Source organism: Trichomycterus rosablanca, chromosome 16, assembly GCF_030014385.1.
Source record: "Trichomycterus rosablanca isolate fTriRos1 chromosome 16, fTriRos1.hap1, whole genome shotgun sequence".
Classification (NCBI taxonomy): domain Eukaryota; kingdom Metazoa; phylum Chordata; class Actinopteri; order Siluriformes; family Trichomycteridae; genus Trichomycterus; species Trichomycterus rosablanca.
In genome coordinates, this window is record NC_086003.1 from 12,297,158 (window position 1) to 12,363,553 (window position 66,396).

General features: G+C 40.4%; 1 protein-coding gene across 1 annotated transcript; it reads left to right on the forward strand.

The window, feature by feature from the left end:
• Positions 1-17,735: 17,735 nt before the first annotated feature.
• Positions 17,736-40,547, forward strand: crebrf (creb3 regulatory factor). Its single transcript, XM_063011592.1, has 8 exons — positions 17,736-17,847; positions 26,750-26,875; positions 26,960-28,187; positions 31,353-31,547; positions 33,175-33,364; positions 35,816-35,889; positions 37,385-37,507; positions 40,142-40,547. Exons 1-8 carry the CDS (start codon positions 17,839-17,841, stop codon positions 40,258-40,260), a joined length of 2,064 nt encoding a protein of 687 aa, XP_062867662.1. The 5' UTR covers positions 17,736-17,838; the 3' UTR covers positions 40,261-40,547.
• Positions 40,548-66,396: the final 25,849 nt, after the last annotated feature.

A 66,396-nucleotide genomic window follows, 5' to 3' on the forward strand; every position in this document is an offset into this window, starting at 1 on the left:
AAGTGCTGAACAAAGCAGCAGTCGCACACACGTTGAGTTTAGGGGAAACGTTGAGTTTAAGGGTCGAAATTCTTGACGAAGGGTGTTGAGTTTCAAAGATTTTGAGTTTAGGTACCACTCTATTGTACAATTTCCCTTAGCTCTCTCTTTAAAAAATAAAAAAACATTTGCAAACTCCACTGTACAACTTGACCACAGGTCTGTTGTAGAAAAGTGGACGACTTCATATACCTCCGCTTCCAGTTTGCTTATAACGTTGGTTTCGCAACTGACCTGAAGTATTTTCGCCCCCTCAGACATACCTGGAATCCACTGTTTTAATTATTGCTCTGAAAGCTTCTTTCTTGACTGACTAGAGGAGTCATGTCCTTGCATATGTGGATTGTTACTGCGTTCGTAACGTCATTGTTTGCAACAGCTGTGGCTCGACAAACCGTACAGTATATAGTGTTTTAGTCTGTTCTAAACTGCCGACACACCTCATTTCTTTGGCAGGTTCTTCCAGTGCATATTTGGTCTTCCGCTCTTCATCCTTCATCTGTTTTTTTTATAATTTTTTTTTTTTTCACCATATCGAGGAAGCCTCTCTCATCTGTTAACACTGTCATGCTAATGCTACCTGGCTAACTCGTGAGCTGTATCCAATCTGCACAACGTTCCATAGCGCTTTTAGTGGCAAACAATATTAAGTGATTTGCTGCCTACTGAAGCCTACAGCTGTTGTATTAACTGTGCTATTGTATGGTGGTATTTGAAAAATCCATACCATATGAGGAATCAAAGATGGTATACCGAATGTACCATCATACCACCCAGGACTACATAAAATACATGCACACTAATCAAAATATCTACAAATCTACGTTTACTGCATTATTTATTTTTAGTAACAACTCCACTTTAACACTGGGTGCTAAACATAACCATACATCGGAGAGGAAGACAATTCATTGCATGACTATTTACTTTTGGCTGCTCCTTTTTTTAATATTAAAGGTCACCAGAGCGGATCCGGTCTGCATACCTGACTTACAATTTTTACATGCCACAACCCTGTGATGCAGCCCTTCTATTTTTATCCAGGCTTGGGACCGGCACTGAGAGCACTCTGACTAAGCTGTCGGCCAGCCCTCTCTGACACAACCAATCTTATCTGTGTAGACGCCTTACTTACTTAAACCTTAAACAGTACAAAGGATAAAATACAACAAAAAAAACTGTCCCTTGGACAGTCATAGCGTATTTTTGCCCTATGGCCAAAGTATTAACACATTACATCTTTGTCCCAACATTATTACATTATATAATTTTGCAAGACTTACCATTTTTAATACCTTATCACATTACTGTTTACCACATGATATATATGACCATGTTGCAATACAATATCAATACATAATATACACCGTTTAGCCATAACATTATGACCACCTTCCTAATATTGTGTTGGTCCCCCTTTTGCTGCCAAAACAGCCCTGCAACTGTGCTGCACTGTGTATTCTGACACCTTTCTATCAGAACCAGCATTAACTTCTTCAGCAGTTTGAGCTACAGTAGCTCGTCTGTTGGATCAGACCACAAGGACAAGCCTTCTCTCCCCACGTGCATTAGTGAGCCTTGGCCGCCCAGGACCCTGTCGCCGGTTTACCACTGTTCCTTCCTCGGACCACTTTTGATAGATACTGACCACTGCAGACTGGGAACACCCCACCAGAGCTGCAGTTTTGGAAATGCTCTGACCCAGTCGTCTAGCCATCACAATCTGGCCTCAAATTGCCAATTTTTCCTGCTTCTAACACATCAGCTTTGAGGATAAAATGTTCACTCGCTGCCTGATATATCCAACCCACTAACAGGTGCTGTGATGAAGAGATAATCAGTGTTATTCACCTCACCTGTCAGTGGTCATAATCTGTAATCAAAATATCTACAAATCTATGTTCACTGCATTATTTATTTTCAGTAGCAACTTCATTTTAACACTGGGTGCCAAACAGCACCATACTTAGGATGGGGAGACAATCGATCGCATGGCATCACACGCTCAGCCATTCTTACCCATTAACAGCTGTGAGATGGAATGTAACCCATGCAGACACCAACATTCCCCACATCACTACACAAGCACCAGCAGCAACTACTGATTCAAAGAAGGAGCCAATATGTTTATGCTGTTTTCATCAATTCACGCCATGCCTGTTTGCATGTTGATTGGCTATGTCTGTCTGGCAGGGTGGGATTGGTTGAACAGCTTAGCAATTGGGAGCAGTCCTTGTCAGTCCGCTCTCAGTGCCGGTCCCAAGTCTCGATAAAATAAGAAGGGTTGTGTCAGGAAGGGCATTATGTGTAAACACTGTGTCATTTTCAATTCCCTATTACAGTTTTTGCTTGCTCTGACCAAGGAGAGCTGCAAACAGGTACATGCCCCCTCTAAAACAGCAGTTTAGAGTTGCTGGCTGCTTTTTAATCAACCAGCTCTCACAGTGAGTCATGCTATGCCCTCTGTTATGCCTAGTTCACACTACAGGATTTTTGCCCTGATTTTCGCTCGCCGACTGGTCGGTGCTAGATTTGCCGGCTCTGGAGCAACTCGTCGTTTGCTCGATGATCGAACTCGGCGATCGAAACTCGGCTCTCGCTATGTGTAAACTGCTCAACCACTTGCGACTGAAGATAATATCTAGCATGCTAGATATCTGGATATGAGTCGGCCGACTGGCAATGAGTGCGGTGTCGAACAGCCAATGAGAACGCAAGATACGGGGTGACTAATACGCCAGGGAGGAGTTATAAAAAGGTGGGGCAGGGACACACACTCAAGTTTTACAGTATTTCTGACCTTATCGTTTTCTACAAAACATAACATTATTAACCTGCAACTCACTATAGAACAGAACATGCTGGCCATGTAGCCAAATCCACTCAGATTGATTTATTTTTTCTCCTTGACTTCACGCCACACATCAGCGCACAAACTTTGATCGCTCGTGACATGGTATAATTGCGTTTGTTTTCGTGACAAAACGTAGTTTGGAAGACCAGACAGACTCGCCTGCGATTTCAGTTGGTGATAGATGGTGTAGTGTGAAACCCCCTATCGCCTATCAGTCATGTAGTGTGAAAGCCACACCGACTTGAAATCGGCCGATAGCCGATTCCGATCGGGGGGGGGGAGGCATTAGCAGTAAATAAACTTAAAAAGAGCCTCACAGTAAAGATAAACCAGAGCAGCGCGCGTGTGTGTGTTTGTGCCTTTAGAAGAGACGCAGTTACAGAGTTACAGAGACGCTTTGTTCACAGTATCGCTATAAGTGATTCATTGATTCATGAGTTGATTCGTTTTTATGTGAAGCGTAAGTTTCTCTTCTCAGTTATCTCTCCGTGTTTACTGTTATTAATTAAATGTCGTGGTTTTAAATAAACACCAGCTACTACAGAACATTCTGTGTGACTCTCTTACATTAAAAAGCTTCATTAAAAAGCTTCATTAAACTGCTATTACCACAGATCTGTAAGGAGCTAAAAGTTTTCTAAAAGTTCAGCAGATGATCCTGAACTAACGAATTTGGTAATGAATAAACTTTTGCCTCGGATTGGCTCTGTAACGTTTTCTGTTCTCATCTACATCACAAGTAAGAACCACTTACGATTTACCAAAGTGAACCAGGAGTTTATATAACGTGCTGATAGAATCGACTCAGATGTGACCGGGTTGAATGATCTTTTTAAAGTAAATATTACAATCAGCAAAATTACATCGTAAGAGCTTTCACGATGGTTTCTGTACGATGGTTGATGAATGGTGATGTGATGGTTGGTGCTTCGTAGCTCAAAGTCTGGATCAATCCACTGAGCTGTTAACTTAACATGATCTTTATATATCACACGATCGGATCGGCTACTTTTAGGAAATATCGCCGATCGCCGATAGCATATTTTGATTAAAAATCGGCCGATACCGATTCGTAGCCGATCGATCGTCCCATCTCTAGCTAAGACTGCTAGTGCCCTAAATACCTTTTGTTTTACTGCACTGTACACAAGTGCATTAGAGCTGTGCCTTTGTCTACAACAGTATCAGTGTAGCACGGGTCTGTTAATTAAATTAATTTAGAAGCAGTTATAAAGCACTGTGCATTAAACCGTGATCCGTCACAGTCTCTTTTCCATTCTCAAGCTCTCTCTAGTGCGAAACACACACAAGCAGCAGTGCAGTAATAAAACCTGTTAAATACACAAAATCAAAAAGATGAAAGATGATAAATGTGCTGCCATGCTTAAAACTGTTAAACCCAACCACGGTTTTAGATCATTCACTCAGTTATTCTGTAAGATCCACACACACACACACACACACACACACAGAATTATAGTATATTTTAACATTTTTAACTATATACTTGTAAAAATACATAAATATTTTTCTATACTTTTCTTTTTTAATATTAAAGGTCACCAAAGCAGATCCGGTCTGCATACCTGACTTACAGTTTTTACATGACGCAACTGTCCTATTTTTATCCAGGCTTGGGACCGGCACTGACAAGTGCACCTCCCTATGAATAAGCTGTTTCGGCCACCCCTCTCTGACACAACCAATCTTATCTGTGTAGACGCCTTACCGACTGATAGTAGCACTGTGATTCTGATTTTTGGATTTCGACAGTAGTGGGCTAGCTCACTGTACCACGGCACCACTGTGTTGTGTTCTTGTGTCCTTGTTTCTACACTCACTGTCCATTTTATCAGCTCCACCTACCATATAGAAGCACTTTGTAGTTCTACAATTATTGACTGTCTGTTTCTCTACGTACTTTTTTTTAGCCTGGTTTCACCATGTTCTTTAATGGTCAGGACCCCCACAGGACCACTACAGAGTAGGTATTATTTAGGTGGTGGATCATTCTCAGCACTGCAGGTACACTGACATGGTGGTGGTGTGTTTGTGTGTGTTGTGCTGGTACGAGTGGATCAGACACAGCAGCGCTGCTGGAGTTTTTAAATACCGTGTCCACTCACTGTCCACTCTATAAGACACTCCTGCTTAGTTGGTCCACCTTGTAGACGTAAAGTCAGGAACGCTCATCTATTGCTGCTGTTTGAGTTGGTCATCGTCTAGACCTTCATCAGTGGTTCATCATCGCTGCTGTGTCTTATCTACTCATACCAGCACAACACACACTAACACACCACCACCATCCATGTCAGTGTCACTGGTCCACCATCCAAATAATACCTGTTCTGTAGTGGTCCTGACCATTGAAGAACAGCATGAAAGGGGGCTAACAAAGCATGCAGAGAAACAGATGGATCACAGTCAGTAATTGTAGAACTACAAAGTGCTTCTATATGGTAAGTGGAGCTGATAAAATGGACAGTGAGTGTGGAAACAAGGAGGTGGTTTTAATGTTATGGCTGATCGATATATATATATACATATATATATATATATATATATATATATATATATATATATATATATATATATATATATATATATATATATATATATATATATATATATATATAAAATACATATATACACATCGATCAGGCGTAACATTATGACCACCTTCCTAATATTGTGTTGGTCCCCCTTTTGCTGCCCCATACGCAGCAAACTGCAATGCACTGTGTATTCTGACACCTTTCTGTCAGAACCAGCATTAACTTCTTCAGCAATTTGAGCTACAGTAGCTCGTCTGTTGGATCGGACCCTGGCATCAATGGCTGCCCATGACCCTGTCTCCGGTTTACCACTGTTCCTTCCTTGGACCACTTTTGATAGATACTGACCACTGCAGACCTGGAACACCCCACAAGAGCTGCAGTTTTGGAGATGCTCTGACCCAGTCATCTAGCCATCACAATCTGGCCCCTGTAAAACTTATTCAAATCCTTCTTTTTCCCCAAATCTGATGTATGATTATATGTATTGCACTGCTGACTGTTTCTCTGTCAGGGTCCTGCTCTAAATCCACTGCAACGTAGACCATAGGGATACACCATGAAGCAGAATTCTTGCTTTGGCCAAGTGAGGTTTGAAGCTGTCATATCAAGGACAAAATGTTATATGGTTTTATTTAAATCAACTTTACTGAATTACAGTGGAATGAAATGACTGGAGGTATTAACAACATTGCATGAGCATTTTGAGCTAGGTCTTTTTGTTCAGATTATTAGCCTGAGTTATAAGCTGAAAGAAATTTCCAGGCTGTTGAACAAGTTTTGACAAATTATAAAGGTCTATGTCTCATAAGAGTTAATTTCAGTTTACAATTTCAGTTAGTACCTTAATAAACAGTCCTCCAAATGCCCTTCATCCTACTCTTTAAGGATGCAAACACCAGGGATTTCTTTGCAAAATTGCTAAACTATGGTTGCTGGGGGAAAGCACGGTGTCTTGCTGTGATGATCCTTAAGCATAAGCTACCCAGTGCATCTTTAAGTGATTTAAATGTGATTTTTGAAATATTTGAAATGCATAAGAGTTTACCACTTTATAATACTTAGAATCAGATCATAAGAGCATCTGCAAGAGGAGATTAATCTAAAGGCTTGGGGTGCACATTTTACTATACTGACTGGTAAACACATGCTACATCCTTCAGAGTAAAATGATTGTTTGGCCGTCGTTACAACAGAGAAATATTAGTGAAAGTGTTCAGAAGTGGATCAGAAGTGATTCATGGTATTGCTATGTTCTTCAGTTACTCAAGCCCAAGTTAGTGCTGACAGTAGATTTTCTGGATTTCGTCTAAAGCTGTTACATAAGTTGTTAAAGTTTAAGTCGGGTTTAAACTTTAAAATGACACTTTAATCTTTTCATGCAGTCCTTAATGTTTCTCCCCATCTAATTACCCAATCATACCCAATTTAACCTTTGCTGCTAACTTCCACGCCTGACCGAAGAGGGCCGTGACTAACACACGCCCCCTCCGACACGTGCAGTAGCCGAGCGCATCTTCTCCTGCACCAGGCTGGTTCATATGGAGATCCCTATCGCACACAGAGAGTCACGCACGATTTTTATTACCCCTGTCATTGTGCAAGCACCAATGACCAGCCAGCAAGGGTCATAATTGCTGGCTTTAGATTTAGTTATAACAGATTCTTTTAAACTTACTATTATTGGTTGCTACAGAACTCCATCATCTCAGGGTGATGTTTTATCTTCCCTAGCTCTATTATTGTCCTCTATAAAATATAATAAAATTGTTCTAATTGGAGATTTTAATTGGAACTGGTTACAACCAGTGTCTGATGATTTTAAAATATTGTGTGATTCACTTAATCTTTTCCAGTTAGTTAACAGTTATACAAGGCCAAATTTGAAGTGTCCTGATAAGCCGTCATTAATCGATTTAATACTGACAAATTCGCCACATAGATATACAGTACAACCACTTCAGTTTTTGTAAATGACGTTAGTGACCATTGTGTTGTGGCAACGGTTAGAAGCTCAAAATTACCGAAATTTAAACAATGCATAGTAGCTAGACGGAATTTTAAGTTTTTTGATAAACAAGCATTTATACATGACTTATGTCAAGTTGAATGGGAAAGGATTTATTTGATACCAGATGCTGAAAGTTGAAAGTACAAAGAGATTGTAAATAGGCATGCACCGTTTAAAAAATTCAGAGTTAAAGGGCGTGAAAATCCATGGTTTAATTCCGATTTAGCTGGTTTATTACACAAACGTGATGTAGCTTGGGAGAAAGCAAGACATACTGGATTGGAATCTGATTGGTTAAAATTTAGGCAATTACGAAATAAGTGTACAGCCGCAGTTAGGAATTCCAAAGCTAACTACTTTCTCTCTGAAATCTCGGGCAATGTAAATAATTCTCGAAAATTTTGGAAAAGTATTAAATTATTAACTGGTACTGTAAACTCTAATAAACTTCCATCTTGTATTGTGAAAAATGATTGTGAAAGATTGTGGATAAAGTGCAAATTCCTTCAATACGCATTTTATCACAGCAGGATCCTTATTTGATTCTTTAAATTACCACACGTACCACCTACCTAAGCATTGTTGCAGACCATGTACACCCTTTCATGGAAACGATATTCCCTGATGGCTGTGGCCTCTTTCAGCGGGATAATTATTGCAAAATTCATGTCATTCCTGTTTTGCACTAATAGAACCAAACTGTTTTTTGCTCATTTACCAGGTATTATTTTTTAGACCTGGTACTTTGGGCTGTGCATTGTAAATGGTTGAAAAAACAAACAAACATTTCAACAGTGATATAGCTGATAACAGCACTTTATTTTTATCCTACCTGTATCACTCATCTGACCACTTTTTATCAAGTAACAGTAACAGCACTCTTAGCTTTGGTAGTCTAACCATCAGGTTTGAATACTGAGTTAAAAGGATTGGTCAGTATAACCTGTTGAAGTTGCAGTGTGCTAGTTTTTGTTTTTGCATGTTCTACACAGATCTAAACGAAAGTAAAACCAAGATCAGCACTACGTTTATAGCTCATGCTTTTTGCATTGTGTGGCCTATTATATAACTGGGACCTGTTACAGTGGGGTCAAAAAGTATTTAGTCAGCCACTGATTGTGCAGGTTCTCCTACTTAGAAAGATGAGAGAGGTCTGTAATTTTCATCATAGGTACACTTCAACTATGAGAGACAAAATGAGAAGAAAAAAATCCAGGAAATCACATTGTAGGATTTTTAAAGAGTTTATTTGTAAATTATGGTGGAAAATAAGTATTTGGTCACCCACAAACAAGCAAGATTTCTGGCTCTCACAGACCTGTAACTTCTTTAAGAAGCTCTTCTGTCCTCCACTCGTTACCTGTATTAATGGCACCTGTTTGACCTCGTTATCTGTATAAAAGACACCTGTTTACAGCCTCAAACAGTCAGACTCCAAACTCAACCATGGCCAAGACCAAAGAGCTGTCGGAGGACACCAGGAAGAAAATTGTAGACCTGCACCAGGCTGGGAAGAGTGAATCTACAATAGGCAAGCAGGTTGGTGTGAATAAATCAACTGTGGGAGCAATTGTAAAAAAATGGAAGACATACAAGACCATTGATAATCTCCCTTGGGGTCAAGATCTCATCCCGTGGGGTCAAAATGATCATGAGAACGGTGAGCAAAAATCCCAGAACTACACGGAGGGACCTGATGAATGACCTGCAGAGAGCTGGGACCAAAGTAACAAAGGGGCCATCAGTAACACACTACGCCGAGAGGGACTCAAATCCTGCAGTGCCAGGTGTGTCCCCCTGCTTAAGCCAGTACATGTCCAGGCCCGTCTGAAGTTTGCCAGAGAGCATATGGATGATCCAGAAGAGGATTGGGAGAATATCATGTGGTCAGATGAGACCAAAATGGAACTTTTTGGTAAAAACTCAACTCGTCATGTTTGGAGGAAGAAGAATGCTGAGTTGCACACCATACCTACTGTGAAGCATGGGGGTGGAAACATCATGCTTTGGGGCTGTTTTTCTGCAAAGGGGACAGGACGACTGATCCGTGTTAAGGGAAGAATGAACGGGGCCATGTATCGTGAGATTTTAAGCCAAAACCTCCTTCCATCAGTGAGAGCATTGAAGATGGAACGTGGCTGGGTCTTCCAGCATGACAGTGATCCCAAACACACCGCTCGGGCAACGAAGGAGTGGCTCCGTAAAAACCATTTCAAGGTCCTAAAGTGGCCTAGCCAGTCTCCAGACCTCAACCCCATAGAAAATTTGTGGAGTCCGTGTTGCCCAGCGACAGCCCCAAAACATCACTGCTCTAGAGGAGATCTGCATGGAGGAATGGGCCAAAATACCAGCTACAGTGTGTGCAAACCTGGTGAAGACTTACCTTGGTCATTGCCAACAAAGGTTATGTTACAAAGTATTGAGTTGAACTTTTGTTATTGACCAAATACTTATTTTCCACCATAATTTACAAAAAAATTCTTTAAAAATCCTACATTGTGATACAGACCTCTCATCTTTCTAAGTAGGAGAACTGGCACAATCAGTGGCTGACTAAATACTTTTTGGCCCCACTGTATATAATAGGCAGTGGTGGCTCAGTGGTTAAGGTACTGGACAAGTAATTGGGAGCTCTTAGTTTGTAACCACACTACTGCTGCTACGTGCATTTAGATGGTTTCCCAACAAACTTCAATGGTACTTTCACACATATGAAATTCACCCATGCCGTGTGCACTGATCAGAGATGGGGACTTGATCCGAGTCGCACGTAAGTCGCGTTAGTTATAATCATCAACATTAAAAGAAATAAACATTTGAAATATATCAGTCTGTGTGTAATGAATGAATATAATATACAAGTTTCACTTTTTGAATGGAATTACTGAAATAAATCAACTTTTTCATGATATTCTAATTTTATGACCAACACCAGTGTATATATGTATACAGTATATATATTTATTTATTTATGATCCGGCATCATTCTGATCGTGTCATTTTCTGCTCTCTAATAACGCTCCGGCCGTCTTAACCCGCAACACTCGCAATGGGTAAATGTTCCAGCTTCCGGCGAAGTGATGAAGCGTCGCTCCCTACTCACAGTAACAGATAAAGTGAATGGAACACTCCTACAGAATTGACGCTAATGATTTTAAGAAGCGCTACCTGAATCAATCAGACCTTCTGATTTTAATTTTTAGTAAGAAATGCTGTTATTTGCATGTATTTAGTTTGCAGCGTCACACAGATGATGTGTCAATGAAACGCTTGATTGGCTTTCTAACGAGTTAGTGTTTTACTTCACAATCGGGAAAAGTTTGGAGGTTTTAATTTATAAGCACATTTACAAAATAACGGATTCTATTCCTAATGGGAAACACGGCTATAAATTTAATAGTATCTGGAACAATATGAGCTAAGGTAAGCAGTATTGTGGATGTTTTGCTGTGTTTGGGATTTTGGCCGCTGTGCTGTAATTTGCAATGAAAACAAAACGTTTTAGTTTAAGCTTTTAACTGGTACCTAGGAAAGTAAAGGCACTAAGTAAAACAGCAAAATACAGTCGCTAATCTGTTGTTGTTCTTTTATCTGAACTTACATATTATTTGTTTATTTCTACTCTACACGTGCAATATGTTTTGTGTATATTATATTGACTCATGACTTGACTCAGACTCTAGCCTAAAGACTCGTGACTTGACTCGGACTCTAGCCTAAAGACTCGTGACTTGACTCGGACTCTAGCCTAAAGACTCGTGACTTGACTCGGACTCTAGCCTAAAGACTCGTGACTTGACTCGGACTCTAACCTAAAGACTCGTGACTTGACTCGGACTCTAGCCTAAAGACTCATGACTTGACTCGGACTCTAGCCTAAAGACTTGCGACTCGTATTTTGTGACTTGTAAACATCTCTGGCACTGATGCATCTTTCAAAAAATCTCAGATTTCATGGATTTGTAAAGAAAAGTGCCACATTTCATGGCAGTTATTAAATAACACTCATAATTTTTTCTATATTTTATTCATAGTTTTATCAGTTTAAACATGGAACAGAACAATAATACAAATTTGGAAAAACACAAAACCCAATTTACTCCCCACCCACAGACAGTTAATGATAAGTGATGATAACCAGGAATAAGAAATGAGCAAATTTAGAGAAAATTATTATTTTTTAAATAATAATAAATAAATAAAATAAAATTACTTAAGGTACCCCAATCTGTCCAAAAACCTTCCCCAAATCCCATGAAAAAGCCTCCGAGCTTTATTTTTGCCACATTTTAGTTGCTCCATCAGGGCTACGTGTGTCATCTCTGATAACCATCTTTTAAAACACCGAGCAAAAGGAGATTTCCAATTTAGATGAATGATCTTTTTGGCTGTGACCATACTGGTCATTAGATTAAATAACACTCTAAATAATTAATTGAATGATTAAATAAATAGAAGCTACAATACACAGCACAGCCGACCTTAAGAGCTGAATGAAAACATAGAACATTCAGCGACGGTGCAAAATTCTTGCCCTGTCCAACTTTTTTGAGCGTGTTGCAGGCATCAGATTTAAATTCATATAAATATAAATGTATATTTACAAAATCAATTGGTTCTGGGACTGGCGTTGAGTTTAAAAGACTTTGAGTTTCAAGGTTTTTTTTCCGGTAAGGATGTATGAGAAACCTGTTAATTAGTTCCATTGTCCCGTGGACTTGCATATACACCGATCAGCCATAATATTAAAACCACCTTCTTGTTTCTACACTCACTGTCCATTTTATCAGCTCCACTTACCATATAGAAACACTTTGTAGTTCTACAATTACTGATTGTAGTCCATCTATTTCTCTACATACCTTTTTAACCTGCTTTCACCCTGTTCTTCAATGGTCAGGACCTCTACAGGATCACGACAGAGCAGGTATTATTTAGGTGGTGGATGATCTTAGCACTGCAGTGACACTGACATGGTGGTGGTGTGTTAGTGTGTGTTGTGCTGGTATGAGTGGATCAGACACAGCAGCGCTGCTGGAGTTTTTAAATACCGTGTTAGATAGATAGATAGATAGATAGATAGATAGATAGATAGATAGATAGATAGATAGATAGATAGATAGATAGATAGATAGATAGATAGATAGATAGATAGATAGATAGATAGATAGATAGATAGATAGATAGATAGGGAAATAAGTATTTGATCCCCTGCTGATTTTGTAAGTTTACCCCCTTACAAAGACTTGAACAGTCTATAATTTTTATGGAAGGTTTATTTTAACAGAGAGAGACAGAATATCAACAAAAAATCCAGAAAAAAAACATTAAATAAAAGTTATAAATTAATTTGTATTTAATTAAGGGAAATAAGTATTTGATCCCCTACCAACCAGCAAGAATTCTGACCCCCACAGACCAGTTATGTGCCCATGAGGCACACAAATTAGTCCTGTCCCTGTATAAAAGACTCCTGTCACAGAATCAGTTTCTTCCGTTCAAATCTCTCGACCACCATGGGCAAGACCAAAGAGCTATCAAAGGACGTCAGGGACAAGATTGTAGACCTGCACAAGGCTGGAATGGGCTACAAGACCATCAGCAAGAAGCTTGGTGAGAAAGAGACCACTGTTGGTGTGATAATTCGAAAATGGAAGAAATACAAGATCACAGTCAATCACCCTCACTCTGGAGCTCCATGCAAGATCTCACCTGGTGGGGTAAGAATGATTCTGAGAAAGGTGAGGTCAGTCCAGAATTACACGGGAGGAGCTTGTCAATGATCTCAAGGGAGCTGGGAGCAGAGAAATGCTGGATATGACCCCAAGAACACCATCCCCACCGGGCATTTCTTTGCCTCCAAACACGGCGAGTGGAGTTGATGCCAAAGAGCTCAATTTTGGTCTCATCTGACCATATCACATTCTCCCAAGCTTTCTCTGAATCATTCAAGTGTTCATTGGCAAACCTCAGACGGGCCTGTACATGAGCCTTCTTGAGCAGAGGGACTTTGCGGGCACTGCAGGATCTCAATCCATTACGGCGAAGTGTGTTACTAATGGTTTTCTTGGTGACTGTGCTCCCAGCTCCATTGAGATCATTGACAAGCTCCTCCCGTGTAATTCTGGACTGACCTCACCTTTCTCAGAATCATTCTTACCCCACCAGGTGAGATCTTGCATGGAGCTCCAGAGTGAGGGTGATTGTGATCTTGTATTTCTTCCATTTTCGAATGATCGCACCAACAGTGGTCTCTTTCTCACCAAGCTTCTTGCTGATGGTCTTGTAGCCCATTCCAGCCTTGTGCAGGTCTACAATCTTGTCCCTGATGTCCTTTGATAGCTCTTTGGTCTTGCCCATGGTGGTCGAGAGATTTGAACGGAAGAAACTGATTCTGTGACAGGAGTCTTTTATACAGGGACAGGACTAATTTGTGTGCCTCATGGGGGGTCTGTGGGGGTCAGAATTCTTGCTGGTTAGTAGGGGATCAAATACTTATTTCCCTTAATTAAATACAAATTAATTTATAACCTTTGTTTAATGTTTTTTTTCTGGATTTTTTGTTGATATTCTGTCTCTCTGTTAAAATAAACCTTCCATAAAAATTATAGACTGTTCAAGTCTTTGTAAGGGGGTAAACTTACAAAATCAGCAGGGGATCAAATACTTATTTCCCCCACTGTAGATAGATAGATAGATAGATAGATAGATAGATAGATAGATAGATAGATAGATAGATAGATAGATAGATAGATAGATAGATAGATAGATAGACAGACAGACAGACAGACAGACAGACAGACAGACAGACAGATAGACAGATAGACAGATATATAGACAGATAGACAGACAGATAGATAGATAGATAGACAGACAGACAGACAGACAGACAGACAGATACTTTATTAATCCCGAAGGAAATTAGAGAGTGTTTACTCACTGTCCACTCTATTAGACACTCCTACCTAGTTGGTCCACCTTGTAGATGTAAAGTCAGAGACGATCGCTCATCTATTGCTGCTGTTTGAGTTGGTCATCTTTTAGACCTTCATCGGTTGTTTCAGGACGCTGCCCGGGGCGCTGTTGGCTGGATATTTTTGGTTTGGACTATTTTCAGTGCAGCAGTGACAGTGAGGTGTTTAAAAACTCCATCAGTGCTGCTGTGTCTTATCCACTCATACCAGCACAACACACACTAACACACCACCACCATGTCAGTGTCACTGCAGTGCTGAGAATGATCCACCACCTAAATAATACCTGCTCTGTGGTGGTCCTGTGGGGGTCCTGACCATTGAAGAACGGCATGAAGGGGGCTCACAAAGCATGCAGAGATACAGATGGACTACAGTCAGTAATTGTAGAACTACAAAGTGCTTCTATATGGTAAGTGGAGCTGATAAAATGGACAGTGAGTATAGAAACAAGGAGCTGATCGGTGTATTTTAGGCTTATGTAAAATAATGGGGTTGTTTTTGACACCTATACAATGAAAATAACTAATATAACACAAATATAATATAAAAAACACTGAAATAAAAAGATGATTATTTTATAAGATTTTTTTTTTTTTTTTTTTTTTTTTAATAAATTTAGCACGTCCAATTTCGTCCCATATATCATCCTCTCATTAGTGCGGATTCCTGCTCCTGATTGGGGCTGACGATGCCGTTCCACGCCTCCTTCGAAACGTGCACAGCCAATCGACCGTCTTATCACCCACAGTTGACGAGTGTAGCGTGGCAGAGTACTGTGCACGGAGGATCACACACTCCGCCACACCCCCTCCCGTCTCCATACAGGCGCCACCAACCAGCCAGCAGAGGGCACAACCTCCCCGTTCCTGAGAGAGCATCCCCTACGGTCTCAAGTCCCGCCCCCCACCCGGACAACCGGCCAATCGTTGTCCATAGCCGCCCAGCCTCGACCGTGAAGGCAGAGCTGGATTCGAAACGACGCTCCCTCGAAATCCAGCTCTGGTTGCAGCGCGTGTCTTTTACCGCTGCGCCACCTGAGCGGCATCTGCATTTGTTTTTAATGTAATTGGTTTTTCCTTCATTACATACTAGGGATGTCCCGATCACGTTTTTTTGTTCCCGATCCCGATCTTTAATTTTGATCCCGATCCGATACTGATTCTCAAACCGATACTTGTATTTTCTAGATATTGTCTAGATAAGAACTAGATAACACTGTTTACACAGTGCACACTTCAAGTACATTACAGTTATTCAAATTAATCCAATGTATATGTTTAACAACTGAATAGCTCTGCAGTGCTGTAGGAAAAAAATTGCCTGCATCCAAGCTATTGCTTAATGTTCTTTTACAAAATAAAAGTAAACAAACCTAGTGCAGCATTGTAGTACAAATGAAGTGAGATAATTACAGTTTCACTTTGAACTTTATATTCAAAGAACATAATTCTGTTTAATGCAGTAATACACTAAAAATAAACAAAAATCTCCACCCACAAGTGGTGTAGCAGCTTAACTTGAATATAAAAAAACAAATAAGTTACTTAACAGCATTACAGTAAAACCTGAATACCAAAATAAAATGGAAAGTCACTCTTTTGTTATGAAGGAAAGCCAGTTCTTAAAGTGCTTGTATTGTGACAATGGTTTGATGGACGGGTCTACGCAAAGTGAGTGTGTTTTGACCCTTTGGGGCTTCCATAGTGCATGGGATAGCGTGCTCGGCTCTGGCTGTCCGCTATTCGGAACAGAATAAGTTAATAAAGTGTTTTGCTCCCGACAATTTGTGAATATAGCGTGTATTTTATTTCTTTATTAAGCGAGTGCATCACTACGACGCTCGGTTACATAACTAAGCCAATCAGAGAGCTTGATACTGAGATGTCGTTCAGTCTTGTAACACGTAAACTGGTAAAAGCTGTATGTTATGGTCCTGAAGTTTTCATACTAAGATTAAAAGTTATTGTTTTGTAAACCGGAGTGATCCTCGACTCACACACCATATAAATAGTAAAATTCTACAGTAATGAACGCAGCTCTGCTCCCACCGCCTCGTGAAACGCTCACATTACAGACATTACACCGCTGTTGGAATTGTTTCACTTTCCAATTTAAAGTATTTCCACACAGCGGACATGCTGACGTAAAACAAAAGATCGGGTTATTTCCGATCAGTTAAAAATGCCTTGATCGGCCCCGATCCCGATCTGTGAGATCGGATCGGGACATCCCTATTACATACACCTGCCTGGTGTCATTTCTAACTGCAATCTTTTCCCTATTCCTAATTTCCATATCATAATCCGACAAGTGCAATGGAGTAAGTCACTCATCTGTATCCATCACCACAGAGAACTGTAACAGCAGTACAAGCGAAAATTTTACATGCTAATATCTCTTAGCACCATCAGAATAAGCATCATCAATATACTCAAGCACTAAGGGGAAGTGGTATTCTGTGAGTTTTTTTGGTTTCCTTTCAGTCTTCTGTGGGCTGAATGCAAGCTCTGCTGTTTGTACGAATCAAGGGCTGATAAGACACTCATTTGACTTGTTTGCTGCACGAGAAGGAAGTGATGTCACGGCACAAGAAGAGCAGGCTTGTTTTGGTCTGGATTGCAGCCGGCCAGCACGGCTCTCCGCTTCTGTGCATAGTTCTGTCCATTTGTTATGCAAAGACTGTTAGGTGGTTTCGGTCGCTCCACTTCTGACTGTCTGTAGGCAGCGGTGGAAGGGTGCTGCGGAGGTTGTTTAAAAATAGCCCTGGTGCTCGGCGTTCCTGCTCTCTTGCTTCCCTCCGAAACTGGCTTCAGGGCTGCTATCTCTTCGTCCATGGAGCTGAGTCGCCTCTTTCAGACGGCCTCCGTAACTTTTTTCGATCATGGCTAGACGTGCAGTGTCTGGCATGGGAAATTTTCCTCTCTTCCTCCTGTTGTGTCTCGTCGCTGCTGTGTCGTCCTGCACTATGGTACAGAGGTCTGTTAGCTGACGCTGCTAGCGACGGGTCTTATTTCACCAAACAGACGTTTGTGACAGGCACTCGCCGCCATCGTTTGTGCACTAAATCAGTAGAACAGTGTGTAAGTGGCTTTCGATTTATGAAGACTTGTTTAGAGTCCTGCACAGGATGAGACATGACGATGTTGGTGATCATTTGTATTATTTGATGCCTTAAAGACATACATCTTATTTCTTTCTGGTAACGTCATCTTTATTTTTTTATTATCGGCAGAGAAGAGGAGAGGAGGAACACACGGCCATACTTAAATGTGTGGCTGAGGCCTGACTATTACCGAAAGACTCCTTATTTTGTCGGACAAGATTGACAAAAAAACTAGGCAACTGGGGCAGAAGAAAAGGCAGAAAAGTTTCCGCCAAGGAACTAGAGACCTGTTCTCGACAATGCCTCAGGTGAGTACTACGATAATTACTATTGTAATTATTATTGTATCATTATTTGCTTAATGTTTAATGATAAGAATTAGCACTGATACAAAGTGCGCTTAGGAGACGCAGCTTAAATTATGTTAACCCACTATTGCTGGGGTCCAGGGTTCGATTCCAAAGCAGTGCTCAGTCGCATCCCCCCTTCTCCTAAGACATGGCAAATTATGTCTGTTTAGATGCCCAGTGACCCATAGCACCCATAATTGAATAGGGACAGTGGTGGCCTAGTGGGTACAGCTTTGGGATGTACAGGGGTTGGACAAAATAACTGAAACACCTGTCATTTTAGTGTGGGAGGTTTCATGGCTAAATTGGACCAGTCTGGTGGCCAATCTTCATTAATTGCACATTGCACCAGTAAGAGCAGAGTGTGAAGGTTCAATTAGCAGGGTAAGAGCACAGTTTTGCTCAAAATATTGCAATGCACACAACATTATGGGTGACATACCAGAGTTCAAAAGAGGATAAATTGTTGGTGCACGTCTTGCTGGCGCATCTGTGACCAAGACAGCAAGTCTTTGTGATGTATCAAGAGCCACGGTATCCAGGGTAATGTCAGCATACCACCAAGAAGGACAAACCACATCCAACAGGATTAACTGTGGACGCAAGAGGAAGCTGTCTGAAAGGGATGTTCGGGTGCTAACCCGGATTGTATCCAAAAAACATAAAACCACGGCTGCCCAAATCACGGCAGAATTAAATGTGCACCTCAACTCTCCTGTTTCCACCAGAACTGTCCGTCGGGAGCTCCACAGGGTCAATATACACGGCCGGGCTGCTATAGCCAAACCTTTGGTCACTCGTGCCAATGCCAAACGTCGGTTTCAATGGTGCAAGGAGCGCAAATCTTGGGCTGTGGACAATGTGAAACATGTATTGTTCTCTGATGAGTCCACCTTTACTGTTTTCCCCACATCCGGGAGAGTTACGGTGTGGAGAAGCCCCAAAGAAGCGTACCACCCAGACTGTTGCATGCCCAGAGTGAAGCATGGGGGTGGATCAGTGATGGTTTGGGCTGCCATATCATGGCATTCCCTTGGCCCAATACTTGTGCTAGATGGGCGCGTCACTGCCAAGGACTACCGAACCATTCTGGAGGACCATGTGCATCCAATGGCGGTGCCGTGTATCAGGATGACAATGCACCAATACACACAGCAAGACTGGTGAAAGATTGGTTTGATGAACATGAAAGTGAAGTTGAACATCTCCCATGGCCTGCACAGTCACCAGATCTAAATATTATTGAGCCACTTTGGGGTGTTTTGGAGAAGCGAGTCAGGAAACGTTTTCCTCCACCAGCATCACGTAGTGACCTGGCCACTATCCTGCAAGAAGAATGGCTTAAAATCCCTCTGACCACTGTGCAGGACTTGTATATGTCATCTCCAAGACGAATTGACGCTGTATTGGCCGTAAAAGGAGGCCCTACACCATACTAATAAATTATTGTGGTCTAAAACCAGGTGTTTCAGTTATTTTGTCCAACCCCTGTAAATCCAAAGGTTGAGAGTTCGAAACTCAGCTCTGCCATGCAACCACTGTTGGGCCCTTGAGCAAGGCCTTTAAACCTCTCGTACAATAGCTGATCCTGCGCTTGGATACATGAATACACAGAATTTTGTTGTACTGTACACCTGTATACACAGACGAGGCATAACATTATGACCACTGACAGGTGAAGTGAATAACACCGATTATCTCTCTTTATCACAGCACCTGTTAGTGGGTGGGATATATCAGGCAGCAAGTGAACATTTTATCCTCAAAGCTGATGTGTTAGAAGCAGGAAAAATGGTCAAGCCTAGGGATTTGAGCCTGTTTGACAAGAGCCAAATTGTGATGGCTAGACGACTGGGTCAGAGCATCTCCAAAACTGCAGCTCTTGTTGGGTTTCCAGGCCTGCAGTGGTCAGTATCTATCAAAAGTGGTCCAAGGAAGGAACAGTGGTAAACCGGCGACAGGGTCATGGGCGGCCAAGGCTCGTTGATGCACGTGGGGAGCGAAGGCTGGCTCGTGTGGTCCGATCCAACAGACGAGCTGCTGTAGCTCAAATTGCTGAAGAAGTTAATGCTGGTTCTGATAGAAAGGTGTCAGAATACACAGTGCATCACAGTTTGTTGCGTATGGGGCTGCATAGCCACAGATCAGTCAGGGTGCCCATGCTGACCCCTGTCCACTGCCGAAAGCGCCAACAATGGGCACATGAGCTTCGGAACTGGACCACGGAGCAATGGAAGAAGGTGGCCTGGTCTGATTAATCACGTTTTTTTTTACATCACGTGGATGGCCGGGTGCACCAAGATGCTTTATGGGGAAAAAGACAAGCCGACGGAGGCAGTGTGATGCTTTGGGCATTGTTCTGCTGGGAAACCTTGGGTCCTGCCATCCATGTGGATGTTACTTTGACACGTACCACCTACCTAAGCATTGTTGCAGATCATGTACACCCTATCATGGAAACGGTATTCCCTGATGGCTGTGGCCTCTTTCAGCAGGATAATGCGCCCTGCCACAAAGTAAAAATGCTTCAGGAATGGTTTGAGGAGCACAACAACGAGTTTGAGGTGTTGACTTGGCCTCCAAATTCCCCAGATCTTAATCCAATCGAGCATCTGTGGGATGTGCTGGACAAACAAGTCTGATCCATGGAGGCCCCACCTCACAACTTACAGGAGTTAAAGGATCTGCTGCTAACATCTTGGTGCCAGATACCACAGCACACCATTCAGGGGTCTAGTGGAGTCCATGCCTCGAGGGGTCAGGGCTGTTTTGGCAGCAATAGGGGGACCAACACAATATTAGAAAGGTGGTCATAATGGTATGCCTAATCTGTGTATATATAAATGACAAATAAAGGCATTCATTTTTTTTTTTAGAATGCTGCACCACCCGAGCACCTGTAGCTCAGTATTCTGTATTTTACTTAAAGGGGAAACTCCTGATGATGTAATCCAAACGTTTAACCAGATTAAATAATTCATGTGTACATTAACGTAAACCTAGAAAACCAGGTTTCTCTCGCTCTCTCGTTTTAGTCCTTCCTATTTTATTTAGGTAAGGTTTTTTCTGCAACAACAGTATTTGCAGAAGATTGCATTACAGCAGCTGGTCTGCTTGGGTACCGAAGGACTCCTGGGTGGGGGTGTGTCCTCTCCTGTCCTGCTTATGAAAACAGGAGAGGGTGCAAATGAGTTCTGCTGTACAGAGGCACACTGGCTTTAAGGAAATTGCTTTACCAAATATGTGCTGTGTTTTTCTGTAGCTGCCACCTGATTTGCAAAACAAAACATGTAGACTCAAATTTTACCCAGTGCAGCTTCAAACCAGTTGTAATGTGAAGCATTTGTGTCCCACGTTTTGCTTTAAATCGATTTTTTTTCAGTCACATGACCTATCTGCCCTTTTTTGCTGTTTTGAATCTATAGTGTATGAGTTTCCTTATGTCCTTGTGTCCTTATTATTGATTGTTATCTTAGGTGCCACATGTATAGGTACATATGCAAAACATACAGATTAAAAGTCACATGGAGCTTAGCGTGGCTCTCCATATGTGATACGGTTTTGTGTGGGAACCCAACACTAGCAGGTGATAAGAAGAGGCCACAGATTGGACATGTGTTGGAGAGTGTGGTGATCCGGCTCTCCTTGATCAGATCAGGGGTTGTGGGAACTAGACATGACATAAACACTTTATGATTGCTACAATATAACAGTTAGACAGAGACAGCATTTTTATGCGTGCATTTTCTCTCATTTTTTGTCAAATGCTTGAAGTTGTGTACAATGCTATATAACCAAAAGTGGTGGCACGGTGGCTCAGTTGGTAGCACTGTCTCCTCACAGCAAGAAGGTCCTGGGTTTGATTCCCAGATGGAGTGATCTGGGTCCTATCTGTGTGGACCTGTCCTTTGCATGTTCTCCGAGTGTCTGCGTGGTTTTCCTCCGGGAGCTCCGGTTTCCTCCCACAGTCCAAAGACATGCAAGTGAGGTGAATTGGAGATATAAAATTGTCCATGACCGTGTTTGACATTAAACTTGAACTGATGACTCTTGTGTAGCCAGTAGTTACCTGTCCTGTCATGAATGTAACCAAAGTGTGTAAAACATGAGCCGCTAGCACACAAGAGCTGACATTTCGAACTCGTCAGGCTGGGCGCCTACACAAACAATGATTGGCTGTTGTTCAAGGGGAGTGCCGGAGGGGAGTCCTTATAACACAGTGGTCCCCAATCTTTTTTGCACCACGGACCGGTTTCATTTAAGATATTATTTTACGGACCGGCGGGGGGCAGGAGGATTTAAAATAGAATAACTGTGCTACTCACAAAAGAGCCTTTTTCGCTGCAACAAGATGATGCTTCCACCTAGGGGTGACTGGAGACAATAAAAGCAGTGTTTTCATTGCTCATGTAGCGATCTCTAATTATTATTTTTTTTCTGTGTGGCCCGGTAATAAATGACCCACGGTACCGGTCCACGGCCCGGTGGTTGGGGACCACTGTTATAACTAGAGATGGACCGATCGGGGTTTTTGGCACCGATTCCGATCTCCGATCTCCTTTCAGGGACATCGGCCAATAGCCGATTCCGATCGGGAAGGGGGGGGGGGGGGGGGATGTAATAAAAATAAACTTAAAAAGAGCCTCACAGTGAAGATAAACCGAAGCAGCGCGCGCGCGCGTGTGCGCGTGCGTGTGTGTGTGTGTGCCTTTAGAAGATACGCTTTGTTCACAGTATCGCTATAAGTGATTCATTGATTCACGAGTCGATTCATTTTTCGCAAAGCGTAAGTTTCTCTTCTCAGTTATCTCTCCGTGTTTACTGTTATTAATTAAATGTTGTGGTTTTAAATAAACACCAGCTATTACAGAACATTCTGTGTGACTCTCTTACATTAAAAAGCTTCATTAAACTGCTATTACCACAGATCTATAACCGAGTCAGACTCGTTCCGTCTAAGGAGCTAAAAGTTCAGCAGATGATCCTGAACTAACGAATTTGCTAATGAATAAACTTTTGCCTCCGATTGGCTCTGTAACGTTTTCTGTTCTCATCTACAGGGGTTGGACAAAATAACTGAAACACCTGTCATTTTAGTGTAAGAGGTTTCATGGCTAAATTGGACCAGTCTGGTGGCCAATCTTCATTAATTGCACATTGCACCAGTAAGAGCAGAGTGTGAAGGTTCAATTAGCAGGGTAAGAGCACAGTTTTGCTCAAAATATTGCAATGCACACAACATTATGGGTGACATACCAGAGTTCAAAAGAGGACAAATTGTTGGTGTATGTCTTGCTGGCGCATCTGTGACCAAGACAGCAAGTCTTTGTGATGTATCAAGAGCCACGGTATCCAGGGTAATGTCAGCATACCACCAAGAAGGACAAACCACATCCAACAGGATTAACTGTGGACGCAAGAGGAAGCTGTCTGAAAGGGATGTTCGGGTGCTAACCCGGATTGTATCCAAAAAACATCAAACCACGGCTGCCCAAATCACGGCAGAATTAAATGTGCACCTCAACTCTCCTGTTTCCACCAGAACTGTCCGTCGGGAGCTCCACAGGGTCAATATACACGGCCGGGCTGCTACAGCCAAACCTTTGGTCACTCGTGCCAATGCCAAACGTCGGTTTCAATGGTGCAAGGAGCGCAAATCTTGGGCTGTGGACAATGTGAAACATGTATTGTTCTCTGATGAGTCCACCTTTACTGTTTTCCCCACATCCGGGAGAGTTACGGTGTGGAGAAGCCCCAAAGAAGCGTACCACCCAGACTGTTGCATGCCCAGAGTGAAGCATGGGGGTGGATCAGTGATGGTTTGGGCTGCCATATCATGGCATTCCCTTGGCCCAATACTTGTGCTAGATGGGTGTGTCACTGCCAAGGACTACCGAACCATTCTGGAGGACCATGTGCATCCAATGGCGGTGCCGTGTATCAGGATGACAATGCACCAATACACACAGCAAGACTGGTGAAAGATTGGTTTGATGAACATGAAAGTGAAGTTGAACATCTCCCATGGCCTGCACAGTCACCAGATCTAAATATTATTGAGCCACTTTGGGGTGTTTTGGAGAAGCCAGACAGGAAACGTTTTCCTCCACCAGCATCACGTAGTGACCTGGCCACTATCCTGCAAGAAGAATGGCTTAAAATCCCTCTGACCACTGTGCAGGACTTGTATATGTCATTTCCAAGACGAATTGACGCTGTATTGGCCGCAAAAGGAGGCCCTACACCATACTAATAAATTATTGTGGTCTAAAACCAGGTGTTTCAGTTATTTTGTCCAACCCCTGTACATCACAAGTAAGAACCGCTTACGATTTACCAAAGTGAACCAGGAGTTTATATAACGTGCTGATAGAATCGACTCAGATGTGACCGGGTTGAATTATCTCTTTAAAGTAAATATTACAATCAGCAAAATTACATCGTATGTATGATGCACAACGTTAATGATGTTATTTTAGGTCATGAAGAGCTTTCACTGTGGTTTCTGTACGATGGTTGATGAATGGTGATGTGATGGTTGGCGCTTCGTAGCTCAAAGTCTGGATCAATCCACTGAGCTGTTAACTTAACGTGGTCTTTATATATCACACGATCGGATCGGCTACTCTTAGGAAATATCGGCCGATCGCCGATAGCATATTTTGATTAAAAATCGGCCGATACCGATTCATAGCCGATCGATCGTCCCATCTCTAGTTATAGCGGATGCAATTACGACCTCTGCTGGCTGATTGACACCGCCTGCACAGAGTTGAGGGATAATGAGGATCAGGGTGTGTGTTAGTCACAGCTCTCGTCAGTCAGAGTGAAGGTCAGCATCAGTAGAGAGCAAGCATAATGCAATAGGTAATTGGATATGACTAGATTAGGGGAAAATTGGGGGAAAAAAGGCAAACAAAGTAAAAAACCTTAATAAATATGCCCGAAAGTATGAGGGCACCCCTCCTAATTATTATGTTCAGGTATTTTATCCACACCCAATTCTTTCAGGTGTATAAAATCAATTATATAAATGTAATTATATTTTTTCAACTGTATGGGAACAGACTGGAAAATGTCTTTTTTGCTTCCAGCATGACTGTGCGCAAAACAAGGTCCATCAAGACAACAATCCATTGGCCTGCACAGAGCCCTAACCCGAAACATCACTGATCAACTTTGTATTATTATTCACCGCTGCTGAGATCTCAAGCTACAACTTATTTATACAGTGGGACAGTGGTAGCCTAGTGATTAGAGCTTTGGGCTATCAAATGGAAGATTGTCGGTTCAAATCCAGGCTCTGCTTTGCAGGCACTGTTGGGTCCTTGAGCAAGGTTCTTAACCCTGTCTGCTCCAAGGGCGCCATACAATGCCTGACCGTCCACTCTAACCTCAGCTTCCAAACAAGCTGGGCTTTACGGAAAAATACTTTTGTTGTACTTTACTTGTGTATATGTATAAATGACAAATAAAGGCCTTCTTCTTAATTTGGGATGGGAAAAAAGAAAAATAGAGGGCCTTCATCACACTGTCCCACCAACGCTGACAGCTTATTAGTAGGGATAAGGGGTGGGTTTATAAAATCGATTTTTCGATTCGAATCGATCTTTATTTGAACAATCCGATATCGATTCATATAAACGCGAGATCGATCTTTTAAATACGCCCCTTTTTACGGTGCACACGGAAATCTGTTACCCCCTTTAATTTTGCGTGACCAGCCAGTGTTTTTTCATGCAACGAGATCTGACCTGCACATCAGTTTAGCATGGCAGAAGCTCAAGTTATGACCACTACACAACTTTTTGCACTGATTTTCGCTCGGCGATCGGTGCTGGATTCGGGAGGAACTCGGTGTTCGCTCTGCGATCAAAACTCGGCTCTCAATCAATGTGTGAAACAGCGAGGGGAAACACAGGGGAGAGGTTGTAAACAGGTGGTGGAGCGCAATATACTGTAGTTTCTATCTGAATACATCAGCACACGCGAGTTTTACAGTATTTCTGACCTGATCGTTCTCTACAAAACAAAATATTTATCAACCTCCAACTCACTATAGAACAAGCCATGCTGCTCGTGTTGCCAAATCCACTCAGATTCATTTATTTCATCAGCGCACAAACTTTGATCTCTCGCTATTTGTTGATGTGCATGTTTGGACGTGGTATCATTAAACCTTTCATCACTTCTCACGGGTGTTTTCGTGACAAAACGTAGTTTTGGAGACCAGAGAAGCTCGCCTGTGATTCCCCCTGGTGATAGATGGTGTAGTGTAAAACCCCCCATCGCCGATCAGTCGTGTAGTGTGAACATTACAGCGACCAGGTGTTAATCAGAGTGTCGTGTAGTGTAAACTTGGCATAAGCTGTTCAACAGCAAGGTGTATGTTTACATTACATTTACAATGTTGTAGCGTGTCAGACATATAAAATAATAATAAAAAATGAATGTTACTGTTTTCTGTTTTGGATTAATTATTTATGTAAACAAAATACACAAATATTTTTAATAATGAGTGTTCTTTGTACAATTATCACATTCGTTCTCTGAACATCTGTACATATTTAAACAAAACCTGTTAATGTAACTCAAATATGCCTAACTGTGTTGAATCGAAATCGAATCGAATCGGAAATCAAATCGAATCGGGACCTTGTGAATCGAATCGAATCGATCCAGGAAATTAGTGGCGATACCCAGCCCTAGTAGGGATGTCTACAAACCATATATTGTAGCCATATATGGAGTTCTCTGGTTAAATTGTATTGCATTGTGTACATGCTTTATTTGAGACGAATTTAACTCTTTTATATGAACAATTCAGTTAAATATTTTTTTGCTATCTTTTTTCATGCAGCCTAGTGTCAGTGGAATGGATCCTCCCTTTGGGGATGCCTTTCAGAACTACGCTTTTGCTGACCAGGCACTGACCAGCACTGACCTGTTAGCCAACAGCTCTGACCCAGACTTCATTTACGAACTGGTTAGTTCAATGAATTTATTCCTTTCATTTGTTTGCCTCCTGAAGTCTGTCCATAGTTGAGTTGATATTGTGTCCTTTATGCAGGACAGAGAAATGGCCTGTCGCCAGAACCCTGGAGGAGATGTGTTCGAAGTCGAGGAGTGTAAAGCATTTGACAACATGGAAGAACCTCCAGAACTGCCAGACAATGAACTGACCTACAGCTCCAACTTTGAACAATGGGACACGTACTGGGAGGACTTAACCAAGTACACTCGCCTCACCAGCTGTGACATCTGGGGTACCAAGGAGGTGGACTTTTTGGGACTGGATGACTTCTCCAGCCCTTACCAGGACGAGGAGGTCATAGGCAGAACCCCCACCTTGGCCCAATTGAACAGCGAAGACTCTCAGCCTGTGTGTGACACTCTATACCTTCCAGACTTGTTTCCTGGTCAAAAGCAGACAGTTGTATCTCCTCCAGTGGTAGGCAAGAAGATGGGCAGGACCACCACCTCTGCCACAGGCACCTCCTCCAACCACAATACACTGGCAGATTTTGCAGAAGGTTCGCAGAAGGCCACTTGGCCTGTCCCATCAAGCACTGAAACTATGGCGAAGGCCCAGATGCAAGGGCCTAGCAGGGTTGCCTCTCCGCAGCCCGAGAACACTGATTACGTGCGCAAGGCCAAGGTTCGCATTAGCGTCCCGCGCAAACCCTTCGTGCCGAGTAGTGCTCAACCGATCAGTGTTTCTGCCAGCTCCCCTCTCATCAAAGAGCATGAGGCAACTGTCACATTGGTTAGTAATGTCCAAACAGCCACCATCGAAACTCCATCTTCTGCACCTCCCTTGGTTTGCGAGAAAAAAGTGGAGATGTGTAAACGAGAAGCTCCTTGCGCACCTCCTCCAGAGATGGGGCCATCTAAAGCAAAAACGCCGAAATTTCTCTTCCCCGTGGCTGGCAGCAGTGAGCCTGTGCTTACCGTAAGCACTGCCGGGGCAGACGCCATTGCTGCCGAGAAGAAGAAAGAGGAGGAGCACAATTACTCGCTGTTCTTAACCAGGGCTAGGCTTGCAGGTAAAGCCCCTGTTGACTTGGAGGAGGATGAGGACGAAGAGGAAGAAGTAGAGGAAGAAGTAGAGGAAGAAGTAGAGGAGGAAGAGGAGGAGGAAGAGGAGGCAGAAGGGGTGGACCTGGATGATGAAGATCATGATGAAGGGTTTGGCAGTGAGCATGAGCTCTCGGAGAATGAAGAGGAAGAGGAGGAAGATGATGATGACTATGAGGGGGACAAAGATGATGACATTAGTGATGCCTTTTCAGAACCAGGTAATAAAAAGTCTTACTTAAATGTATCCATGTGTTCATGTGGTTTCCATTATAGACAACATTCACACTTCCGTGGGTAGCACTGTCGCCTCACAGCAAGAAGGTCCTGGGTTCGATTCCCAGGTGGAGCAGTCTGAGTCCTTTCTGTGTGGAGTTTGCATGTTCACCGGGCGAAAGGTATGGAACACGCTGGACCAGACACCAGACAATCACAAGGTGAACACACACACACACACACACACACACACTCTCCAATTATTCTAACGACATGTCTTTGGACTGTGGGAGAAAACCGGAGCTCCCGGAGGAAACCCACACAGACACCAGGAGACACGCTCCGGTTTTCTCCCACAGTCCATAGACATGTCGTTAGATTAGTGGGAGATTGTGTAGTGTGTGTGTTCACCTTGTGATTGTCTGGTGTCTGGTCCAGCGTGTTCCATACCTTTCGCCCGGTGAATTGTACCCACCACGACCCTGAACAGTTACTGACTACTGTTCTTCACCTGCCAGAGATAGGAGGTCACAGAGAGGCGTATTGCTTACAAAAAGTCATGCACTGCTCTCCATTATTTCACCATCCTTTTCCCTTGGCAGCAGCAATGAGGAATCTTTTCAACCCTCACCCCCAACAAACCCTGGCATGTTGGCACCAAAAATGTTATTGTGTAAATGTTATTACAGACCGGACTGAATAATGAGGAAATTGTTACATTATTATTTTTTCTTTTGCTAGTTATAACTCAGTTGTAGCTTAGCGGTTAAGGTACTGGACTAGTAATCAGAAGGTTGCCAGGTCAAGCCCCTTTATCACCAGGTTGCCACTGTTGGGTCCTTGAGCAAGACCCTTAACCCTCAATTGCTCAGATTGTAAACTGTCACAGTACTGTAAGTTGCTTTGGATAAAAGCGTCCACTAAATGCTGAACATGTAAATGTAAACTCTAAGTTCAATTTCATTTTGTTTATGTATGATTTGTAAATCGTATTAATTCAAATTATCCGGGCGGCACGGTGGCTAAGTGGGTAGCACTGTCGCCTCACAGCGAGAAGGTCCTGGGTTCGATCCCCGGGTGGGGCGGTCCGGGTCCTTTCTGTTCTCCCCGTGTCTGCGTGGGTTTCCTCCGGGTGCTCCGGTTTCCTCCCACAGTCCAAAAACATGCTGCTAGGCTGATTGGAGACACTGAATTGTCCCATAGTTACCTAGCCGCTGGGATGCACAGACCAGTGCGTTGTAGTGCCGGTCCCAAGCCCTCCCTGCTGAGTCTGGTTCCTCTCAAGGTTTCGTCCTGTAATTTCGTCGCCGTCAGCTTGCTCGACAGGGGTTTGTGGTCTGTCGGTCCTGGATTCAGTAAATTTGCTTTGTGACAATGTCCATCGTAATACAAATAAATTTGACGTTGTAGGGACGTTGTAGCCTAGCGGTTAAGGTACTGGACTAATAAACAGAAGGTTGCTGGTTCAAGCCCCACCACTGCCAGGTTGCTGCTGCTGGGCCCTTAAGCAAGACCCTTAACCCTCAATTGCTTAGACTGTATACTGTCACAGTACTGTAAGTCGCTTTGGATAAAGGCATCTGCTAAATGCCAAAAATGTAAATGACGTAAAACCCTGTCTGTGTATGTGCGCACGGCAGGTCGATAGCAAAGCTGATTAGAACTTGGATCTTACTGGTGGTGGATTAACACATTAGATTGCTATGCTGACCAATTGCTCTAATGGTTTTGAGTTTTTAACCACTAAAGCAATGAGGGGTGATTTGATCGCATATGTAAATTTTTGGCTGTTAGTGTAGAATAGTCTAGAAAGGGTTAGGTCTGGAAACAGGTAAAAGAAGGCGATATGGATGCATTTTCTGTTTACTCATTGTTTGGACAGTTAATGGTAATAACATGGGTACAAAATACTGCCACTTTAATGCCTACGTAAACAATACTGATTGATGCCTCATAAATTGTTGTTTCATGCTGTTCAGTTCAAGAGAGGCTTTATTGTCATTTCAGCTACACTGATCAGCCATAACATTAAAACCACCTCCTTGTTTCTACACTCACTGTCCATTTTATCAGCTCCACTTACAATATAGAAGCACTTCGTAGTTCTACAATTACTGACTGTAGTCCATCTGTTTCTCTGCATACTTTGTTAGCCCCCTTTTATGCTGTTCTTCAATGGTCAGGACCCCCCACAGGACCACCACAGAGCAGGTACTATTTAGGTGGTGGATGATTGAATGAAGTCGGAGACGATCGCTCATCTATTGCTGCTGTTTGAGTTGGTCATCTTCTAGACCTTCATCAGTGGTAATAGGACGCTGCCCACGGGGCTCTGTTGGCTGGATATTTTTGGTTGGTGGACTATTCTCAGTCCAGCAGTGACAGTGAGGTGTTTAAAAACTCCATCAGCGCTGCTGTGTCTTATCCACTCATACCAGCACAACACACACTAACACACCACCACCATGTCAGTGTCACTGCAGTGCTGAGAATGATCCACCACCCAAATAATACCTGCTCTGTGGTCATCCTGTGGGGTCCTGACCATTGAAGAACAGCAGGAAAGGGGGCTTACAAAGCATGCATAGAAACAGATGGACTACAGTCAGTAATTGTAGAATTATAAAGTGCTTTTATATGGTAAGTGGAGCTGATAAAATGGAGTGTAGAAACAAGGAGGTGGTTTTAATATTATGGCTGATCAGTGTATATACAAGTACATATTGAAACGAAACAAGTGCAAAACAATACAATATACACAGTGCAAATAAAAAACAGTACAATAAATACAAGAGACATTTCTAATCTAAAGGAATTGTGGGGGGCGAGACGAGAGTAGTGTCAGTTCTGAGTACTAAGTGGGTAAAAAACATTCTGATATACAGTTAGCAGCGTAGGGTTTTATAGCAGCAGAGGGAGAATAAGGTTACTATTAAGGTTAGCACAACAGCTTTATCAGCTGTGTAATAAATGGGCCATGCATATTCCATTGCATGTCAGTATGAACTAGTGGAGCTGTTACTGATGAGACATTATAATAATGTCAGGGGCTTTAGGAGAGACCATTGTTTCATTGTTTTATGTATCTTTAAGTCCTTCCTTCCTTCATCAGTTGTTTTCATTTCCATCAAATTTGAAATAGAGTAATGTTCTCCCTTTCTTTGAAACAGGATGTGACACTGACATGGTGGAGGACGTTAAAGGTCTGACAACCGGAATTTCCAGAAAGAGGGGCAAGCGCAGATACTTTTGGGAATACAGCGAGCAACTCACCCCTTCTAAGCAAGAACGTATGCTTAAACCCTCGGAGTGGGACAGAGACACCCTCCCCAGCAACATGTATCAAAAGAATGGCCTGCATCATGGTGAGATGCGATGACATGGCACTTACAAATATTACGTTTTTCTGTTCTGTGTTTTCAAATATGAAGTTTCTTTATTTAGCTAAACTGTTAATTTTTCTATTACATTTAGTTTCAGCATTTGTATTTTAAATCTTTGCAGTGTCTGCCAAAATATTGGATGCTTTATCCAAACAAGTTTTTATTATGTTGTTAAAGAAGGACAATTAATATCTGACAGCTAGCCTGTAAATACCTTTATTTATTTTTAGCCGTCCCAATAGTGGTCACCATAGTGGATCATTCGTCTGCATGTTTGATTTGCCACAACTTTTTACACCGGATGCCCTTCCTGATGCAACCCTTCTATTTATCTGGGCTTGGGACCAGCACTAGTGGGGCATTCATATGTGTATCCTCAAATAGCTAGATTCACAAAACGCCATGGGCCTACTGTATTTGTGAGCCCACTCGAGAATTAAAACAACAAGATCTCAGGCACCGTTGTTACCAGCAGCGTGGCTTTTATCATTACGTAATGTAACGTATTAGGGCTAGACTGGACAAGAGGGGCAGACACACATGCAGAGATGTTCTTTAACACACATGTTTAATAATAACCAAACACAAGACAAGACACACTAACAAATGACCTATGCTAAATGCTAACCTAAACTAAACACACATGAACAAAGCTAAGGCTAAACTAAATGCTAAGCTAACTGCTAAACTAATCTAAACACAAAATTGACTAAACTATACTAAACCCTACACACTAACAAGAGCACAAACTAACCAGAACATAAACAGACAAGAGCATAACAAACCAAATCAAAGGCAAAGACAAACCCCACCGGCAGACCCACAGCTGTCTTCTTTTGTGCCTGTGGGTGATAAGCAGGGGACCAATCACAAACGGGGCATTGGCTTAAGACTCAGAGTGCTCCCGGAGAGAGGGACGTGGCACCTATACACTGAACATGCTTCGGGAGCACAGAGGGCTGAATTCGTGACACGTAACATAAGCTTACCTTATATTAGTAAGAAAGAAATCAAATAAAGCATTTAGATATTTTAGCATTGTTAAGATAAAGTCATGATGCTTATTATTTGTATTGGTACTGTATTACAATAGCTTTTGAAATGGAAGGGAGGAATGAAGTACGTCTTTCCAAACTTGATGAAAATGGTGAATCTTTATTACAGAAAGCAGTAGCAAGATACACAAGTGTAACTTGGGATCAGCAGAGCTTGACTGAACAATTCGTTGTTGAAACACACAGCATATATACATTTGAAAATACCATATAAGGGCTTCCTTTGTTACCATTTTAGGGGTTTCCTGGATGTGTATTACTTAAGGGTCGTTTTTACAGTTGTTTTCTTACAAGTGTAATTAATAGTAAATATTTAACATACTGTAAATCCCCATAAAACATATAATATTGCATACATTTTACACATGCTACATTTTATGTTTTATTTCCTCCACTATGTTAAATTCAGCAAATTAACAGCAATCGTGCATTCAAATGTGCAAAAAGATGTGTAAACATAATTTTACTTAAGAATTAATAAAACATGGAATCTAAACATGGATATTGAAACTTTTGCATAACACTGTTTAAGTGGGCCTAACTTGTTTTCTCAGGAAAATACACACTGAAGAAGTCGAGGCGGACGGACGTGGAGGATCTAACCCCCAACCCACGAAAGCTGCTTCAGATTGGGAACGAATTGCGGAAGCTTAACAAGGTAATCAGTGACCTGACACCGGTCAGTGAGCTGCCCCTGACTGCCCGGCCTCGTTCTCGAAAGGAGAAAAACAAGTTGGCATCCAGGTGAGCGCAACGTTTAGTTTTTTTCTCTATTTCTCTCTTTGAGGTATATTTCTAAAAACTGTTTTCATGAAAAGTATTGAATCATGGAGTCAAGTTTACTATAACAATTTAATTTCTAAGTAAGTATATACAGGGGCTTCATAAAGTAGTCAGAATTCTTGACTATTTGCACACATAATTGTGTTGTGAATTTGAATTGATATAATTGTCATTATTACCCATCAATATACACTTAGATTAGACTCTTTACCTTAGTAAAACATGTTTTGCCAGACAATTTTATAAATAATTTTTAGAACTGAACAAATAAAGCTGAAGTTAGTACATAAAAAGGATGGGTATCACATGTTTTAAGTTTTTGTTTGACTCACCTTTTCGCCCATTTATGGAAAAGTTGGGACACTTTGTAAAATGCAGTAAAATTCTTCACGACATTTGTTTAACTAAAAAAAGTACAAGAAAATTACTTTTGTTTATGTTTTGGCTGATTAACTTTATTGATTATTTTAAATTAAAACAGATTTTGTAGTTGATGAATGAAAGACAAAGGGTAAAATAAGTAACCTAAATAATCAGATTACACTGATTTGAAACATTCCACAATAAATAAGTGAATCTTTGGAAAAATTGGTTATGAATTTGTGCCAAATTTCGTCAGAGAATTGTCAATGCAAGATTGCAAATAATGTAGGTCTTTTATTGTCTACCATACATAATATTGTAAAATAAGTATTTAAGTATAAAATAAGTTTTTAGATGGCATTGCATAAGAAACCATGTGACTGTGATAAATACAGCCACATGGGCTTGGAAGTACTTCAAAAAACTGTTGTCACTAAACACAGTTTGCTTCTGCTTTCTCTGTTAACTATTGGGACAGTGGTAGCCTAGTGGCTAGAGCTTTGGGCTATCAACTGAAAGGTTGAGAATTTGAATCCCAGCGCTGTCATATAGCCACTGTTGGGCCCTTGATCAAGGCCCTAACTGTTTCTGCTCCAGGGGCGCCGTACGATGGCTGACCCCGCGCTCTGACCCCAGCTTCCAAACAAGCTAGGGTATGTGAAGAAAGAATTTCGTTGCACTGTACGTCTGTTTTACATTTACGTATGTAAATGTGAATTTAAAATGTAAATGTATATGTATATATGACAAATAAAGGCACTCTTCATCTATTACACAAAGAGTAAGCCAGGCATCAACATTTTTCTGGGCCTGGGCTCATTTCAGATGGACCAGAAAACATCTTCTAAAAAAAAAAAAAAAAAAAGGACCAACATCTGTAATGGTAAGGGATGCATCAGTGCACACTGCATTTACATCTTGTAAATGTAATGTCAGTGTAAATATATGGTTCATCATGAAGAAGAGAACCTTCTATCAAGAATGGGCAAATTCACACTGCAAAACTGCAACAATTCATCAGTTACCAAATGATTAGTAAGTGCTACAGAAGGTGATGTAACACATTGGTAAACATGTCTGGTTCAACTTTTTGAGTGTCTTACAAAATACAATTTAGTTGGTCTCTGAAAACTTCTATGATCATTGATTCATGTTTTTTACAAAATGTCCCAACTTTGCCAGAAAAGGGGTTATAGATTTTATGGAAACTGAATAGTAAAATAAGTGTAGGACTCTTATATAAACTGAATAACTAGAGACCACACAGTAAACAACTGGTTATTACACAACCCAATTTGTGACTCTTGCTAAACAAAACTAAACCCATATGAAAATGAGTCACAGGATGGTAAGTGCCTTGTGGTAGAAGTGTCCGGTCTGGTGTTCGCTGAAGCAGAAACACTGCACTTCACATGCCCACTAGGAAGGTTTCTAGTGTAAACATACGGTACGCTACTTACTTAATCCACCAGTGAGTTGCAATCCAAATGCTTACCAGAAAACCATACCAGGAAACCCAGGAAACCCAGGAAACCGGCTGTGGCATAGAAAATCTAAAAAGCTGCATGACCAGGGAGGATACAAATAACATCTACAGTGTTTACCAGCTAGGCCTTCTTAAAACCAGTAAATGACGCCTGCACAAGCCAGCAGGAGAAGCCGGGAAGGTCGATAAGTCTGAAGTTTAGTCAGGTAAACAAAAGACTTAAGAACAGCACCAACAGACAGACATGAGGACAGGGAGTTAGAGCTGAGTCCGTAGTACACTTAAAAAGAGCCCCCTTCCCCTGGTGTGGCTAGTAATGTTTGATTAGGTGAAGAGAATGCTTTGCAGTACAGTTTAAAGAAAACTTCATTTTCTGTCAATCTGTGCCTGATCTGATTCTTTTTCTTTATCTGCCTCATTTTCTTTATCTTCTGATTGTTCATTTACTTTATTTAGGAATTGTAATATCAAGTGAAAAAGTAAATCGAGTAAGTCTTAAGCAAAACTGGGGCACATTTAGAGCCGGCCATGTAATGTTCTTCATCTTGTTCTATGTTTTCCAGGGCCTGCCGACTCAAGAAGAAAGCTCAGTACGAAGCCAACAAGGTCAAGCTGTGGGGTCTCAGTACTGAATATGGTACATCAAAAATTTTATTATTTAATACTGTGGTTCTCAAACTTTTTTTTTTTATTTCAAAGAGTCACACTGTCCAAAATATTTTAATGGCCCACCAACACAACAATAGTTTAAATTGGTTTATTCATTAAGTAAGTTTATAATAAATAATAATAATGTATATTTTTGGCATTTAGCAGACACTTTTATTCAAAGTGACTTACAGTAATGTAACAGTATATTGTCTGAACAATAAAAGGTAAAGGGTCTTGTTTAGGGGCCCCAACAGTGGCAGTGGAGGGGCTTAAACCAGCAACCTTTAAATTACTTGTCCTGTACCTTATCTGCTAGGCTACAGCTGCATTGTAATAATAATGATAAAACTAAAATTTGAGCTATAATCTAAAGAGTTGTTTAGTTTTACTCTGGTATGGTTAGTGTTGATTAGTAACTATTTCCAAAGCTGCTTGTTTTGTCCATTTTATAGGCATAATGTTTTAAATATTTAAGGTGCACTACTCAGATATTTTGCACAACTGCCCAGCTAATATCCACAATTATCTTTGTATTAAATATATTTTGTCTCTAAAAAGTGATTTTGGGCAGATTTTAGGTGGCGCAGCAGTTTATCATGTTAGCCCACCAGCGCTGAGATCTCAGTGCCGCTATACACAGATATGATTGGCTATGTCTGAGGGGCGGCTGGCCAAAGCCCTGCGATGGATGGTGTGCTGTTCACAGTACTCCAGTGTTTCCTGGTAGAACCAGGCCTGCTGTGACCCTGACCAGGATGAAACAGTAAAATAATATAGAAAAAGAAGCTGATTTTGTGGGATTTGTCTAGGTTAGTTTAACAGCCAATGAAGCATGCAATGTTCCTGCTTTTTCAAATAAAGTTCCAATAAATTGTGATTCCAGTACATTATACGTCTTTACTAATTAACAATAAGAAGAATCCATTGATGTGTCAAATATACATCTACACATGTACAGTACAATGAAATTCTTTTTTTGCGTATCCCAGCTTGTTTGGAAGCTGGGGTCAGAGCGCAGGGTCAGCCATTGTATGGTGCCCCTGGAGCAGAGAGTTTTAAGGGCCTTGCTTAAGGGCCCAACAGTGGCTGCTTGGCAGAGCCGGAATTTAAACTCTCAATCTTTTAATTGATAGCCCAAAGCCCACTAGGCTACTACTGTAATTGCTGATTGCTAAAAAGGGATTAATTTTATCCCCCAATGTAATCCATATCAACATTTTTATTAAACCCTTTCTGGAATTGCTGTTCCAACATCCGTGTTGTGACCCTATAAATAAGAACTGCTGCTATAATAGAAATTGATTTATTTGCATCATTAACTTCTAGACGGGAGGGTTTTTTTGTGTTTGGACTGAATTACTATTGTTTTTCAGTGTAATTACTCTCTCAAATAATGTCACTGGTACAGAATATCTGTACTTACCTGAACCCTAAAACAGACCAACTAAAATTGTTTCCTCCCAATTCTATTTTGTCTGTAGATCGATTGCTGTTTGTGATCAATACAATCAAGGAGGAGATTGTGAACAGAGTCCAAGATAGCGCAAACAACAGTGGAACCAGCATGGCGGACAAGCTCGACAGACTCATAGAGGAGACACTTGGTAAGAAATGGTTTTAGACACATTTCATTTGCATACTTGTTGTACTGGTTTTTAATTCTCGTGCAAAATATGAGACATGGGAAACATAAGGAAACACAAACCACAGGTTTTAAACAGTATTTTATTTATTTATTTATTAAAATACGGTTACACATCACCAAATCAACCACGTGTTGCATGCTTCTTAATGTGGTTCAAGTCAAGTCTGACTGGGCCACTTTAAAACAGTGGTTTGGTTGTGTCATTTAGTGCAAGAATAAACCAATTGTACTTGTGCTTTAGAGCACAGACTGTAACTGTAAACAGTAAACATTTGTTTTTGGACTATGTCCATTCAAAACAAATTCCCTTTTGTCATAAGGTGACAGCTTATTTATTTTAACTTTTGACCTTGGTAAGAGAACAATGTACTTTTTATTGAGTGCAGTCAAACATGTCCATGTTTTTATGAGCACAGAGAAGTCACCTGGGCATAAGGCAGTGGTAAGGGAAGTGGTTAAGGTACTGAACTAGTTATTGGTTTAAGTCCCCTCCACAGTCAGGTTTCCACTTTTCTCTGTAGTGCCTGAGTTTCACTGTAATTAAGATACTATCATCAATTACTAATCACTATCAAGAAATAGACAAATAGAATAGAATAAAATAGAATGTCTTCATAGGTGGCTCGGTGGGTAGCACTGTCGCCTCCCAGCAAGAAGGTTCTGGGTTCGATCCCCAGGTGGGGCGGTCCGGGTGCTTTCTGTGTGGACTTTGCATGTTCTCCCCGTGTCTGCGTGGGTTTACTCCGGGAGTTCCGGTTTCCTCCCACAGTCCAAAAACATGCAGTCAGGTTAATTGGAGACACTGAATTGCCCTATAGGTGAATGTGTGTCCAGGGTGTTACTGTGTGCCTTAAATCCCCCCCCCCCACCCGCAACCCTAATTAGATAAGCGGTTAAGAAAGTGAGTGAGTGAGAATGTCTTTATTTGTCATATATACATACCATACAGTATAGCAAAATTCGTTTTTCGCATAAGCTGGGGTCAGAGCGCAGGGTCAGCCATTGTAGGGTGGAGCCGAGAGGGTTAAGGGCCTTGCTTAAGAGCCCAAAAGTGGCAATGTGGTAAAGCTAAGATTGGAAACCTCCCAAAGCCCTACCCACTCAGTTCAATAATATATATCACTTTCTATGCTAGTCAAACCCAGCTGATCATTTATTTATGAAATAATTTTATATACAGTACAGGCCAAAAGTTTGGACACACCAGCCAAAATATTGGACACACCTTCTCTTCAATGTTTTTTCTTAATTATTTTTATTTTCTACATTGTAGATTAATACTGAAGACATCCAAACTATGAAGAATTATGTAGTGAACCAAAAAGTGTTAAACAAACCAGAATATGTTTTATATTTTACCAACTCTACCTCTGCACAACCCAACTGATGGTCTCAAACACATTAAAAAAAGCAACAAATTCCAAAAATTCACTCTAGACAAGGCACAAACATTTATTGAAAACCGTTCCAGGTGGAAACCTAATAAAGCTGGTTGAGAAAATTTCAAAGAGTGTGCAAATCTGTCATTAAAGCAAAAGATGGCTACTTTGAAGAATCTAAAATATAAAACATTAAACATATAAAACAATTACTACATAATTCCATATGTGTTCCTTCATAGTTTGGATGTCTTTAGTATTAATCTACAATGTAGAAAATTTAAAAAAATTAAGAAAAACCACAGGAATGAGAAGGTGTGTCCAAACTTTTGGCCTGTACTGTATATATATATATATATATTTCCCACCCCTCTTTTTTCCCCCAGTTTTTATCCCCCAGTCTAGTCGTGTCCAATTACCCTGAATGTGTCCTCTATACTGATTCGACCCTTCACCGCTGACTGAGGACGCCTCTCAACTGACATACACCCCCTCCGGTACGCACAGTCAGTACAGACTGCATTTTTCACCCGCACGAGTCGAGTTCATACACTTGACATGCACTGTGTACGGAGGGCCACACCCCCATCAGCATTATTCCTCAGCCCTGTGCAGGCACCATCAGTCAGCCAGCAGGGGCCGCAGTTTCACCAGTTATGAGGACCTATGATCCGACTTTCTTACCCTCTAACCCTGAACAACAGTCAATCGTTGTTCATACTGCTGCCCAGCCCAGTCGGAAAGGCAGAGCTGAGGTTCAATACGATGTATTCGAAACCCCAACTCTGGTGAGCTGGCGTACTTTACTGCTGCACCACCTGAGCGGCTATTTATGAAATTCTTAATAAACAGAGTATAAAAAATGCGGATTCCAACGACTTCCAAATACAGTTGGGGTAGGGGCAATTTAGGGTTAGTAATGATGTAAAAAAAACTTACTGCAAAGTGTACAGAACACAAAATAGGCCATAGTCAGTTATTGTATACCAACAAAGTACAGTATATAAATCTATATAGTATATACACCATCAGTAATTGTAGAACTACAAAGTGGTAAGTGGAGCTGATAAAATGGATAGTGAATGTAGAAACAAGGAGGTAGTCATGTTATGCCTAATTGGTGTAGATGTAGCTCATAAAATGCTCAATAAATGTGAACATGGTAAAGTGGAAGTGAATGTAAAATAGCTAACCCTTTCTTATTTCCTATGCAGTGCATTCACCAGTAGCCGGCCAGACTTCAGACTTTGTAAACCAGATCCTGGAGAACACCGGAAAGGGCGACCCCACCGGAGGCCTGGTGGGACTACGTGTGCCCACGCTGAAAGTTTAGAGGCATACCAAGGGTACCCGGAAGCACACTCGAAGCGATCCGCGCCATTCCTGTCTCACACTGTAACGGCCTGACGCTCTGCATGCCCATTTCACCAGGAGAGCCGTCAGAAAGCTTCACGTGGATACATGCATACGAACACCTATCCGTCTGTGCATACGTATGTATATATTCACCATCCACGCATCTACGGAAATGCAACCAGTAGTTATGTCTGCACTCAGTAGTCTGTTTCCTTCCCATGTGTGCACGTGGCTGATATAAACCTCCATCCGCAGGCTGGCATTTTGCAAAATTCAAAAGCCAATTTATGAGGCACCTCCTAAAATATATCATTCTTTTAAAGGGGGAAATGCAACCAGTTCCTGCTGTAGCCATTTTCTGCTCACGTTCAGCTAAATCTGTCAAATGTTTCTTTACTAGATTAAAAAAGCAGAGATTGTATTGTAACTAAAGAAAATCGAATTTATTTTGGAGTCTAAGTTTAAAGGTAGACTGTTATAATTTCAGCTGCAGTATGTAACTTTTTGGCTAAAACGATGAAAGTAGTGCCATTGTAAAGTCTACAGTGAAAAATACTTACGCTGTTCTTGCTTTGGTGCAGGTACATTGGATGCAGAACCTAAATCTGTAAACTAAGTCAGGGTTGTTTGGTCCATCATCACAAAATTATGCGTGTTTCTAGCTGGAGATTTCTTCCAAAACTTCATAAGTTACAAGCTGCAGCTTTAAATCTCATTGTATCACAATGATGACAACAAAACCTTCAACTTAACTGACAAAAAGCACTTTTTTAAAGAATTCTTTTTAATTTTAGCTCTGCTTTTCTGTTTGGTTATAGAAGCATTTGCAGAATTAGAAGTTTCATCCTTATATGCCAACTTGGATAAATCCAATGCAAATACAGTAGCATGTGATCATCCATCCTATCAGAAACCAACTTACAGATTGATGTTAGGCGTCTGAAACTAAGACAGGGTTACACAATGATAACTAGGATAGGAGCCTGGGCTTGGGTGTTCTGTTCCTTCTTGTCTTGGTGGTCTCAGGGCAGAGAAAAAAAAATGGTGGTCCATTTAAATGGCATTCTATTACTGGGAGGAACATATTATTTGTACTGGTGATCGAAGTGCCCTCGCATCGAACGACGATCCTGATACGACGAAGGGGCTAAAGTTGATTCCCAGACTGGGTCTTGTTCATATTTGTACTTAATAAAAGTAAGATTCATTTGTGCCTTGTAAATGTCGATGGGTTAACAAATCTCGCTCGAAAGCATGTGGACCATTTTCGAGAACGAGAGCAGCGAGGCAGGTCAGACTTGCGCGTTTGTTATGTATTTCAGCTTGAAGATTTTCTGAATTAACATAGGAACATTGAAAATATTGATTTATGCCACAGAGTCTGTGCTAGGTGTCATATGATGGCTCTGACAAATATTTTTCCTCTCTCTATTTTGGTACATTGTTTAAGTGAAATGAGTATGTATGTGTGAGTGTGTGTGTGAGTGTGTGTGTTTGTGTGTGTATGAGGTGGGGGTATAACGGGAGGATAAAAAAAGATCTATTAATATATATTAAATATGAGAAAAAATTTTGCACACTATATTCTGATTGTGTTTGTTTTTCTACCAAAGACACATGCAACGTAAATTGGCGACTAGCCAGTTTAAGTAAGGTTTTTGCACAGCTATCCTGACACCGTATTGAATGTAGGGGAAAAAAAAAAAAGTTTAGGGTCAGGGACTTTCAACGAACTGTGAAATTTGCTTGGGTCCAATTAGCTACAAAAAGAAGCATTCATTCACATCCTTCTAGAGTTCTCTAGTACTGTTCAGCTCTCGAGTACAAGTGTTGCTTTGGAAACAGTTTTACTCAGTCAGATCCGGTAGTTTAGTTTCCAACATTTCAACTTTATCCATCAATGCTTTAAGCTAGAATCATAGAGCTGAAGATGCTTCGGTTTTGCATATGTGAAATAATCACGGAATCAAAATGTTTACTAATCATTTAAAGTCGCGATATATAAACGTGTATCCTGTGTGCTGTCTTGCATACGTCATGTATAGTCGTTAATCCATTCACACACAAACACATACGTATTCATGATGTTAAGTTTTGAGTCATGCTAATCGGCATGACGCATTTCTATATCTTGATATTCAGCAAGTTTCTAAAAATGAGAAAAAAGTTCTGTATTTTTATAGTGGTGGCCTTGAAGTTTTCTGTTCTATAAACATATCTGTAAACTTAATGTTATATATTTTAATGAGTGGCACCTCATTCAAAAATGTTTTATGTGTACAAAAGGATGCACATTTTCACAAACTGAATTACCCGGTATCTGCTATTAACTGGCAAACAGATTTTAAGTTAGAACCAGCATAAGTCCCATGCCTAAATCCAGCCATGCAGTTATAATGTCCATTTTAAATAAATAACAAAAAGACAGTGGTATTTCTGTCATAGAGGTAACTAAATAGGCCTAGCTTGTACGAGGGTTCCTTAAAAAGTTTCCGCACTATTTTAAACTCTATTTATTAAGAATTTAAAAAACAAATGACATCACATTTCTACATAGTTACCTTCTGATGCATTTTCCCAGCCTTTTTAATGCCATCAGCCACTGATGCACCGCTGCTCTCACATCATCACCACATGAAAATCTTCTTCCCCTTAAAGCTTCTTTAAGAGGTCCAAGAAGATGCCGCTAAATCCAGACTATAAGCTCTCTCTGTCTCACAGACACGACCAATTACTACTCCTCCCGCCCTCACCGTTCCCAACAAAAATAGAAAAGTGCGGAAACTTTTTACTTCATAAAAGATCAACATGTTGGTGTGCCTTGCCATAATGGTGGGAAATGTCAACATATCCACATTTACAGGGCTCAATTTGCTATACACTATAGTCACTGTCAGCTCAGTGACTGAGACCCACAGCTTTGTACTGGTGTAAAGTCAAACACTGGGTTACTCTACCTGGCGCTGATGTGAGACTTCCACACTAGCAAGTTCAGCTCTTTGAACTAATCAGTCATTAGTTCTCAATTTAAATATAGTGTCATTCTAGTCCTTAAAATTCTGGATTTGTTTGTAACTGGTTACGTCAAGAGATAATACATTTAAGTAACAATTGACCAGCAACTGAAATTTCCAAATTGTGACAGGCCTGTCTACCTAATGGTAAATCAGTAACCAATACCATCTCTACTGTACACAGTAAACGTTTTTGCCTGGAGTGCATTTCTCGAGAGATATTTATAGTTGCACCTGGATAGCTAGCTGCTGCTCCTTTACATTAAATCTGTCCAGTCTGAAAAGCTACTGCACTTCTTCATTTAGAATTGCAGGATATTTGTAAAAAATTTCTTGTTGATAGTCTTGTATTGTTTTATGGATGTTCTGTAGAGCTCTTATTTTTGAGTGAAGAAGAAGGGAGATGATTTTCCGCTGAAACACCAACTGTATTTAAGCTAAAGATTTTATACATCATTGTAATTGTTACCTTTATTTTTTTAGTTGCATAGATTCTGTATATATATATATATATATATATATATATATATATATATACAACCTATGTTAGAGGCTATTGTATTTGCAGTGTTCTTTGTAAATAGAGATTATATATTAAACAACTAAAGCACTTTGTCTAGACAAAAACTGATAAAACAAACAAAAAAAAACAACAAAAAGAAAATGAAAAAACATTCTTTTCCTTCCATCTGCTGCTAAACTGGCCTTGTTTGAATGCTGCAGTGAGTACTTGACTTTAACCATCTTGACCAGGACAGGTTGACAGTGAGGTCTCGAGAGGATGGGCGAGTCCCCAGTGTGGCGACGACTCGGGCGTCACATACTTCATTTGCCTTGAGTAGACATTTCCTATGGAAAAGTGCAAATTCTATTTTGCGTTATTCTTCAGGTCGATGTACAGTATTGACATGTTCTCTCTGGACGTTGACAGAGGCGAATATTGTTATCAATAATTTTTTAAGTAGTTTGTACTTGTATTTAATTGGAGAAATCAGATGTTTGAAGAAGCTTTGGCTTCTCGCTAGTAGCTCAGAAGAAAAAAAAAAGAACTATATCGTTGTACTGTAAGGCAAATCTGTTTGTCGTAGAGAATTAATCGGACTGCATCATTTTTGCCTTTTTTAACACCCATCCATTCTCAAAAGGATAAGAGTGTAGAAGCTTTGTTGCTGTGGTTACTTATTGTGGCCTTTATTGTGCCATCCTGATCTGAAGCTTCTTTACCTGGCATTGTCGGTAATTATGACCGACCTTAAAAAAAATGATTATTATTAATAAAAAAAAAAAAGAATAAAAAACACTTGGCAAATGACAATGATTATGGGGGTTTTAAGTCGGAACGTTATGTTGCTTATAAGTCGGTGGCCTGCTGTACTGGAAGAGTATCGGTGTTCGCCTTAGAGCCTTGCATCGTTATTTCAGTTTCTTGCATTTGACCTTGTGGTTGTAAGTGTTTAAACCCGGAGACTCTGTGGCATTGAAATAGTTCAGGAAATGGTTGCTATTCAAAGCCAGTAAATTGTTTCTGTTTCGTTTTCAATCGAAATGTAAAATGCTAAGCTTTCATACGAATTTAAACAGTTCTAGTCGAAGCTAAATGATTTGATAAGGGGCCTCTGCTGCAAATCTGAGTAAAAACTGAAAAATCAGCATTTAAAACGTGAATTAATGCATTATTTTATTATATAGGCTTATGATACTCTAAACTATTTAAAATACAGATTATGTCTAAAATGCACTTTTATTCCATATGTTTCTCCGTCATATTTGCTTTATACTCCATCATTTACTGATAAAGATGTTTAGACTGGAGTAATTATCGAGCTTTTTTATTTTCCAGCATATTATTCCCAGTCCTCACTTACCATTTCAACTTTACTTAACCTAATATCTTTATTATTTCCAGGTTGCATTGTTAAACCGAGTAAGCTAGCTAATACGTCCAAATCCTGCTTCTATGTCCTATGTATTTGTACTATATTTATATTAAATGAATGTTTTGTTAAAGCTGCTTAATCATGTTGTAATATTGTACAGAAAATTAATCATTCCTTGTTGTTTTGAACATGTGTAAGCCCACTTCTTAATCTGCTGTTTGCCACTGTATTTGTACAAAGAATGGCCAGTTCCCGAAACACACTTGGATCCCAGTAAAAAATATAAAATAGTAAAATACTGAAACGTAAATTTTTTTTTTTTTCAAAAAATACAGTACAGATTTAAGTACAAGTAAAAAGTTTAAGATGTGTTTTTTTATTTGTAAAATGTTGGCATGCCTAATTTTGTACATATGTGATATGTTGAGTATGTGAACATTACTCTCAGTGGTGCACCTTGTAGTAATAAGACAGTGCTTGACTTCTAAGCTTTCCCACAAATAATATATTTGCTTATTACATTGTTTTATTTCTTTTTTTTTTACCAAAAAAACCCCAAATCTGATAATGTTGAGGTAAAATCTAAGCCTTCTTTTTTTTGGTGGCCATAACTGCTATTAAAATGTGTTTAGAGCATTTGAGAAGCATTTAAGTAAGAGGTGCTCTGTCTTACTGTTGCTAAATAAACGTGCTCTTTTTGTTGTGTTTAAGCTGTTAGATGTTTTGTCTGGCATGTTGTTTTGTCTGTTCCTTGTCAGTTACAAGACCTTTAGTTAGCTATTTTTGTTGTTTGTGTTAGGTCTGTGTGCTTTTGGTTATCTGTTTTTCACTTCAAAAACCAAAACTGAAAAACAAGTATACGAGCTGCTCAGGTGGCGCAGCGGTAAAAACACACGCTGGAACCAGAGCTGGGATCTCGAATACATTGTATCGAATCTCAGCTCTGCCTACTGGCTAAGGCTGTGTGGCCACATGAACAGCGATTGGCCTGTTGTTCAGATATGGGCGGGACTAAGCCGGATGGGGTCTCTCTCCCATGACTGGTGCAATTACGACCACTGCTGGCTGATTGATGGCGCCTGCACAGAGATGAGAAAAGAGTGCTCTCAGGGTGTGTCCTCTCCGTACACAACGCTGAGCCGCACTGCACTCGTCAAAGTGCCGGTTGATAAAATGCATACGGCATGCTGCCCACGTGTCGGAGGGGGCGTGGGTTAGCTTCATTCTCCTCAATCAGAGCAGGGATCGGCATTGGTGGAGAGGATGCATGACGCAATCGGGCAATTGGACGCGCTAAAAAGGGGAGAAAATGACAAACAAGCAGAAATCGAAAAACAGGTCGTATTTTAATTTTCAGAAATCTATATATTTTTATCAGTTCAACCGGAAATAAACGTATTTGCTTCATATAGACAGTGTAAATCAAGCACAAGTGTTGAGAAACAGAGCAAAAAGGAATAATAATGTTACGCCGCGTCCCATTATCACTTGTGTCTGCCGTAGTTTTTCCATGCCATCCAACTATTTTTTCTAAATAAAAGGGCTAGTCTAAGAAAAAGAATGCTGTTTACTAACGTCTCACCGTCATCACAAAATTTACATTAATATTTTTTTTACCGTATAGAACTCAGTTCTGTGATACAGGCATAACTAATCGTACATGTCACTGTGTAACTATTATAACATTTACTGCATTTTAATCAGCGTTCTGCTTCATGCACTTTTAGACGCTCCCTTAGTTTATCACAGATGAACCTCGCATTTAAGAAATAGCATTTACTAAAAATGAACTAAATAACTTTTTAAAATATATTTGATTGTTGTTTGCTCCTTATTTACTGCAAAGTTAGTTTGTGCAAATGTATTCTTTTTTCATGCATTTCCTCCCCATTTTCCTCCCGATTTAGAGCACTCAATTCTTGTCTTCCACTGCTGAGAGACACCAGATTGCATTCGAGGAGAGCACATCGCTGTACACGCCTCCTCCGACACGTGTACACGCCTCCTCTTCTCGCCCCTGCATTCTGCACAGGCATCTCTTCCGCCAATCAGGGTCCTTACACAGCGTATGAAGACCCACCCAACCACACATAGTCCGGCCCCCACCCTGCAGATACGGTGGCCAATTAGTATCTGCTGCAGGCACTGCCAATTATGCCCGCCAGATGGCGCCCAGCCGACCGGTGGCAACACCGAGCCTCGAACCGGGGAGTTCAGATACTCTGTGCTGGTGTGCAAGCGGAATATCCCGCTGCGCCACCTGGGCGCCAATTTTATTCATTCTTGGATGTTTATTGGCCGAGAACAAGAAATACAATAATACAAGATAAATAAATAAATAACGTCTCGGACGTCAAACGTTCATCCAGTATAAAACATGACCACGGGGGTGTACAACGTCCAGTACGAAAATCGCTTCCACATAATGTTTGTTTTTTGCAGATAGTTCAAATATATGCACGTCAAATATACAAACACAAAAGTCAAAACAACAGAGGACGCGTCGTTACGTTATTATTACTTTTTCAACACTTGTTTTTGATTTACACTGTCTATATATGAAGCAAATACAGTGGACCCTTAAGTTACGAACGGTTTACCATTCACACATTTTGGTTTACGAACGATCTGTTTCAACTTAACGTACGAACAAATTTCGGATTACGAACCGAAATTCGCGAAACACGTGACGTCACGAAGAAGTTCACTCCAACCGTCTCTCTCTCTCTCTCTCTATATATATATATATATATACGTATATATATATATATATATATACAGTATATATATACGTACAGTGTTTTTCCGGTGTTTTCTTTATATTTTGTAAAATTCTATATTAAAATGTCCCCAGAGAAGGTGCAGAGAAAGCGCAGTTTTTTGTTGTTGTCTAATTACTCCTGCCAGTAGATGTCAGTGGGTATCAGACAGAAATACTGAAATGTGATGTGTGTTTATGTACTGTACAATACTACTACTGTGTATTGTTGTTTATTACTGTTTATTACAGGAATGTCTATTCTATAATTTAAGATTTAAGGGAAAATATACTTGTATTTATAACAAAAAAGACCATTTAAGACAGAGAGGTTAGGTAAGGGAGGTTTGGGAGGTCTGGCACGGATCAATTCTATTTACATGATTTCTTTGGGAAAAATAGGTTTAACTAACAAACATTTTGACTTCGGAACCAATTAAACTCATAAGTCATGGGTCCATTGTATACGCATGTCAGTGCATGCACGCGCTTGTGCGTTTATTTCCGGTTGAACTGATAGAAAATGTTGATTTTGGAAAATTAAAATGCGACCAGTTTTTTTAATTTCTGCTTGTTTGTTATTTAATTTTTGATCTTAAAACGAAAAACAACGCCCCGTTTTTCAATATTGCTTTTTGAAATGGAAAACGGCCCGTGTTCTGGTTTTTCAACTTTGGGATTTGAAGTGAAAAACGAATGACCAAATGTACACGGACCGTGTTACTTAGGAATACGCTTTTGAAGTGGTTTCTCAGAAGTAGGTACAGAAGTGTCTGAGAGAGTTGTGCTTAAACTTAATATAGAATTGCATTCCTCTGACTTTTAGTTCTTGCTTATTTATGTGTTTTAGTTAGCGCTGTACTTTTTCACTAATATTACACTATCTTTATCGAGCAGGATGATGAAGTATAAATATTGCGCATGCTTACTTAGTTACTTATTTACTGCATTTACTTAATTCAGTTCAGAATAATTCATCACCCAGTCAGCAACATTATACTTAGTGATCAAGTCATTGATAAGCACAAGACTGTATAATATAGGTGCCATACATAATGTAGATATAACTCCATGCTGATCGTTTCAGCTGAAAAAGACCCACAATGCACTTGTTTTACAAGAAATTCCAAATTTATTTTTGAAATGATGCCTGCAGATTCAGGTGCCTTATTCAACTAGATGAAAATCCAGAGTTGATCCTTTGACATTTTTATTAAAACAAGATTTATGCCCAATATTTCTTGCCCAAGAATGAAACAAAATGTTTCCCTTGTCAAGCTACCCCCCTTTCCATGGGACGAGAACTGTTGCTGCTTTGCCCTTATACAGTTTCCATGTAAAGATGAATGTAGTCTTCCTTTAACGGAGTCGATTCAATGTGTAAAGTTTGTACATTGTAACTTGTGGAACATTTTGGTTTAGAGACTACCCAAAGAGTGCTGCAGTCATGTTGACTTGTTTTAAATGGTGTCAATATACTTGTAAGTTATGTATTTTTGTTTCATTTATGTACAAATCAGTAAATGAATACAAATTCTGATATACAAATTGTTTCTTGTACTATGGTCTTCACCTTTTACTTGTGAACACATTTCTTGTATCTGTATTTATATTTTTGCCACTCACCAATGGTATAAATATACATTTTTGCGTAATGTTAAAATACAGGAGAAAGCCTTGCTGAAATACATTTAGCAAACCAGTCAAACTTCCACAAGAGCACTTAATAAAGGAACTGGTAGATCAGCCTTGCAAGGACAATGTCAGACTCTCCAAGCTTTGTGTCCCTTCACCAACGTTCAAGATTATGGTGCCTCTTGTATCCTCTGGTTCTACTGTTCCTCCAATTGCCAGATGGGACTATATTTGGAGCAGTGTCATTAACTCACAAACACAGATGGCCTTCAGCAGTTTGTTCTCCAATGAACGAAACAATCCAAGTTTTCCAAAAAACAAGTCTGCGACACAAACGGAGGAATGAGTTGTTCCACCTTGATCTATCCAAGATCCTGTTCTAGTCTACTTAGGACAAAAAACTAACTTTTTTTATTCAGTCTAGACGCCAAACATTAGTGAGGCAGTTGATGTTTGGGTGGTTTGGAGGGAGCACGTTTTCCTTGTAACCATTCGCCTCCATTCAAAAGTCCGGAGTCTTCTCCTCGCAGCCGCATGGCTTCCCTTCGTCCTGTTGGAGGGGAAAAAGCTTTTTGTGCAAAATAAAACTTGTTGGGTAGGTGTCCTTTTTTGCCACCCATTGGTGCTGAATTTTGAAAAATACTTGAACACCCTAAGTGGCATGAGAGCTGTAACTTAGCATGTGTTGTCAGGATCATGCACGTTTCTTTTTCCCTTTGTAAGAAACTGTACCAGACGGTGGCTTTTTTGACATCCGTTCAAGCCACTACAAACACCCGTGCCAAGGCTTCGTCCTCAATAAAGGGTGACCGTGTCAGACATGGACTGTACCTGCGGTCAGGTGGGAGAGGGGTGTGTAAATGTAGCGGTGATAGCTTTTTGTTTGTTGTTTGTTTGTTTGTTTACTTCGAGAAGGACATGGAGCGCTAGTAGGTTCACTTGGACTGTTGTGCCCAGACTTTTCAACTTCACACTGAAGACATTCGGATGACAACCTCACAACCCACAACCTGACCTCCTCTGTACCCTTTCTGAGCACCACGCGCATCACACTGCAATGATTTACATTTCCTTCCCAACTTTGCCAAATTTCCTTTATAGATAGTTGAGCTAATGATTGACCTACATCCTGGTGTGTGGTTTGCAAAACAAAAAGTTCAGCCAGTGATTTATTTTTTATTTTAAAATCCATACAACGATTTATCATTCATTCGAAAAATACCACACGATTCACAACCTCAATGTAACGCTTCTGATGTTGTATGGTATTCTAGATAATTTAGCATGGGATCTTTAAGTAGCTAGTACTGTGTGTGTACTCCCCAAGTGTAAAATCTCTTTTTGTCACAGTAGGAAGGCTGTACTTCATTGCTAAGTGCTCTGTTCTAGATTTCTTGGTGATATTAAGCAAAATTCTGCAGTGTATCCTACTGAACCTAACAGTTACTTGATCCTATTAGCAAATGTCTATATTTGTAGTTCACATATATGCCTGTTGGAAACAATATCTTGACAGTTGTTCTCTTTTATGTTACAGTGTTGTGCTGGATTTATACCTTGGATTTTTCTTTCTGTTTTATTTTTTGTTTTAGAGGCACAGATGGTTGGAAAATAGCTTGATCCATTGTTAATGTAAAAATAAAAGTCAGCTTAAAATCAGTTGTGATGGATTTTTCACTATGTGTTCACTCGTGCTATAATGCCTCTCTTTATTCTGAATTTGTATCACCCTTAATTATGTCACTGCATTGTATCAGCCCAGAGTTGGTACCGCAATTCTGCTTGTAACCATGATAGTCTAATTCTATTGTTGATTTTAATATCAAAAATAAACATTAGAAACAGCAGCATTTGGTTGTAATGTTTTATTATATTTACTACCTTTATATCACAATAGATGTATGTAAGCTTACTTTCACTACATCCAAAATTATTTAACACTTGCAAATTAGGTTTATTTTCTAAATTTACAAACTTCCAGCTGTTTGCAATAAACCAATCAAACAGGCACAAGTTAAAGAGCTTAATACAACTAATATAACTTGTGGTTTCTCCAAATTCAACACAAAATGTCAGTATCTCAGAATTATTCAACCCCCTGAATTATATACAGTGGTACATTGAAACTCAACGTCAATTGGTTCTGTAACTGCCGTTGTATAATATAAAAAACACTAAAATACAATTTAAAAAGTTAAAATTAATAAAAATACAATAAACCTGCACTTTACCTTTACTTCTTTATTGTTTCCTTATGTTTCTTAATAGTGGAGATGGTTGATCTTGGAATACCGTATTCCTTAGCAAGCTCAGTAGTTCACATGAGAAGTGACTAAATGGCTTTTGCGCTGCCTATGACGTTATTTCCTATGGAGTGTGGTGGTGCACAAAGCTTAACTTGATTTATTGTACTAAAACAACGAGTGAGGAATTTCATTAGTGGAGAGAACTTATGAGCAGTAATAATTAAGAGAAGTTTAGTGTTTCTGTGTTGTTCTTTTAATATATTAAGTCACATTAAGCTTTCTTTAACGATAAGCGTTTTAGACTCAGAAAAGCTGTTTCTCAGCATTTCTCTGCACCCCGAGCTATAACACAAGTTTAAAAGTGAAACAGGAGGAAAATCCAGTTAAACACAGATACATGTGGACGCTTTCAGAGTGAATTTGACGGTTATTCCACACAAATGCAGATTCGTCTCATGTGTGCACTGATGGCGTTTTACCGCACCACTCAAGCCAAATGCTGAACAAAACAGCTGTTCATTGTTATTTTGAAATTAAATAAATAATTTTTAAAAACTTAAAATGTTGAGTATAAGGGAAACGTTAAGTTTAAGGGTTACAAATTTCTCCACGAAGGGCGTCGAGTTTCAAAGATTTCGAGTTTAGGGGATGTTGAGTTACAAGGTATCACTGTATTCTTATTGTTTATAAGAGTACACATTTGCAAATCAGCTGTTGTCTCCTCAAGGGGCTTCAGGGGCTTCATTAGTGGCATCAGGAGTGCTTAAGATAACATATCAAATCTCTGACCTGGCTAATATAAATGTAGCTTTAGTTACTGTATTTTATTGCTTTTAAGCTAAGACTGCCAATTTTAGGTGTAGTTGTTATTGTTTAGTTTATACATGCCACAAGAAGGTACAGTAGTGTTAAAAAAAATAGCAGTGATTTTAAAAAAGTGAATAAAGCACAAAATCATTATAATAACTTTTATTTCCATAAATGCAAATGCACTGAAAATACTACACCTTCAATTCTAAATCAAAACATTAACAACATTTAGCCAGTTTGTGTTCATCCTTTACAGAAAGTTAAGAAAAATGAATATTAGGCTGTTCAAAATAATAGCAGTGCCAGCATTTTTCTTTAAAAACTCAAAAAAAATTTTTTTGAGGTTTTACTTTACTTTAAATTACTGAACTAATATTTAGTGGCAGAACAATTGTTTCTGAGATCTGTGTTGCACGGAGTCGATCAACTTCTGGCTCCTCTGAACAGGTATTCCAGTCCAGGATGATCAGACTACATTCCACAGTTCTTCTGCAATTTTGGGTTTTGCCTCCAAAAAACGCGCTTCAGATATCAGCCCACACGTTCTCTATGGGATTGAGGTCAGGGGATTGGGCTGGCCACTCTATTACCTCAATCTTGTTTGTCTGTAATCAAGATGTTTTGGGTCATTGTCATGTTGAAACACCCATTTTAAGGGCATTTCTTCTTCGACATAGGGCAACATGATCTCCTCAAGTATTCTGATATATTTAAACTGATCCATGATCCCTCGTATGTGATAAATAGGCGTAACACCATGGTATGAGAAACATCCCATATCATCATTTTGTACCACCGTGCTTTACTGTCTTCACAGTGAACTTTGGCTGGAATTAAGTGCTCGAGGGTCGTCTGACATACTGTCTACGGCCACTAGACCCAAAAAGAACAATTTTGCTTTCACCAGTCCACAAAATGTTGAGCCATTTCTCTTTGGACCAGTCAATGTGTTCTTTGGGAAATTTGAACCCATTCAGGACATGTCTTTTTCTTAACAACGGGACTTTGCAGGGAGTTCTTGCTGGTAAATTGGCTTCACTTAATCATCTTCTGTACTCACTGGGAACTTCAGATGTTCCTTGATCTTTCTGGAGGTGATCACTGGCTGAACCTTTGCCATTCTGGCTATTCTTCGATCCATTTGAACAGTAGTTCCACGCTTCCTTCTGCGTCTTTCAGGTTTTGGTTGTCACTTCAAGGCATTTGAGATCATTTTAGCTGAGCAGCCAATAATTTGCTGCACTTCTCTGTATGTTTTTTCCCTCTAAAATCAACTTTTTAATCAAAGTACGCTGTTCATCAGAACAATGTCTGGAACAACCCATTTTACCCAGTATTTCAGAAGGAAACGCGCTATGACCAAGCTGTGCAACATTTGCCACCCTCCTACATTAAATAAGGGCCAAAACTGACACCCGTTCTTCTGCAGAATGAATGATTTCACCAATTGAACTCCTCACTGCTATTATTTTGAACAACCCCCTTTCAATCAATGCTTCAATTACTCAGAATGAGCGGCATGCATGTCCTAATTGTTGGGTTTGTTTTGTTTTCATTACTCTACTACACTTTCAAGTAAATGATTTGCTATGTAGAAATAGCATTTCTACTAAAAACTTTGATTTATCAAGTTAATGGTGTTGGACTGCTATTTTTTTGAACACCACTGTAGGTGTTAAAGCTGATTTAACTTAGCTGCACTTCTGAAAAGAGTCATTTTGATTTATGACAATTCCACTCCAATTAAAACAAGCTTCATTCACACCGGTATACCTTTTTTTTTTTTTTTTCTGCTCATGCATGTAAGTAATAAGTTACAGTCAAGCCGGAAAGTCTGCACACCCATTTCACCTTCTCCACATTTTATTACATTACAGACTCATTCTATAATAGACTGAGTTCATTTTTTGTCACAAAATTCTACACAAAATAACCCACAATGACAAAGTGAAAGCAGGTTCTTAGACATTTGTGCTAATTTATTAAAAATCAAAATGTAAAATATCATATGTACACAAGTGTGCACACCCTTTGATATGACACCCAAAAGTGAGCTGAGGTGCATTTTGTTTTCACTGATACTGCTTGAAATGTTTCTACAATTTAATTGAGAGTCCACCTGTGGTAAATTCAATTGATTGGACATGATTGGGGATTGCCAACACCTGCCTATATACAGCCCCACAGTTGACAGTGCATATCAGAGCAAACTCCAAGCCATGGGGTCAAAGAAATTATCTGCAGACCTCAGAAACAGGATTGTGTCAAAGCATAGATCTGGAGAAGGGAACAGAAAAATTGCTGCAGCTTTACACGTCCCAAAGAGCACAGTGACCACCATCATTCGTAAATGGAAGAAGTTTGGAACCACCAAAAATCTTCCTAGACCTGGCCGCCCAGCCAAACTGAGCGATCGGGGAAGACGGGCCTTGGTCAGGGAGATGCGCAGGAATCAGAGAGTCACTCTGACAGAGCTCCAGCGTGTCCTTCTGGAGATGGGAGAACCTATCAGAAGATGAACCATCCAGGCAGCACTGCACAAGCCACTCCTTAGTAACTTGCAAGACAAATAAAAATTACATGGTTTATCATAATAATAAAACAATGACTTATTATTACGATTGATTTATATTTAGTCACTGTTGCAGGAGAACTGATCAGTGATGGAAAAGGATCAGGAATTAAGGATGCAATAATGGTGATTTATTTCTCCAAGTCCAATTAAAGGTGCACAATATCACATATAAAGAAACATAATTTCAATGAGGCATAAAGTAATAAACAAACTTAAACTAAACTTAGACTAAAGTGCTTCTCAGCTACATCACTGCCATTGCATCCCCATCATAACAAAGGAAAAACCTCTCTTTTTACATCGGCTGAAGTTTGGTCCTTAAATACTCTGTAGTATTGAACAAAACCAACTATAGGTAACTCAGCATTTCCACAACATATTAATTACCTTAAGACAATATACTAACACAATCATCGAAGAACGAGAACCATACAAAAGATAATTTACACCCCCATACATTCAAAATAGAACATTTTCAAAATGGTGCAGTCCAAGGACTTCAAATACCATCAACCCTCAGTGCTTGGGTCCTTTGTCTCTCAACACAGCTGCCTGCAAGCCTGATGAAAGCATGTAAGTACAATGACTTAAACCAAACTTTCTTACAAAGTTAACACTGCTAACCAAGCATAAACAATTATAACACCTCTTAATATCATACCACACATTCAGTTGGATAATCACAGTTTGTATCGTTTATCAAGCTAATGATTCTGGTGTTTGTACATTGCAGCAGTCAAACAATAGTGTAGGGTCTGTGTCTGTTTTCTTCCCAACTTGTACATGTTTATACCATGAAACAGACATTAGTGCTGTTATAGTCCCTTGTTTTTTGGAGGATCCACAACTTGCTACATACAGTATCTAATCTAAACATACCGCACCAATTATCTTACAGATCACACAGCAAGCTAAATGGTCCACACTTAAAATTTTGATTACCTACAAAAACGCTGTTTTTGGAGGATTCCACTACTAGTAGTGCATTGTAATGGAAATAATTTACCACAGAAAGATGCTTCCAAAAGATTGGCCAGCTATTTAAGTGGTTTGGTGCCTGCTACAGTCTTCTAGATTTGCATTGCTAGCTTTAGATCTGAGTTATTGTCCTGTAATGTGTAGAAAGAAGCTTCTAACTTTTCAAGCTGTTAGCTATATACAGTATATGGGATTCAAGAGAGCTGATGTGCTGAAATTTTTCCAGCCACTGTAGAGTGAATACTGTCTGAAGACTGAATACTACTCAAGTCATCTATGTACTCAAGTAGTGGTTCTGTGCTTCTTAAAAATCTGACTAACCCTAGCCATTACATTAAAACCACCCCCTTGTTTCTACACTCACTGTCCATTTTATCAGCTCCACTTACCATATAGAAGCACTTTGTAGTTCTACAATTACTGACTGTAGTCCATCTATTTCTCTGCATGCTTTGTTAGCCACCTTTCATGCTGTTCTTCAATGGTCAGGACCCCCACAGGACCACCACAGAGTAGGTATTATTTGGGTGGTGGATCGTTCTCAGCACTGCAGTGACACTGACATGGTGGTGGTGTGTTAGTGTGTGTTGTGCTGGTATGAGTGGATAAGACACAGAAGCGCTGACGGAGTTTTTAAACACCTCACTGTCACTGCTGGACTGAGAATAGTCCACCAACCAAAAACATCCAGCCAACAGTGCCCCGTGGGCAGCATCCTGTGACCACTGATGAAGGTCTAGAAGATGACCAACTCAAACAGCAGCAATAGATGAGCGATTGTCTCTGACTTTACATCTACAATGTTGACCAACTAGGTAGGAGTGTCTATTAGAGTGGACAGTGAGTGGACGCGGTATTTAAAAACTCCAGCAGTGTCTGATCCACTCATACCAGCACAACACACACTAACACACCACCACCATGTCAGTGTCACTGCAGTGCTGAGAATGATCCACCACCTAAATAATACCTGCTCTACAGCATGAAAGGGGGCTAACAAAGCATGCAGAAAAATAGATGGACTGCAGTCAGTAATTGTAGAACTACAAAGTGCTTCTATATGGTAAGTGGAGCTGATAAAATGGACAGTGAGTGTAGAAACAAGGAGGTGGTTTTAGGATTTTGGAGGATTTCTAGATCTTTTAATTAACATGTTATTTAAAATTGTGTCATTAGCTCCAAACATTGATGCTATACAAATACAAAGTCATTATCTTTTGAATTTATTAGGAAATATTACAGTAATTGAACTTTGCTAACTTATTGTGGTTTACACTGCAATGTTCTCCACATCTGGATAGATTAATGTTGGAAGAAAGCCAAAAATGCATTTAACCCACAGTATCTGCTGCCAGCTGTCAGGAATCCATAACGGTGTTGACAATCTTGTAAAAAAATTAACACTACATGGTCTCAGATTCTCATGAAAATGTAATATAAGACAAAGAAAACATGATGAAATCTATCACATGTATCACACATGCCCCATACTGATTGTGCAACCTTTAGGCAGCAACATCTTCAACCCAACACTTTTATGTTGCTGCGGAATTGCTTAAATTCTGTCACACTGGATCCCCTGTCAGAGCATCTCAGCGGGGTTTAAGACAGCACTTTAACTAGGCCACATCCATTATTTTTAGTTCTGCTGAGCCTTTTACATTCAGCTCTGTTGAATGTACTCTTGTGCTTTGGACTGTTGTCTGGTTGCATAATCCAACTGTGCTTGAGATGACAGATTAATAACTGGACACTCTTCCTCACGATTTACTGGTGGACAGCAGAAACCTCTTTATTATGGCAAGTTGGCCAGGCCCTGAAGCCCAGAAAAGTATTCATTACCATTTACAGAATTTATGAGATGCTTTTATCCAAAGCAACTTTCAGTTCTGACTGACTTAAGGGTTAAGGGTTTTTCTCTAGGGCCAAATGTGGCAACTTGCCAGTGGTGGGGCTTGAACCAAAGACCTTAAGGTTACTAGTTGAGTACCCTTACAGCTGAGCAAGCACTGACCATATGCACACCATCACTCTACCATCCTTCTACCATGTTTAATCTATGGTCTTATACTCTTTGTGGATTGCTGCACTAATTTTACACCAGATATAACAGGACCAATTTCCACAATGCATTATTCTAGATTGTGGTGCTCAGGTGGTGCAGTGGTAAAACACATTAGCACACCAGAGCTGACATCTCAAACTCGGCAGTTTGAATCTCAGCTCTGCTACCAGCAGGCTGGGCTCCTACGCGAACAATGATTGACTCGTTCCTAGGGAGGGTGCCGGAGGGGACTCCTCATAACTGATGCAATTGTGACCTCTGCTGGCTGATTGATGGCGCCTGCACAGAGATGGGGGATAATGGGATCAAGGTTTGTCTCTCTGTGCACAAAGCTGATCCACGTAGGAACTCGCCTCGTGCAGGTGAAAAGATGCAGTCAGCTACTGCACACATGTCGGAGGGGGCGTGTGTTAGTCACGGCTCTCTTCAGTCAGGAGTGTAGGTCAACATCAGTAGAAGGGAAGTGTAATGCAATCGGGTAATTGGATACGACTAGATTGGGAGGACAATTGGGGGGAAAATGCAATAAACCTCCTTGTTTCTACACTCACTATCCATGTTCTGGTATGAGTGGATAAGACACAGCAGCGCTGATGTCTTTAAACACCTCACTGTCACTGCTGGACTAAAAATAGTCCGCCAACTAAAAATATCCAGCCAACAGCGCCCCGTGGGCAGTGTCCTGTGACCACTGATGAACTCCAGCAGCGCTGCTGTGTCTGATCCACTCATACCTGCACAACACACACTAACACACCACCACCATGTCAGTGTCACTGCAGTGCTGAGAATGAGCCACCACCCAAATACAGTTTTTCTCGATTGCTTTGGTGCTGATCAGAATTTAAATTCTCATAACTGTTAGTTCTGCCTCCACAAGATTAATCATTTGTGCACATCATAGTAGCAATCTCAGTCTCATTCCTTCCAACAAAATGCAAATGCTTTTGGACATGCATCAATTGCTTCCATACAATTCTCTGCTGTTTTATAACATTATCATTTGCTTATGTCATGTCAGTCCAAATGAACTATACTTATGAATGCTGAATAGTCATTCCCTATGAAACTAATAGTCCTCATTTCATTGCTTGAATCATTACATACAAAAATGTTGAACTAGTTGTCAAAATCAGTATGTTGTATGTTCCAATTCAGTTCCAATATGTACTGCAATATTGTTTACAGTTGTGCACAGCTCTACCCAAAGGGTGTTTCTTATGTTTGTTGTAAATAAGTTTGTACTTTGCTTTAGCACAATGCTGTGAACAAATTAGAATTGCAAAGAGCATATGCAGTAAAAATGTGAAACATACATATCGAGTGTCTTGTACTCATATACCTCACTAAACACTAATGTGTAACTTAACTGTAGATTTCAAATGGGTGTGCTAATAGTGTATAGTGCTCTCTTGAGCATTTTCAGGTAGTGTCACCATTATCTGACTTTTTTGCATTGGAAAACACTTACAGAGTGGACTGTCATAATGAAAACATAACAAAGCCATTTGACTATCTTGTTCATAAACAATGGTGTCAGGACTTTTTATTTTGATGACACTGACACTTTCATTGACATGAATACTTGCTTTTGAGGAATGAACTATCCATTTTGGGCAAGTGACACGCTTTTGCAGGTTATCAACTAGGTTTTGCAGTTTGTACTAATTGTTTTCAGAAATGCACTTACTGTTGTGCAAATGTTAATGGTGATGTGAGAAATGCACCAAAGCGACTGAGAAAAACTGTAATACCTGCTCTGTGGTGGTCATGAAGAACAGGGTGAAAGCAGGATAAAAAGGTATGTAGAGAAACAGATGGACTACAGTCAGTAATTGTAGAACTACAAAGTGCTTCTATATGGTAAGTGGAGCTGATAAAATGGACAGTGAGTGTAGAAACAAGGACGTGGTTTTAATGTTATGGCTGATCGGTGTATATATATGGGACAATCCGTTATGTTCTTTGGCTAACTGTTTTTTGCCTTGCAAGTCTTTCATTGTTACTATTTTGCCCATCATAAATGCTTATTGTAGGCTAAAAAGGCTTGTAGTTTCCTAAATGTTTGTTTTTAACTTAATATGACAGGCACATTTGAACAAAAACATTTCAGTTTTTCTTTATTTAACAATAATACTAGACTTATAAATTCTTAACAAATATTTGAATATAATTTCAATTTGTAATATTTCCCATTTTTATTATCTCTTATTGAGATGTTTAAGCTTGTTTTAAATCACTGAAAAGGCAGTTATCTATTTAAGTGGTGTTAAATTTAATTGAGTAGCTAATGGGGCAAATTAGGTTTTTTTTTTATCTATAACAAATTGTGTATAAAGATCTGAAGGAAGGTGGCAACTATTTTCACATGGTATTGTTAAAAGCACCACGTGCACCCTATGGTGCAAACACTGTGTTACAGCTCTAGCCTTGCCCGGCTCCCAGAGCAAATGGACTTTTGTTTATTGTTTATGCTCCACACCACCCCTGTCTTCTGATTTGCCTTCACATTCATGATGATCACCTGTTCCTTGTTAAGTAATTGTCGTGTGTATAAATTACCCATGTGCCGCTGCTCAGGTTGTTGACCTAAACTTTGGCTGAGAGCTGTTGACCTGAACTTGGGCCAAGAGCTGTTGACCTAAACTTGGGCTGAGAGCCGCTGACCTAAACTTGTGCCGAGAGCTGTTGACCTAAACTTTGGCTGAGAGCTGTTGACCTGAACTTGGGCCGAGAGCCGCTGACCTAAACTTGTGCCGAGAGCTGTTGACCTAAACTTTGGTTGAGAGCTGTTGACCTGAACTTGGGCCGAGAGCTGTTGACCTAAACTTTGGCTGAGAGCTGTTGACCTGAACTTGGGCCGAGAGCCGTTGACCTAAACTTGGGCTGAGAGCCGCTGACCTAAACTTTGGCTGAGAGCTGTTGACCTGAACTTGGGCCGAGAGCCGTTGACCTAAACTTGGGCCGAGAGCCGCTGACCTAAACTTTGGCTGAGAGCTGCTGACCTAAACTTTGGCTGAGAGCTGTTGACCTGAACTTGGGCTGAGAGCCACTGACCTAAACTTTGGCTGAGAGCTGTTGACCTGAACTTGGGCCGAGAGCTGTTGACCTAAACTTTGGCTGAGAGCCGTTGACCTAAACTTTGGCTGAGAGCCACTGACCTAAACTTTGGCTGAGAGCTGTTGACCTGAACTTGGGCTGAGAGCCGTTGACCTAAACTTGGGCTGAGAGCCACTGACCTAAACTTTGGCTGAGAGCTGTTGACCTGAACTTGGGCCGAGAGCCGTTGACCTAAACTTGGGCTGAGAGCCGTTGACCTAAACTTGGGCTGAGAGCCGCTGACCTAAACTTTGGCTGAGAGCTGTTGACCTGAACTTGGGCTGAGAGCCGTTGACCTAAACTTGGGCTGAGAGCCACTGACCTAAACTTTGGCTGAGAGCTGTTGACCTGAACTTGGGCCGAGAGCCGTTGACCTAAACTTGGGCTGAGAGCCACTGACCTAAACTTTGGCTGAGAGCTGTTGACCTGAACTTGGGCCGAGAGCCGTTGACCTAAACTTGGGCTGAGAGCCGTTGACCTAAACTTGGGCTGAGAGCCACTGACCTAAACTTTGGCTGAGAGCTGTTGACCTGAACTTGGGCCGAGAGCCGTTGACCTAAACTTGGGCTGAGAGCCACTGACCTAAACTTTGGCTGAGAGCTGTTGACCTGAACTTGGGCTGAGAGCCGTTGACCTAAACTTGGGCTGAGAGCCGCTGACCTAAACTTTGGCTGAGAGCTGTTGACCTGAACTTGGGCCGAGAGCCGTTGACCTAAACTTGGGCTGAGAGCCGCTGACCTAAACTTAAGTTGGATAGAAAAGCTTACACTCAAACACTTTTTGTTGTAGCTTGTCCTAATATAACCTTGGTGTCAATGTCTATGTTCATGATTGTAGCCTGACCATGAGATCTACTGTATGTTCTTAGGTGTAGTCTAGCTCTTATATTTCCTAAATGCCTATGTTCCATGTACTAGCCTGACCTTGGTAGAATCTTAGTCATAGTCTCTGTCTTGTTTATGTCTTGGTGCTTCCCTTCCCCATGGCATCTTACCCTCATGTTCCTATTAGCAGTAAGCTTAGCTTTAGCTTAGGATGTATTATTTCTTGTTTATAACAGTTTAGGGTTCATGTTAGTTTAGGGATTAATTCTGAACACTCCCAAGTCTGTTAGCATTTAGTGTTAGCATAGCTGTTAGCTTAGCATTAGCCTTTAGCTTAGTGTATTGTTTTGTTTCCCTTGCTCTGTGCCTGTCTTGCCTTGTATTGTTGTAGTTGTGGTTCTCTGCACATACGTCCTGTCAAATCTGTCTCAGATGGGCAGACTAATGTAACACTAGGATGTTAATGCTGTTATAATTATTTAAGTGGATTGTTAAACACTAGGGGTGAAATCAAGGTTCTCCCAAGCCTCCCCAATTACCAGCCAATTTTTATTATGAAATTGTTGTTTAAAGATACCCCAACAATTCAGGATGTAATAAATAGAAGCAAAGCAATTCTGGTCTGAAAAGTTCCCTAAAATCTGCACTAGTGTACTGCCCCTGGTGGTATGGAGTGTAATACGTAGAACCGTCATTGCCTGGTGTTTTCTTTTCGCTGCTGCTTCTACTATAACACTAACATTTCATTACAGTGTTGTGGTTAGTATTTTAAATACACTGTTCAAAAAATGAAGGGAACTCTTAATCACAGTATAATACAAAGTCAGGCTGTTAATCTAAACTTAGATTGAATCTGGATAGGAAAGCTTAGCCTTAAACCCTCTGCATTTTAGCTTGTTCTGATATAACCTTGGTGTCCATGTCTCTGTTCATGATTGTAGCCTGACCTTGAGATCTATGTTCTTTGTTGTAGCCTAGCTCTGGTATTATCTAGATATCAAAATTCCTTCCACAAGAATGACCTTTGACCTTGTAGTTATATAAAATGCTATTAATTATGAGATCTGATTAATGTAGCAGTAAGAAGCAATCTAAAAAATTTAACTGAATGATAAGTTAATAATGCTATATTATGTAGTGTTTTATTAAGTAAGTAATCTTATTTTTACTAAATATTTGCCTATATGTAAGTATTAGGCTGCATTTAATGTCATGTAGTGATTCATTATATATTATAACTAATTAAATTTATATAATCTATCTAAGTAATATTCTAAATCAACCTAATCAAAACACAACATATTCAACTTTTATTATTGTGAACACTTACGTATGTATGCTTGCTGGGACTCTTTCTTACGGGATACAGTGAAGTTCACCCAAAAAATTTTATCAACTTAATAATTTTTTTTAATGTAATTTTTTTTTTAAATTTTTTACCCCTTTTTCTCCCCTTTTAGCGCATCCAATTGTTCAATTAGCATCGTGCTTCCTCTCTGTCTATGCTGAACCCTGCCCTGACGGAGGTGATTGAAGCTAACCCGTATCCCCTCCGAAACACGAGCAGCAGCCAGATGCATCTTTGCCACCCACACGTTGACAAGTTTGGCGCCACCCAGCGTTGCATGCGGAGAGACACACCCTAAGGGCACCCTCTCCCATCTCTGTGTAAGCGCCTCCAATCAGCCGGCAGAGAACGTAATCGCATTCTGACAGAGAGAGACCCACATCCGGTTCTTTGTCCCACCCCCCATATGAGCAACCGGCCAATTGTTGCTCATATAGCCACTCAGCTTCGAACCGGTAAAGCAAGGCTGGATTCGATACCACGTTCTCAGAATCCAGCCCTGGTTGCAGCGCGTCTCTTTTTACCGCTGCGCCACCTGAGCGGCTTAATGATTTTTTTAATCTCCTGATTTTTTTTTCAGGTTTAGAAGCAAGTTTACTCACAATTAGAATGCTTGTACACAGTTTTAAAGTGAACATGATTTTAATCTTAAGTAACTACTCCTCTATATCAGTTGACCCTGATAATGTCCTCAACTCCTTCACTTAGATTGATAATTAGACTCTAGAATTCTCTATCTTAGACTCTAGCTTATTGTAGAATTCTCTAGTTTAGACTACATCTTAACAGTCCCAGCAAACATATACACCGACCAGGCATAACATTATGACCACTGACAGGTGAAGTGAATAACACTGATTATCTCCATCAAAGCACCTGTTAGTGGGTGGGATATATTACGCAGCAAGTGAACATTTTATCCTCAAAGTTGATGTGTTAGAAGCAGGAAAAATGGGCAAGTGTAAGGATTTGAGCGAGTTTGACGAGGGCCAAATTGTGATGGCTAGACGACTGGGTCAGAGCATCTCCAAAACTGCAGCTCTTGTGGGGTGTTCCCAGTGGTCAGTATCTATCAAAAGTGGTCCGAGGAAGGAACAGTGGTAATCCAGCGACAAGGTCATGGGCGGCCAAGGCTCATTGATGTACGTGGGGAGCGAAGGCTGGCTTGTGTGGTCCAATTCCAACAGATGAGCTACTGTAGCTCAAACTGCTGAAGAAGTTAATGCTGGTTCTGATAGAAAGATGTCAGAATACACAGTGCATCAGTTTGTTGCGTATGGCGCTTCATAGCCACAGACCAGTCAGGGTGCCCATGCTGACCCCTGTCCACCGCCGAAAGTGCCAACAGTGGGCACGTGAGCATCGAAATTGGACCACGGAGCAATGGAAGAAGGTGGCCTGGTCTGATTAATCACGTTTTCTTTTACATGACGTGGATGGCCGGGTACGTGTGCGTCGCTTACCTGGGGAACACATGGCACCAAGATGCACTATGGGGAAAAAGACAAGCTTGCGGAGCCAGTGTGGTGCTTTGGGCAATGTTCTGCTGGGAAACCTTGGGTCCTGTCATCCATGTGGATGTTACTTTGACATGTACCACCTACCTAAGCATTGTTGCAGATCATGTACACCCTATCATGGAAACACTATTCCCTGATGGCTGTGGCCTCTTTCAGCAGGATAATGCGCCCTGCCACAAAGCAAAAATGCTTCAGTAATGGTTTGAGGAGCACAACAACGAGTTTGAGCTGTTGACTTGGTCTCAAAATCAAAGCATCTGTGGGTTGTGCTGGACAAACAAGTCCGATTCATGGAGGCCCCACCTGACAACTTACAGGAGTTAAAGGATCTGCTGCTAACATCTTGGTGCCAGATACCACAGCACACCCTGGTCATAATGTTATGCCTAATCGGTGTATAAGTGTACACAATAATAAAAGTAGGATACTCTAGCTTAGACTCTAACTTATTGTAGGACAATTTGTTCGTATTAAACTTGCCTGTTTGTACTAATTGCATCGCTTGATGCCACTGGATGGTGCTGTAGCACTTTTTTTGTTAATTTTAACCACATTTTCCTCACCTACTGCATTTTAACATTTAATTTGCTCAGGACGGTTGCGTAAAAATATAAGGTGGATTTACATATCGTTATTAATATATTGATGTGTCTCTTTGTGACCCAGGGTGGCACAATGTTAAATCGTGGCCTTTTTTATTTTATTTTATTTTATTTTTTTTTTAACATTTTTAACATTATTGAACTGTCACAGTTTGACAAGACACATATTAATATTAAGCAGTGTTTAAATGTTTCATTTTATTTTAATATAATTTAATGCCTGTATTTAATATGCAAGGAAGGCATTATACAAAGTTTCACCCTCAGCTAGTATTCAATATTTAAAAAATATATTTTTTATCTGGAAAACCAGCCCCAGCTTTGTCATTACATGACAAACTAAATGGCAAGAACTTTGAGAAAATTATTTCTATGGTATTTGTGCCTTATTGTGTAAAATAAATCTTTTACATTTACAGATGTATCAAAATTAATAAGTACCAAAAGCTTAAATATTTTATATAGAAATAATCAATGTATAAATACAGAGAAAATTATATTAAATGTCATAATACTGTTCTTGAACCTGGCTTAATACATCAAACAAAAATACAATCAGTCATGCATAACATTTACAAATATACACATTTAAGATTGCAGTTGATTTGGTAGAATATGAAGACAAACACATAAGCATGCCTTTAACACAGTATAATCTTCATTAATATAGGTGTCATAAGGATGAGGTAGGTCTCAAATGTTTCGTTTTTTCCTGCCGTAATATCTCAATGTTTAAATCATTTAAAAATGTAATTATACATA

What these genes read in the sequence shown, in the direction of transcription:
- crebrf (XM_063011592.1), top strand. An exon ending in CAGACTTCATTTACGAACTG is followed by an intron (nt 26,876 to 26,959) that starts GTTAGTTCAATG and finishes TCCTTTATGCAG; the next exon opens with GACAGAGAAATGGCCTGTCG. An exon ending in ACTCATAGAGGAGACACTTG is followed by an intron (nt 37,508 to 40,141) that starts GTAAGAAATGGT and finishes TTTCCTATGCAG; the next exon opens with TGCATTCACCAGTAGCCGGC.